The sequence below is a fragment of the Eumetopias jubatus genome, unplaced genomic scaffold (genome assembly GCF_037043125.1).
Source record: "Eumetopias jubatus isolate StellerSeaLion01/CBP00866 unplaced genomic scaffold, mEumJub1_p1.0 scaffold_3, whole genome shotgun sequence".
In the NCBI taxonomy this organism is placed as follows: Eukaryota; Metazoa; Chordata; class Mammalia; order Carnivora; family Otariidae; genus Eumetopias; species Eumetopias jubatus.
In genome coordinates, this window is record NW_028274809.1 from 47,711,161 (window position 1) to 47,767,764 (window position 56,604).

General features: G+C 36.3%; 1 protein-coding gene across 1 annotated transcript; it reads right to left on the reverse strand.

Moving 5' to 3' along the window:
- Nucleotides 1-462: 462 nt before the first annotated feature.
- Nucleotides 463-20,821, reverse strand: ZC3H15 (zinc finger CCCH-type containing 15). The gene is made up of 10 exons (XM_028125023.2): nt 20,588-20,821; nt 13,827-13,928; nt 9,053-9,164; nt 7,882-8,034; nt 7,366-7,457; nt 6,078-6,260; nt 4,581-4,727; nt 4,314-4,415; nt 3,448-3,571; nt 463-1,277 (listed from the first exon to the last, which is right to left on the reverse strand). The coding sequence occupies exons 1-10, from the start codon at nt 20,660-20,662 to the stop codon at nt 1,087-1,089; spliced, it is 1,281 nt and encodes a 426-aa protein (XP_027980824.1). The 5' UTR covers nt 20,663-20,821; the 3' UTR covers nt 463-1,086.
- Between the last annotated feature and the right edge of the window lie 35,783 nt (nt 20,822-56,604).

Genomic DNA, 56,604 nt, shown 5'->3' on the forward strand with positions numbered 1-56,604 from the left:
TTTGTCATTTATAAATTATGTCCATTTAAAATGCATCACCCTAATTTTTCGGGGAACTCAATGACAAAGACCCTCAGCTCAGTTTTCTGGTGGATTTGTTTACACTCTTTCATAGTAATCAAACTGTAGCATGTACTATTGTTAACACCATGGATCTCCACAAATGATGGTTAAGTAGTATTTAGTTCTGTAAGTGATTTTTAATTAGGCTGATATCTATCAATTAGGGAATTACTCTTTCCTACAGCATTATCTATAGCCTCTTTTTAAAGCCAAATTCATAGTTTACTAAATTCATAGTAGTACTGTCAGTATTCTACATAGTTCCGTAACCAGTTAAGAGAATCCTTTAAATGTCTGTGCCTTCTGTGGTAACTATAAGAGATAACATTTAGTTAAAATGCTCAAACTATAAATTCTAAGAAAATATTCATATAAAACCTTAAAGAAAAAAGGACCATATTTGGATTTTAATGTATGATGGTCTTTATTTACAACTTTATTGGCAAAAAAGAAGAGGGAAACATTTAAAACAGTTTAACACAGGGCATTGCAGCTGATTCTGTCAGGTTAAAGAAGATTCCTTTTAAATGTCCATCTAATTGTCCAAAGATATACAATACTGAATCTGCATACGCAGTTTCCTTTATGAAATACAGTGCTCATATTTTAGGCAGTCTTTGAAAAATATAAATACAAAGGAAATGAAATCACTCATTAAAACTGCATTAAATGAAGGGTATTTTAAATTTAAATTTATGTTGTTCTTATAATACATGCCCAATGAAAATCAAAAGCTGGAAAAGCAGTTACACTTCCTACTTGAATGGACAGTTACAACAATCATTTTCTGCAATGACCATTATATTTTCAATTTATCATGAACTACTCTGAACTTACTATGAGATGTAGCCAAAGTCAGAAGACAAGACGTAGGGAGAATATTCCTTTTTTGGAGGAGAGGAAGCCCTCCAGAATCAGCATGGGAAATAAACATCCTGTTGAAGAATTCTAGGTGGAAAAAAATTACTGTAGTCAATTTCAACTCATGCTGAGCTGGCTTAATTTTTTCAGACTTGTTTGGTGTCATTCTTCTAAATCAAGTGTGTTTAATTCTTCTTCTAGTTCATCCAAATCTTCCCCAGTAAAAAGATTTTCATCAACAGGAACAGCATCGATGGCTCCATTTTCCTGTCCCTCCCCTTCGTTGTCCTCTTCCAAATCACTTCTTTCACCATTTTCAGCCCTACCTCCAGAAGCTTCACTTAATTTGTTTTCTAAAAATAAACATTGAAATCAGTAAGGCCGAGAAACAGAAAACACTATTCCATTAGCAACTAACAGTCACAGATACTACATTCTTCCTTTTTCCATGAAAGCCTTCCTTCCCTAAGGTTACTCCAACAAGAATTGATCTTTTTCAAGCTTAAGAAAGTTTAAGCTCTACCTATACCTAGGTGCAAGTATGTCTACATGTAGTGCAAGTATGCACTACAGATCTGACTGCTTAACGGTTTATACATTTGAAAGTAAGATTTATCTTATACAATTCTGTGTTTCCTACATGACCTAGCAATTAGGTTTTTAAGCAGTCAGCTTCCACATAGTATTTTGAATAAATGATTATGGAATCAAAAAGTGTTTATCAGCAGCTACTTAGCTTTTGATTTGGGGAACAGTAGTTAAATCACACTAGTAATGCTGCAAATAGGTATGAATTCAAAAACATTTCATTTTTATCATCAAATTGTGAAAAAAGAACCTAGGGCTATGCAGCTACTTTTCTTTACAAGCTAGAAAAGATTGTGAAAACAAAAACAGTCTTTTCATGTTCAAAGACACTAATATTTACACAAAGACAATTTTTAATAGCCTAATTTAGATTTTAGCTATTTTAAATACCTTTGATGACAAAACTCTTGGGGGATTATAGACTCTGAAGTACTTGCAATTTTGCCTACTGTCACCAAATTCCTACTTCTAAAAGGAGCAAATCCAGTCTTCAGATTGGCATTAAGACAATGGTCTGACAGTACTCAGATCTCAAGAGGGCAAGCCAGTTTTTCGTGTTATAACTTGCATTCCTTTATTGTAAAAATAAGATTAGTTTTTGCTCTCTCAAACTTTGCCTTGATTAGTATTCTACCTTTTTCTCTCATACTAACCAGGCCAAACGTTCACTTCTCTTTAAACTCTTCAGTCAAGGCACCATTAGACATAAATTTTATCAACAAGCCTTACTACCCAGGCTTTCCCCCATTCTCACTCTTAATTAAACTCATTATTTGTATTTCCAGATCTTGTTTCCTTTTTTTTTTAAAGATTTTATTTATTTGAGAGAGAGAGAGAGAATGAGAGACAGAGAGCATGAGAGGGAGGAGGGTCTGAGGGAGAAGCAGACTCCCTACCGAGCAGGAAGCCCGATGCGATGCGGGACTCGAGGATCAGGACCAAGCCCAAGGCAGCTGCCCAACCGAGCCACCCAGGCACCCCCAGATCTTGTTTCTATAACTAATATCCTTTAATCTTCCATTTTTCTTCTTCTCCCAGATCTTTTTCCCCTGGCGTACAAGCCCTTCCCATGGCCATGTCTCCCCCTCAAAGTTTGTAAGAGTGACTTATTTTTCTCCTCATTCTTTTTTTTTTTTTTAAAGATTTTATTTATTTTTTTGAGAGAGAGAGAATGAGAGATAGAGAGCATGAGAGGGAAGAGGGTCAGAGGGAGAAGCAGACTCCCTGCTCAGCAGGGAGCCCGATGCGGGACTCGATCCTGGGACTCCAGGATCATGACCTGAGCCGAAGGCAGTCGCTTAACCAACTGAGTCACCCAGGCGCCTCTCCTCATTCTTCTTATCATTGCAGTCCTGATGAAAACTGGTACCCTAATTCCTACAACTCCTTTCTTATTGCAACTAAAGAATTATTTGCAGCTCTCATCCTACTTAATTTTTCTGAAACTCTTCTGTTTGTCCCTCTCAGTGTCTTCCCCAAACTTTCTCTTTTGACTACCCTAACTGATGTTTTGCAGTGTATTCTACAATGTTCTCGTGGTAAGTATTGTGCCTGGGTGAGTTCATTCACTCTGAGCTACCAATGAAAATGACTTTCAAAAGTTTTCCTCCTGTGAATGTCTACACAGTATCCTAGACAATGCCACTTTTGATAATTAAAATATCTCAAAATCATGAGGTTCCAAACTGATTAAGTACATCTCCAAATTCATTTTTGTCCCCTTCCACTTTCAGTTAATGGCTTCCATATCCACCTAGCCACCCATTCTACAGCTTCCACGACTCACTACTTCTATATACAGCCAAGCCACACATATTTATGTTACCGATCTGGTACCTGCAGACATCAAAGTTTGCCAGTCTGGTCTAACTGTCCCCCCTCCCTCTTTAGACAGCTTTCTAGTTCTTAGAATCACACAAAAGTTAGCATACTTACCATCCTTTTCTGAAGTATATGTGCTGAATCTTTCAAGACTGGCTACAGTAATACCTGTCTCATCTACATCTCTTGGGATATACAGGCTTAAATCTATGTCATTTACACTCACTGAATCATCAACCTTTAAAAATATAGAAAAGAAAGTTGTTACCTGTGAGAACAGTTTTCCTAACTTACCTTTACCTCTGACATTTATCTTAGTGAAACAAAATTATTACTAATGCCAAGTGAAAAGAGTAACTGACAACTGCCAAAATTCACTCCTTTTCCTAAACTTCTTGGGGGGCGGGAGAAGCAATGCCGTATTTCAAGTTTCTTCCTCTGACATAAAGAATATGACATTTTTATTTTCAAGTCAAAGACAGAGGCTGGAATTTTATACTATAGAAAAAATGAATAATCAGCTATGTTTGCCTGTAACTAAGTGATTCTGCTGTTGTCTCCTGCTCCCTACTCTGTACTTTTTTCCCCTACTCTGTACTTTTTTAGTCTCTATCCCATTTTTTCAGTATAAAATATTTTAAAAAATCATTTTCCTTTTAGAGGGAGAATAAAACACATACTTTTTAGCTAATACATATCAGCATATAACTCTACCCCAATCACTGTTCTATTTTCTTTATAAAAAACTATAATTTTATTAACTCACTTAATTCTCATAAGTAGCCTGCATGTAGGGATTATCATTATATCTTTATTACAAATGAGGGTAGAGACCTACAGTGTAGGTGATTTCCCAGGTTATAGTCAGGATTTGAACCAAGGCCCCAGAGTTGGTACCCTTAATCATGCTACTCTATTGTTATTCTCTATCGTTTCTCTCCATCAATGTGAGGGAATGAGGTGCCAAAGCTTCTTCTTACCTCATCACCACCTGTTCCCTGGGTGTAACGGGTATCATCTGCTTCCTCATCATCATCATCAACCAGTTCAGGACGAAATTCAAACACCTCACGACCACTAATCTATTCAGATACACAAATATATCAACTCAGGGTAAAATTAAAACATTTCTTGGTCACTGATTTCAGACATAAACATGATTAAATTACAATAAATTCTTGCAGGACACAGAAATTATAAAATGAAAGAAAGAATAAAGAATCTCTTCAGGTGAGTTTGGGACGTACCACTAATGCTTTCCCTGCCTTGAAGTCTGCTTTCCTTCTTTCCATATCTTGCTCAAGTTTATCAATCTTTTCTTGTCTTTTTCTTTTCTTCCATGCAAGAAAAGATTCTAGAGTGATTTTGGTAACATTTGGACCTAGGGCAGAACGCTGCAAAGACAAAAGAGTTGTTTTTTTCCCCAAAATCACCTATAACAACATTTAATAGTCTTCTCTTAATGCAATTAAGTCCTTGCCTATAACTGTTAAAACATCAAACTTCGAATAAACAGATTTATTTTCATTTTATATAGCAATGAGCAAAATGAGTGTTCAGAGATACAAACATTTCTAAACACAGTAAAATATATTATTCTGAGCTGGATTTCTTTTCAAAACTGAAGGTGACTAAAACCTGTCATAAAGAAAAATAGTTTTAACAGAAGTCAATTGCTGAAAACAAAAAATACAAAAAGCACGATGACAATATCCAAGTTTCATTTGTGTTCCTCAGGAAATGAGGAAAAAAACTAGGCAAAAACACCATCTGCTCCTCAGAGCCTATAATCAAGTAATAAATGTATGGAGAAATAATACTTGCTGAACATCTGCCAGGTATTCAGTATTAAATGCTGTCTACACATATGCTGACACACTGATCTCCACAAATAAGCAAACAGAAAGAGATGGGAAATTTATCAAGGTTAACAGCTAATATGTGGTAGAAGCAGGATACAAACAATCCCAAATATACCTGACTCCAAAGTCTCTATTTTCTATTACAGCATAGTGCCTCCTATGAGACACTAAACAATACAGCCATTTAAAAGTGAACAAATGTATATAATCCCAACCTCAGACATTTACACAACATACTTAGACAATCCAAAGAAGGCAAAATGGATGTAATTTGAAATATACAACCCTAAACCTAGTATTTCCAATAATTTCAACATTTTCTTGTCACTCCCCGGAGCCCCATCTACTATCTCATGGAGTAAACGTCTTTTGTGCTGAACCAGAAATGAGGAGCAGAAGATTCTCTTCAATGAGACATATTCCCCTCTATCAACAGAGTGAGGGTTTTGAGCCCTGGGATGATGATAAAACATACAAATGGAAAACTGTAGGAGTTATCTCCTTCAATACATATTACTGATTAGTAAAATGGCTGAAAAATAAGACATCAGAAAAAACACCTAAACTTCAAGTTCAATCAATCTGCCAATATGATTTTAATGAATATATTAGTATATCAATCTTATGGAAATAATTTGATAAACCAGTGGCATAAAAAATTGTTTCATAATCCTAAAATTACTGTCATGATGGGCTAGTGATTATGGTTAGGTTTACACTCTAGACGTACAAGAATAACTAAAGAAAAAGTAAGGCAACTTTGGGAACAGGTCACATTTTTTCCCCCTTTCATAATAACATGCTATTGCCCCCAAGTGGTAAATATTATAATTTCACAATAAATACTGCTTTAGTTTTATAGTAGGAAAAAATTCTAGTTACCTCTCTTTCAATTAGATCTTCTAATGAAATTTCATCTTCTTTCTCTTCTTTTTTTTTATCTTTTTTCAATACAAATCCAGGAGGAAGTGCATGACGATACATGCAAATATCACCACCTCCAGGGCATACCCAAAACCAGCCGTATTTGTTGTTTTCAATAGCTTCAAGGAAATGCTTGCACACCTGTATAGAGACAATATTATTCACAAGTAGTGGCTCAGTGTAGTCCATTTTCAAGGTAAATGCTTAAGTGTATGGAACAAGTACATTCTTATTCACATCCTTAGGCTATTCACTTTTCAGAGCACCCTTTGTGCAGAAATGTACATATAAATTAATCTTAAAATACATGAAGATCTATATAAAATTTCTATTTTCAACATTGTTCCAAATTCTGAATTACACAAAAGGACATGCCTTAGTTTTAGCTTTTCAGCCTTTGTAAATGCAATCCAACCTTGATTTTTAAATAAGTAAAAAAATATGAATATGGTTATAAAAAAACTAAAACCAATGATTTTGTTTTGATCTTTCCTTAAAAACTCATCACATTCAATAATAATACAAATACAATTTGAATTACCTGAAATTATAGGCAATTTCTCACATCTAAGAAGGGAGAAAGAAAGCAAGGTACAAAAGGAACACAAAGGATAGTGACTTGGTGCAAAATAAAATTGTATTGAAGCCTCAGGTAATAAACTTTAAAAATAAGAAGTACAAATTAATAAACAGTATTCTTTTCCTGAAAAAAATACAACAGATATAAGTAAAACTAGTGTTTAAAAATTTTCTAGCACACCAAGGTTTTTCACTCTAACTGCACTACAGGTAAATATGTGGACATGAATGCTGGGTCTGAGAAATAAGGTACAAATTTTAAAAGTACATTTCCTGGAATACTGGAGCCACTGCCTATCCAAAACTCATTTTGCAATTCATAATGTGACAATATTTTCACCTTCTTGATTTAAAATCTCCCTATCATTAAAACAGAGTAGGTGTTTATCAATTCTCCCTCCATTCACTTTGCACAAAAAAAATAAAGAATTCTTGTCTGAATATGTGATTGTGTTCATCCATATTTAAGAGAAAGTAAAATCAAAGGCTTGAATAGGAATCTAATTTTGTATAACTTATACTTGCAAATTCCAAAACAAAGCTTGATGCACTTTATGAAAAGCTCCAATAATTTAATAATCCAGTAAAAAATAGCAGCAAATACCTTGCCACATAATTCTCCCTAATGATAAATATCACAGCAACTCAATTCAAGAAAAGGACATACTATTTGAGTTTTTGGTTTTTTCTTTTCCGCCTCACCGTGCTTCTTGTTCACTACTTCTTCCAGTTTTTTCTCATCCCAATTATCCATAGTATCTAAAAAAAAAAGAGATACAAAAACTAAATACTGTAATTTTATCTACTGTTCCCAAAACATATTGCGTATTTCCTTAGATAGGAAAGCTGTATCATAAGACTTATGACCTAACACATTTTCTTTAAATGACACCAAAGACAGGAATAAATAGTGTTAGGAAATTATTCACCAAAATCCCATGCAATTTAGGCAAATGAGAAGTTAGTACTGGAAGAAAGGGTGAGACAAATCCAAAATAAGTTAACTGGCTTTTATATATCATTTACTTAATCAAAGGACATAATGGTGTCAATTCAGATTTTATGAAAAAGAATTTTTTTTTTAACAAACACAGCCTTCTTCCTAAACCAAAATATTCTTCAAGTATTAAATACCTTAGTAACAACCAAAAGATATTTTTAAGAAAATGTCTTAAAAAAATACCTTTTTCAAGTTCTTCATCTCTTGCATCAATGTAAACACTTCGCTTTTCACACTTTCTCTCCAGAGTCAAGTCATGAGAGAACTTACACTTATCTCCTTTGGTACACTGTCCTTGCTTGAAGAATGCACACACCACGGATTTGGGATCTGCACCTATGTCAAATGGCACATGGTATTTGTATTACAATCTGCCAGATCACAAAGTATAGCTTCTATCTGAGATATAATTACCACTTGTGAACTTATTTTCCATTCACCGATGTGAGAGGAAAATACCACTTACAGGTGATTAAGACATTTCTTTAAAGTTCCTTCTACAGCATTTTATATCTACTTTTATTTCTTTTATTCTTACCATTATTCCTTCTATTCTTACTCTTATTTCCAGGGACAAACTCATAGGTTATTCCATAGTAACTTGTCTAGTTTGAGTCAATGAGGTAGAGGCAAAAGAGAAATATAAATATACTTGGAGATATACTGCCAAGAGTTTGGAACTTATAATTTATAGAATCATAGGTTTGTCTTGGCCAAACCAAAGAAGAGATATTATAAACCAACTAGTAGACTGTTTAAATCCTTAATTTCTACTTAAGCGGGGGGCTAGTGGCTGGAGTTATAGTTGTACAATCACATAGCTGAGCACATACACAGAGGAACCATAAGAAAGTCATTGATATAGTTTAATTTTGAGAAAGGGATTATCATTTCCATAGCAGACACATTGGCTTATAATATGAAGAAAATATACATCAAAACAAATTGAGCATTTTTTAAATTGAAGTGTAGTTGACACACGTTACATTAGTTTCAGGTGTACAACATAGTGATTCTACATGTCTATGTGTTATTCTGTGCTCACCGCAAGTGTAGCTGCCGTCTGTCACCATGCATTGCTATTACAATACCGTTGACTATTTTCCCTATGCTGTACCTTTTATCCTCACGACTTATTCGTTCCGTAACTGGAAGCCTGTATCTCCCACTCCCTTTCATCCATTTGCCCATCCCAGGCCCCCAGCCCCCTCCCCTCTGGCAAACCATCAGTTTATTCTCTGTATTTATGGGTTTGTTTGTGCTTTTTTGTGTGTGTATTCATAAAACAAATTAAGAGGTTTTTAAACATGAATTACATTTGATAAAAATAATACTTCTGACATTTAAAGTTTACCTTTACTTATTTTTTGAGCAGCAACTACAGGTTTGAACAGCTCATTTAGTTCTTGCAATTCTTTCTTCTTATCATCTTTCTTCAATTTCTTTTCAGCTTCACTTTGTGCTACCTATAATATTCCCAGGTATAATATGTAAATTTGGTTTCATATAATAACATTGTTCTCATTATACAATAGTACATATAACATCACTAACATAACAAAAACGTTTGCACATTTATGTGTATATAGTCCATATCTCTTAGTATCAGTGTTACAATGGCCTTTCAATATATATTAAATGGTGTGGTTAAACTATTAAATGAAACTGCGAAATCTTATTATCAGCTGACTTAAAAAAATTCATAAATGGTACCATGCCAAGTAAAAAGCATATTCAAAAGCTTATAGCAATAAGCATTTATTAAGCATTTGCTACATGCCCAGCACTTTTAGTAAATGGTTCTCACCTGGGATTTTCTTCTTATGACAACCACCCACTCCCCAGAAACATGAGGGTGCCTTTTGAAGATCAGAAATGCAAACATCCGGAAATGCGCAGTCCCACACAATAAAGAACTGTACCACCCAAAATACCTATTACCCTTGTGGAAAAACACTGAGCTAGGTCAATGTGGGCGATTAAACAAAACAAATATGACATATGACATAGTTCCAGGCACACGATTTACATACCTAATATGATTAGAGGATTCATCCAAACATTTTATATGTCAGGTCCTACGTTAGATGACAGGGAATACAAAGATGAAAAGATAAAGATGCTTATTTAAAGAAGCTCAGAATCTAGTGGGAAGACAGACATGTCAACAACTATAATATAATACATGGTTCTCTGGAAACAAGGAATGCCTATGAAAATTAGACTGAGCTAATACTTTACGGATGAATTTTTCTGATGGGTAAGAAAAAGAGCCAGCCAATGCAAAGATACAGGTACCAGAAGGAACAAGGTATGAAAAACATCAATGAAAAGTTTGGACTGTATCAGTAGGTGACAGGTAAAACTCCATGGCTTAAAGTATGTCAATGACACAATCAGATTGTATTTTATAAAGATCACAATGGCAACTATGTGAAAAGTGGACTAGAAGGAGCCCAAGAACAGCAAGGAAAATTAAGAGGCTAATGCAATTGCTGTAGGCAAGAAAACACAAGAGCTTAAAATAGACATTAGTAGCAAGGATGAAGAAAAGGGGTGAGAAACAGCTCTTAAGGAGGTAGAACTGATAGTACTAAGTGAATGACTAGACGTAGAGTATAAAAGAGAGGGTGGGGTCCAGCATTATACCATGTATGGTTAGTGCTGTTAAATAAGACAGGGTATACAAGAGTAACAGGTTTCAGGGTAGAAGGTGGAGATGAGCTCAGTTTTAGACATACTGAGTACGAGATGCTTACAGAGCATCAGAATAGAGCTATTTAGAAGGCAAGTGGACAGGGATCTTGATACGTGGAGAGACAGTCTGCTTTAAAATAAAGATTTTAAAAATAGCTTACAGATAATAATTAAAACTTTGAGTGTGTATGAGATTACTCAAGCACAGCATAAAGAAATGATAAAAAAAAAGTGAAAGAACAGAAGACAGTTCCTTGAAGAATACCAATATTAAATGAGCCAACACAACCTTAAAAAGCCCATAAAAGGGTCCAAGAAACATCAAAGATACAGGTAGAAATCCAGCACAAAAAAAGTACTTAAGGAAGGGGAAATTTTAGGAAGGGAATGGCCAAATGCTATAAGGTTAAAGACATCCCAAATCCTGACTTTCATCATATGGTAGATGTGTTTAAATGGAAAAATGTGAAAACATTTTTTAAAAAGAAAAATTTAAGTCATTTTATCTATAATAAAAATATCCTTGGGGCACCTGGGTGGCTCAGATGGTTGAGTGTCTGCCTTCGGCTCAGGTCATGATCCCAGGGTCCCGGGATCGAGCCCCACATCGGGCTCCTGCTTCTCCCTCTGCCTCTCTCCCTGCTCATGCTCTATCTCTGTGTCTCAAATGAATAAATAAAATCGTTAAAAACAAAAAAATATCCTTTGCTCATTAGGCTAATCTCAAACATTTATGGGCCCAGAGCAAGGATACAATGGAAGCCCATAAACCATTTTTGTAAATACTTGTGAGAAATCAAACTAATGCTAACTAAGTAAAATATGGTTCGTACCCCTACTTGACAAATATACCTTGTAACCTGGAAGGACGGGTTCAAATTTAAAATGCTCAGGATCCATGGAGTTCCACACTGGAGCACAGCAGTAAAACAAGAGTCAACTCCTGGCTCCTCTTCCCACCCTGAGTTTCATCCCACCATGTGTGTGCATGAAGGGGGAAGGTGTGGGGAAGGATATGGTATAGATTCAGATCTGTCCATACTCTTAGCACACACCCTTCTTTTTTGTATATATGCTGCTGAAGTGAACACACAACCTTCCTTTGACTACTTCAGGCATATTGACAGTACAGTATACCCTAAGATAAATATAGGTAACATGACCTTTGCAGGCCCTGAAGTATTATGGAGAGGGATGGTATAAATTCCCTTAACCTCACTGACTCCTTGCCTCTGGGAGAGCGATGTCTGGAGGAGACATAGAGTACGGTCATCCTCTACAACACAGGGCCTAGAGTGGGGTACCTATTGCCTGGCTCTAACAGCAGGACTGCTGCTCATTTTGCAGATAAAAGCCCAAGTACCCAAGAAATTATCAAAAATTCTAATACTGAATGTACCATCAATCCTAACCACCACCACCACCACCACCACCACCAATTTTATGGCTTTCTTGGGTCTATGAAATATAAAATTACCAGTCAATATACTTCCCACTAGAAGAAAAAATAGGGAGATGAGAACAGAATTGAAAAAAAGGAGTAAGGGAAGAAAAGTAAATTCTTTTCACACACCTATATTCACAAGAAGATTCACATTATCTTCTCATCTAACCACCACAGGTGCCTTACAAGGGTAACTGCCCTTCCACTGTATAGATAAGCATCACTAAATAATTTAAGTTCATGTAACAAATAAGATGACTCCAAGATCTGAGCATATATTTTTATTAAACCAGACTACTAAATTAGCAGCATGGAAGATCAATAGGTTTTGGCTCCAGAATCAAGCTGGGTGTAAGGAAAGAAAAATGTTGGAGGCAGTAATCTGTAGACAGTATGTGTGAGAGAAGTTTCAGATTGGGGTCACAAATATATATTCTGATATTCTCAGATGAAAAAAATATTTCCAAAAGATAAGGAAAAGGACAGAGTGGCAAAAAAAGTACTTTTTAAAATAAAGATGCATGTATGTAAAATCTTAAGAAAGTGAAAGATCTAAAGAACATGAAGAAAAGGAGCTAACTTTTTTGAACGCATTGCCGATGGGTAAAATAATTTCAAAATTCATATGGAAGGATAAATACCTAAGAAGAGCCAAGAAAAATATAAAAGAAGTAACATTTGAGGGAAAGGACTTCCCTTAATAGCTAACAGAATATGTTACTAGGCCACTATGGTCAAAATCAATGGGATACTGGTTTAGGGACAGACAATAAATAGAACAGAAAAGAGAATCCAGGAGTAGATCCTACCATATTTGAGACTACTATATGTCAACAGTGGTATTTCAATTCGATGGGATAAATGATGCTGGTATAAGTGGCTATTCATGTGAAAGAAAATTAACTTAGTGACATATAAATTTATGACAAATTATAGACTGTAAAAAAATAGAAATCTAGGAAAAACACACATAATCTAGTGGTGGTGCAGACTTTTTAACTATATTTTTAAAAAGCTAGACAAATATGACAAGAAATAAAAATTGTACAGCAAATAAAACAGAAACATCACAAATTATCTGTAATGCAAAGGTGTCTCTCATAAACTGACAAGAAAAAGACAACCAGAAAAGCAAAGGATGTGAATACACAAGTCAGAGAAGTATAAACCCAGACAGCCCACAACCATATGAAAAGATACTCAAAACAAAACTAAACAACAACAACAACAAAAAAAAACAAAAGATATTCAAACTCACTAGTAGTGAGGGAAACAAAGTAAAAAATGAGATCTCAATTTATACTTACCAGATTGGAAAACATTAAAAAAAACTTTAGTACCTATAACTCATGCACTGCAAATGAAAATGTGAAGGATTACAATCTCTACAGAAACTAATCTAATTTATTACAATTAGAAATCTGGGGCACCTGGGTGGATCAGTTGGTTAAGCATCAGACTCTTGATTTCCACTTAGGTAATGATCTCAGAGTCAGGAAATCGAGCCCTGGTTAGCTCCGAGCTAATTGGGATTCTTCCCTCCCCACCCAACTGGCGCTCTCACACACTCTCTCTATAAAAAACAAATAAAAAAGAAATCCATTTCCCTTGATCTAGAAATGTGTCACAACTTATGCCACAGAGATAAAAGCAAAAATGCCTGTTAAGAACCCATGTACAAGGACATTCTTGTAATATTGTTCTAATGTCAGAAAGCTAGAAACAAAGTGATCACTTATACTGAAATGGATGGATATACTACATCCACATTGTAGATAGTATGAAGCCATTAGAATAAACTAGAGCTATATCAAAATGGCTTGGAGGAATATCTAAGACATACTGCTGAATAACAAAGGCAAGATGCAGGAAAGTTTTAGAGCAGGATTCCATTTTGAAATACAATTACCATACCAAATACTTCTATCTGTAACAGATGCCTTATTACAACCATATGAAGAAAATGCAGAAATTTTAAGTTATTTACCTGACGTGGATTTTGTTGACCAAACTTAACCTGATGAGTGACAGCCTTAATAAACTTCTGTTGCTTTGCTCCTTTCTTATTCTTTAGGCCAAAAGTTTTGTCCTGAATGAAAAAGAGTATAGAAATATCTTAGCAATTTATATTAATTTCTTATCTATTTTTTTCAGTCATATCTAAAAATCACTCTTTCATTTACTTGCTGGTAAGAAAACTATTCTTTCTTATGCTATATAAACATGCAAATACTAAAACATCAAGTCAAGCAACAAATGACCCAGCATCCTTTACAATTCAATACATACTTACAACGATTGTTATTAAACCTGTTACTCTATGATGCTTTTTCCAAAGTGTGTTTCAGAATATAAATTCTACAGGATGTGCAAAGTTGTAATACAGGACAAGATGACCTACAGTCAAGGAAGTTTAGGTAAATGCTTGGCTAACATTGTTTTTAATTCTTAAGTATAAGATATCTCAGAGCCTTTACTAGAAGGGATGCAGTATTGTAGCAATTCTAAATCTTTTTTTACTTCAGAATGCATTCTTCTTAGAGTACCCTAAGGGATTATGTACTATAGAACACATTTTAGGGAATACTGCATAGGATACAATACTGCACTGTTGTCGTTTTTTAACTGTATTTATTTTTTATGATTTATTTATTTGCACTGTTTTTTTTTAAGAATTATCTTCTCAAAACAAAAAAATTTTTAACAATTTATTTAAGGGTGCCTGGGTGGCTCAGTCAGTTGGGCTCTGTTGTTCTACTGAGCCAGTTACCAACCTATCCATACACTATCAATCTTTGTAGATTGAGGTTCAAATAAATGTTTAATTTTATCCTTTTTAAAATTTTATTTTTTTTAGTAAGCTCCATGCCCAATATGGGGATTGAACTCATGACCTCGTGATCAAGAGTTGCATGCTTAGGGCACCTGGGTGGCTCAGCTGGTTAAGCACCTGCCTTCGGCTCAGGTCATGATACCAGGGCACTGGGATCAAGTCCCACATCAGGCCTTGCTCAGTGGGGAGCCTGCTTCTCCCTCTGCCTGCTGTTCCCCCTGCTTGTGCGCTCGCTCTCCCTCTCTCTGACAAAAAAAAAAAAGAAAAAAAGTTGCATGCTCTACCAACTGAGCCAACTAGCTGCCCCCTAGATGTTTAATTTTAAAATGGGAGTTTGCATCTTTCTCACTCTTGTTTATGGGTGGATCTGAGAAAGGAAAAAGAGGCAAAAAGGTCTATACTTTTGAAAGGAACCTGAGACCTCTGAAAAGAATTTAGTCTGAAATAAATTGACTATTTTAAAGCTTAATTTTGGTATTATTTCTGAGGGAAAGGGACAAGGTAATAGGAAGAAAGTTTTGTAACTACAGAATACCCATTGGAAATGAAAAACAGTATTGATATTAGTATTTGAAAACATCCAACATGACATAACTTTATAGAATCTCAAAATCAATAAAATGGATCTTTCAATTTTCTTAACACTTGCAAAGTTGAAGAGTTTTAGTTCTAGAAGGTTCTCACTGGGAAGTATCTTTTTATTCATTAATCACATCTATGTCCATTCATATACCAAAATTTCACTTTCTCCTACTTAAATTTCTATCCTCATGTTTTAATATCCCATCATATTTTAAAATTCTACATGAATTTTCTATAACCTACACATGTAAAAAATGTAGGATGTATATACATGTTGAACTTGAGTTTTTTATGGCTGGTGTCCCTCGTTTTTATAGGTAAGAGTTTAACATTCAATTCAGTAAGAATAAAGGATGGTCAAGTATAATGTGATATATGAAGAGAAATGAGCCCATGCAGCAACTGGGTGTGAAATGCCACTTTCCTTTTACAAAACGTGCATTCTCATGGGAGGCGGGGGAGATGAAAAATCCTAGATAAAAATATCAAGATCAAAGTGCAACAGCATCTACATAAGCCTTGCCAGAGAAGAGCATAACTAGGGTTCAAACCATGCCCCATAGGTTAACCACAGAGAATAAACAAATATGAATAAACAAGGCCAAATAGCAAGGTAGATACTGACATGAAGATTTAGGAAAGAAAAAAGTGCTCTAAGGGGACTTGGCTAGCTAGAAAAAAAGTACTCATGACAACAGCTTCTGATAGAGGTATATAAACTCCAGATCCCAGAATAAAAACAGTTTTTCAGGTTTAATTACACTGCTTTAGCACATAATTAACCAGCCTAAAAGAGATAATGAATGAGTTGTGTTTTTAAAGTCTCTAATTAGGTTAGAGCTCAGAAATTATTATTTTTTCCACAGAGACAGGGGACACATCTATTCAGCATTCGTGAAACCTAAACTCAACATATATTTTATTGAATCCCCTTAACAATCTTATGATACATTATCTCACTCTCTAAATGTTACATTGAAGCTGAGAACTGTTCAACAATTTTTCTGAAGTCAGACTGTATAGTGTAATGATTTAAGAATATAAGCTCTGGAGTCAGACCACCAAAGTTTTAAGCTCAAACAAAACTGAGCAAATTACCTTCTTTGCCACAGTTTTCTTATTTGTAAAGTGGGTCTCACTCTAACCTTTCAGGATCGTTGTGAAAATTAAGAGAGTTACTACAAAGATGTAGCGGAGCACGCTGGTTAACAATAAGGGGTCTGCAGCAACATTTCCTGGGTTTGAATCGTGGTTCTGCCAATGGCCAGTTTAGTAACCTTGGGCAAGTTATTTAACCTCTGTGCCTGTTTCCTCAATTATAAAAAGGGTGATGATACTTATCTCAGTGAGAGAATTAAAGAAGCTGCATAAATTTATCACTTGTACATGGCTTGTCTTCTCTCCTTTCTCCAACACACTGATAATTATGTCTGGCTCACTAAGTGTTAACTATTAAGTGACACAGATGATATTTGAACCAAGGGATGTTTGACTCCAAGCAAAGTCTTTGTTCTTTCCACCATGAAAAACTATTTTCCAGAGAAACCGAGTTAGGTTACTGTGCAGGTTGGTACACAAAAAGCTTTCTGAATACCACACTGTTGATCTGGGATACCAACACCACCTGTTGAAAACAGGATGGTTTATAATCTGGAATACTTCAAAAGGGCTTTCTCCCTTTTTCTTGAATTTAGGACAAACACTTACGTGAAGATTAACCTGGATTTGGGGGTGGGGAGTATGAGACGGGAAGACTGGAGGTTACAATCAAACCCAAATCGTGCTTAAAATAAAACTGGGAAATAGTAGTCCTCATTGGATCAATAAGGTCCCAAAGGTTAGGTTATAAGGAAGGAACAGTGTGTGTGTGTGTGTGTTTCAGATTTGGGAAACTGAATACAAAGAAGTTTAGAAAACACGTATTTTTTTTTTTAAAGGATGGCTCCCTGAAGCTCCAAGAGCCTTAACATTCAGTGAACTCCATCCTTCACTTAAAACTGACCCCTTCTTTCCCTTCCCATCCCATTAAGTAATCATGCTTCTTTTTACAGCCAGCCTCCACTCCTTAAATAAGATGTCTGAGGAAAAAAGGGGAGGGGGGACTGGGAGAGCAGGTTAATACCGAATAGCACTCCAGGACAATCAGAGACTACCTTTTGGGAAACTAGGGTAAGCAGAATCTAGCACTGTTTTATTTCGTTAGTCATGTCTGCCTTCCCCGTCTGCCACATGCACTATCTAATGTATTTTTGTTCTCCACTCATGCAATGGATGTTCTACAGCTGGTTAATCTAACTTCAAGTAATCAACAATTGACCCTAAAGTTTTTCATTGGCAACCTATCGTCTCTCTTTTTCCATCCTTTACACATCTGGATTCCATCTCTATAGGTGTCTTATTACCATTTCCTTGCTGCTACAAGTCCTTAGCTGGACATCCTTTATTTGCACGCCCTACAACCCAAGGATTGTTTCTCTTTCCACAATCAAATCTCTTTCTCAAAGTTGACTTCAGTTTATTAAATGTTAGCTATAAGAAAGCAAATGGTATATGCCATTTGGGACAATTGCATGAATGTCTAACAGAACCATAACATCTTTTGATACACTCATTTCAGAAAGAAAATACCTATTAATCCAAACCAATTAATAAATTTTGGAAGGTTTAAAGAGGGAAAGAAAAAATGTAGGCATCAGAAGGAAATTATTTCAAGTGACAGAAAGTAAACCCTATACAGACAGCACAGATCAGTCTGGTTATTTCCACTAACTAGTTCTTTTTTTTTTATAATAAATAATAGCAGCTGCCATTTATTAACTATATATATGTCAAGTATTTTACGTATATCGTCTCATTTAACCCACAGCTCTGTAACATAGGAATTAGCTCCATTTTGCTGATAAGAAGTACATCAGTCTTTGCTCCCAGCTTCTCAATTTTCATCTTAATCCCATGCACTAGCCATCAAGATATGCTAGGGTTTTGGGGAAGTAAAAAAAAAAAAAAAGCCGCCTACAATATTTAACAAAGAGGTTTCCTAACCAGGCTGAGAAACAGAATTTTCTCTATATATCTCATTTCACAACAAATGATAAAACTTAACATTAAATTCATAGTATTGCTGTACCTCTGTGAGCAAATATCCATGCAAGACACTTGAGTCTACAAATCCTTACTACCATAAAAAAAAAAAAGATGCCCATCATATATGATAAATGGGAGGGGCGGGCAGGCTAATATCACCACTCTAAGGTATTTTTAGTCAGTTAAAGAATGCAGCTGTCTTATTTTGCATTTTTCTTAGGCTAAGTCTTCATTAATGAATCTAAGATTGCTTTCTCTTTACCTTAAGAATAACTGTGTACAAGATGAATGAAACCATTATATACCTATACTTTTAGTTGATAAACACTATCAATGACTTTCATGTACAATTCCTTAAAACAAAAGTCATACTCCTACCAATTAAAAATAAAATAACTGCATACAGTTAAAGTTCAATAATACAGGAGGTATATTTTGTCAGATAACATTTAATTTCATGACTATAAGAAAATTTCACTTTGTATCATGTTAATTCAATCTTAGTAAAGGAAAATGACAAGTAAAATGTGATCCCTAAAATGTAAATCTCTGGTTTACATAGCACTGAATGCTATGAGATCACCATTCCCAGAGATCTACTTAAGTGCCAGTAGTCCAGATTGTTCAAAAAGGTGACAGTAGACACACGCGTGAGGAAGACAGTCATTTGCTTTTAAAGTTCTGGCTATGCTGCTTCATCACAGTTCTAAATACTACAAATTGGCAATAAGAATACAGGTTCTTGGGAGGGGGGACCTGACTGCCTCGGTCAGTTAAGCACAGGACTCTTGACCTCAGCTCAGGCCTTGATTTCAGGGTCATGAGGTCGAGCCTCAAGTTGGGTTCCTAGGAAGGAGGAAGGGAGGGAGAATGGAAGGAAGGAAGGAAAGAAAGAAAACAAAATTAAGAAAAGGAAAAAAAGAATACAGGTTCTGCTTCAGAGTTTGAACTTGGCAAACATTACTAGAATTCTTTATAAGTGTGTTAAACCAGCAGACTTTAAAAATTATGTAAAAATCGACAAAGACAAGTTCCGATTGGGTTTATACTATGAAGCCCTGAGGGCTTTCACTGCTGTTTTTCAAGGCTGTAAATACCAAATATTAAAAACAGTAATCATTTAGGTATGCCTGGGTGGCTCAGTCAGTTAAGCCGTCTGCCTGCGTCTCAGGTCATGATCCCAGGGTCCTGGGATTGGGCCCCTCATCTCCTTGCTCAGCGGGGAGCCTGCTTCTCCCTCTGTCTGCCACTCCCCCTGCTTGTGTCCTCGCTGACAAATAAATAAAATCTTTCAAAACAAAACCAGTAATCATTTATAAATAAACATTTCAAAACACCCAACATGCATTTTGGTCGAGCTCTAATAAAATGCGCCAATTCCACAAAGGCTGTCCATTATTCAGGTATACCAGAAGCAGGAAAACGGTCATGGCTTTTTCCAATTACCTCCAAAGAAAACGAAGAACTGTTTAAAAGTCACTGATGATGGTTCACTCTCTTAGAAAACTCACTGGTGCAGTCATTGGAAGGCTAATATAAAACATTCAAGAACGTCAACAGTGTTCCTCGGCCATAAAGAGCTATAGGCTCAATGCACTAAATGAATATATACCAAATTCGGGTACGGCACTTAACACAGCTAGTGACACTGAAACAATCTCTTTTAAAGCAGAGTCGATGTTAATTCACAATGTATATTTATCGAGAGCTACGTACAAAACGGTGAGCTGCGACCTTAAAGAAACCTCCACTCTCTATGGAACTTGTAATGGATCGAAAAGGCCACGAAGTGGTAATCTGTTGACTCGAAAGAACTCCTCCTCCTAAGTGATGGGTAAAAATGGAACACAAAGGCTCGTCACGAGCCGACCCCCCAGAAAGAGTCTGGTCTGAGCCCATTCAGCGTACTTTTTAAAAACACCAGCATAGAAACGTCTTCAATTTTAAGGACTAGCGAAGGTCAAAACCCTGAAGCGGGAAGGAGAACGGGGTGCCCTTTCGCACCTGGGTGGGTGAAGGCGGGCGTGTGGGCGGAAAAGCAAAGGCTGGGCGCGGGGGCGCCAGCAGCGTCACTATAGCGATGAGAGGCAGGGAGCGTCATCATGGGGCTGAGGAAAGGGCAGTAGGCCACAGAGACAGAGGGGGACACGTCGCCCCGGAAGACGCGAGCGGGAGCCGTGGAGCTGGGAACCAGGAGGCTGCTTCCCTGAGAGCTCGCAGCATGAGTGGGGGAGGGTGTGGGTACTCACTTCAATAATCTTCTCCTTCTTTTTCTGCTCCGCCTTTTTGCTGCCCCCGGCCTGAGCCTGTTTCTTGGGGGGCATTGCGGAGACAGGTGGCACCGGCCAGACTTAAGCGCAGCTGGACACCGTCAGGGAATCTGGCCCTGCGGCAGAAGGAAGAGGACACGGGCCTCCGTCGCCGCCGCACCGCACGGAAAACGAGGCACTCACTCGCCGCCGAAACGCGGCCTTTGCGACAGGTCGGTGCCGCAGAGCATTGTGGGTAGCGAGGAGCGGCGCCCGGAAGCGGAGCTGCGCGTGCGCTTCTGCGGCGGCCGACCAGGAGGGGGCAGGGTAGGGACGTGGGAAAATGATTTGGCATCACTTGTGATGTCGCTCACCCACCAGGTCCTTTCTAGGTTGTGTTAGGCCTCAGGATCAATGGGGCAAGTTGATTGGCGCCCGTTGCGCTTTGGATCACCCTTCACGTTCTTTTTTGCTGAGAATGGGCGATTCTTTTGTCCTGCGTGCTCGGTTAATGTTTGCCCTTTCCATCCCCATCCTCAATGATCAGGAGCAGCCGCCGCAACTCAGGGCTGCTTGGAGGGTCACGGTACTCCCTTACGTTCTTCTCTTGCACGGATGGAACAGGGCTGGCGAAAACAGCATGCTTTGGGTTCCTGCGAAGCTTTATTAAGACATGGAAAAAGTTTCATTTGAAGGACGCCAGGGGTGGCTGCCCAGAGAAGAGGGAATTTGAACTCTTATGATGTACAATACTTAAAGTTATTTTCAGATATGAGGAAAAGTGTCTGGATGATTCCTAAAAACCCATTTATAATGTGAAATCAACCAAACCTAGTTTGGGGGTGGAGAGTACAACTCAACAACTTTCATAAAGTTCTTGAAAGTCTGAAAACTACTTGGCACATTACACACATTTCATTTAGTTATCACAAGGACTTCGAGGTAGGAATTGTTAACTATTTGCATTTTATAGATGAAGCACAGAAAAAGAAATATGCCCAAGGTTACGTTAAAGGCTGAGCCAGGGATTTCAACTTTGGCAGTCTCATTCCTATCTACATTCCTATCACTAATATTACAAAAGTCTAAATTCCTATCACTAATATTACAATAATGGTCCTGCTTATAAAAGAATGTGAATGAATGGTTGGCACCTGTTAATATTTCTACAAACCAAAATACTATTTTTTTAAAAAAATGTAATTTTGGCTGTTATTTTTGTTCCATGATTGTTATTTAAGCTGTTTCTGCTAGGAAGTATTATAGGGCCTAGAGTTATCTTTATAGATAAAAGTTTTAAATATTTTTCACTAATTTGCATAAGGAGAGAACTAAGAGTCCCTTTAATTAGTGCAATTGATTATTTGAGTAGTAGCTTTCTATGTAAGAGATAATGCCAAGGAATCCCAAGTACGGGTGTGTGTGCTGGTGTGTATGTATTTGTATATACAGATCTTCCTGAACTTATGATAGGGTTATGTCCTGATAAGTTGAAAATATCATTAAGTCAAAATGCAATTAATATATTTAATCTACTGAACATCATAGCTTAGCCTAGCGTACCTTAAACATGCTCAGAACACTCACATTAGCTTACAGTTGGGCAAAATCATCTAATGTAAAGACTTTTATAATGAAGTATTGAATAGCTTATGCAATTTGTTGAATGTTGTACTGAGAACAAAAAGCAGAATGGCAGTATGGATAAAGAATGGTTATGGGTCTGTTGGTTGTTTACCCTCGTGATCATGTGGCTGACTAGGAGCCGTGGTTGCTGCTTCTGCCCAGCATCAGGAGAGAGTATCTTACCACATACCAATAGCCTGGGAAAAAATTTGAAGTATGGTTTCTACCGAATGCATATTACCTTTGTATCATTGGAAAGTCAAAAAATTATAAGTCAAACCTTCATAAGTCAAGGACTGTCTGTATACACACTCATGAAACTTACTTTGTCTGGACTCCTGTCCCAGGTTGATGGACTACCCTGTCTTTTACTTACTTATTTACTTCCTTGTTAATCTTTTTGTTATTTTTGTAGTTGTTCTTGTTAGAGCACAGAGGGACCCAGCCTGCTTCCCCCTTTACTCAGTTTTATAATCAATTAGATTCTTTGGGGATCCTCTCCTTTAAGAGGGATGGAATGTAGTTGCCTTAATTGTTTCTTTTTAGTGCTTTCAAAAATACACTTTAGGTCCTTTGTTTTTTGAAGAATTTTACTGGCAATCATTCTTATGAATCTGATGAATAATAAGTAACAAATACGGGGAAAATACACAGAATCTAGAATTTCATAAATTATAATCGTATCGCCAGGTTCATAATTTTTAACTACCTTCTGCCTTTCACATTTGCTTTGTTTCTGCCCTGAAGTTGTGATTTATGTAGTGGAAGAAAATTCTCCCTGGCCTCAGGTGAAAAATAACATTTCTAAACATGGTGTCTTCTCTGCTAGCTCTCTCCCTCTCATAGTCATTTCTTCATCGATTAGAAATCTGACTCACTGAATTTACTGTTTTCTGAAATAAGGTAATTGCTAGTTTGCAATCTCTGATAGAAAATGGCAACAGGAGGAGGAATTATATACCTTCTGCTCTACTTCTTCATAACTCAAACTAAACTCCCACAAAACAAAGTTTAAAGTTGTAGTCCAGGGGTTACCAATTCAAATACCCAGAAGGCAGGGATATAAATTTGGGTGTCAAGATGAGTGAAATGCATTAGGGAATAGTGGGACCAGGGCCAAGCCTGAAGTAAATGCCCACCATTAAAGAGCTAAAAAAAAAAAAAAAAAAAAAAGAAGTCAAACCCGCCTGGCTGATTTGATGCACAGGCTGTGAATTTACTGCCTTGGATACCATTCCCAAAACTTTACATCTTTAGAAGACATCGGAATATGTTTTTCGAACCTGAGTCACTAGGATGTAGGAGATTTGGTATGGAAGTAGTTGTTGTTGTGGTTGTTGTTGTTACCCAACTTCCAAAGGTTCTTCCTGACCATAGTTAATAATACTGTATTATATACTTGAAAATTGCTAAGAGAATGGATCTAAAAAGTTCTTTCACACATAGAAAAGAAACTATGTGACATGATGGTTGTGTTAACTAACTTTATCATAGTAATCATTTTGCAATATATACATATATCAAATCATGTTGTATACCTTAAACTTACAGTGTTATATGTTACTTAAGTATCAATAAAAATGGGGGGAAGAAAGAGAAAGCGGTAGAGATCCAAGATCCAAGGGGCAGAGATCCGAGACCCAAAACAAAGCAAACTAAGGTCCTCCCTGTGTGTGTGTGTGTGTGTGTGTGTGTGTGTGTGTTTGTGTGTGAAAGAGAAATTACCCATTATGTTAAAATTCCCACTTTACAAGCTAAATGAGGGCAGGTTTCTCCTTTTCCCTTATCCCACACAATCAGATCCTGGATACATAATTTGGGGCAAGGGAGGCAGATTCCTCTGTTCTGTACCCACCTACACCTAAAGCTTTTGTTCTCAAAGGAATGAGACAAGACTCAGGAAGAACTCTGGGGTTCTTAAGGGCATTACAGGGATTACAAGTCCGGTGGTGGTAGGCCAGTGGCAGCATCTGCTGTAGACTTTAATTACGTTCTTTGCTATTATCTCTTGCTGCTTTTGTTTTCCTAGCCTGATTTTCTAGGCTCCCCAAGATTCTGATTTACTAAGATTTCCAGGGTTCCTTAAATTCTGTGAGCAATATTTCCAATAAATTCACTTTTTACTTAAGTTAGGCTTGATTTTAGTGGTTTACAATGAAGGACTCGTCATGGGATGAAATGTGCCCCCCCCCTTTATTCATATATTAAAGCACTAATCTCAGTACCTCCAAATGTGAGAATGTGACTGTATTTGGAGATAGGGCTTTTCAGGAGCTGATTAAGTTAAAATGAGGTGATTAGGGTTGGCTCTAAACAAATCTAACTGGTATTCTTATAATATGATGAAATTTGGACACACACAGAGACATTAGAAATGCCTGCACTCAAAGGAAATATCAAATGAGGACAGAGCAGGAAAGCAGCCTTCTGTAAGCCAAGGAGAGAGGCCCTAGAAGAAACTAACACCTTGATCTTGGATTGCTAGCCTCCAGAATCATACGAATATAAATTTCTGTTGATTAAGCCACCCATCTGTGATATTTTGTTATGGCAGCTCTAGCAAACTACTACAGCCCTGACTGATAAAGGACAAATCTCTGCTGTGGATGTTGCTATTACGGTGAGCAGAGGCAAGACTGCTAACTTATCTAAATAAATTCTTGTCATAAAGACAAAACCAATCTGGTCATATAAGTCACTGATTCATTTTATGAGTTGAGGCAGTACATATTAGAAAGTATTTTGATTTAAATATAAATTTTGGATTCTTCAAAATGCTTCTAACATGTAGGCAGTCTCCTTTAAGACATTTTTTTCTCTCCAAAATAATAAACTATTACAGAAGATTTGCCAGTGTTTCAATAGAACATGTAAAATCTCTTTTAACTTGTCAGTTGGAGTTTCAATTCCATAAACCTTCACTGCAACCTACACTGACATAAAATTTTCTTTAAATGGGTGACTTACGTGGGTGACTTATCTGTTGCTATTTGAAATATTTCTTGGTGCCATTCTGATAATAGTTGTTATGGCATTTGTCAAGATATCAAGATGTACAATTTCCAAATATTTTTTGCTTCATTGAAGTTAAAACCATTTCCCATCAATCATGTCATTTCTCTAATAATAGTTTTCTGATGGTTTCCCATGCCCCTTTGAATTCAATACTAAGGATTCTATACTTTCCTCAGCCCAATAATGTCTACATTTTATCCAGTTATTTCAGTTTATACTCTCCATTTTAGGCCAACTTTTCCTGTCCCCTCTGTATCCCACATACTAGACTCCACACTCTTTGAGTTTTTCATAAATAGCCTCATGTAAATAACGGAAACTGTCTACCTTTCATCTAGGTACCATAAATAGAAACTCTGATGAGTCATCTTCGATTCCTCCTTCAGCTTCCAAATCCAGTCAAGTCCTAATTACTCCACCTCTTTCTTTTTTTTTTTTAAAGAGATTTATTTATTTTAGAGAAAGAGAGCTAGAGAGAGTGAGCAGGAAGGGGAGCAGGACGGGCAGAGGAAGAGGGAGAGAAAGCCTCAAGCAGACTCCACACTGAGCAGAGGAGCCTGATGCGGGGCTTGATCCCATGACCCTGAGATCACGACCTGAGCCAAAACTGAGAGCGGGCTGCTCAACGGACTGTGCCACCCAGGTGCCCCCTAATTACTCTACCTTTTAAGTATTTTTCAAATTATGCCCTTCCTAACTCACTACTTTATTTCCAGGTCGTATCTCTTGCTTGAGCTATTGCAAAAAACTCATATTCTCAATTTCAATCTTTTTCCTTACGTGTTCTTTAAAAGTTAGTGTATTGGGGTGCCTGGGTGACTCAGTCGTTAAGCGTCTGCCTTCAGCTCAGGTCATGATCCCAGGGTCCTGGGATTGAGCCCCGCATAGGGGGTCCCTGCTCTACGGGAAGCCTGCTTCTCCCTCTCCCACTCCCCCGTTTGTGTTCCCTCTCTCACTGTGTCTCTCTCTGTCAAATAAATAAATAAAATCTTTAAAAAAGTATATTGCTAACATTTTTAGTTTGCAGATCATCAAACAAATGAACAAAGAGGAAATAAGCAGCAATGGATAAAATACTTCATGTGACTTCATGTTTTATATACATTTCAAATAATCTGAGGATATTTATAAAATGTAGTCTTATTTTCTGCTTGAAACATATCTAGGTTTTTGTGAAATTAAATGTATATATATTTTTGTTATTGCCCAAATAACACCACAACTTCCAGATGTTTGCTACCTGAGCACATTTTAGAATAACTGATTTAATTAATCGAACACCATGACACCATGTATCTGGATTTAGTGCCAGTTATCCCAGAATGCTAAAATCTTTGAAGTGGTTTTTAAGTCTGTTCCTGGAAGGAACTATCAAGTTAAATGCTTGATTTTTCTGTTAAGATAGCTAACTTCTACTTCTTTCCTATGATACAGTTTTAAGAAAATCAAATTTTAGAGTCAGAAACATGTGGGTTAAATCTCATCCCTTCCACTTCTGCAAGTGATTTTAGGCAAATTCCTCAGCATCTCTAAGCTTCAGTTTCCTTATATGTAAAAGAGAAATAATTATACTGTTCATAGATTATGAAGCAATTGGAAGGATGAAATGACATAATGCATCGGAGTGCATGACATATGGTAAGCACAAAATTAGTTTATATTACTATATAATCCAGGTCCTAGTATAAAGAAGTAAATAATTTAGTATTGACTCATTAATTTCTAGAGGAACTTACTCCAAGAAATATTAGGAATGTAGAAGTGGGAGATTGGGTGACTAGGTGCGGAAGCTGAGGGAGAACAAGTCAGAAAATAAGGAGAGGATTTCCATGTGTCAAGCATGGCCAAATGATCAGTGATGATGTTAGGTGGGTTACATCGGTAATGTACGGAGTGTGTGAGCAGGGCAGGGGTAATGTATACAGTTTTGGCTCTGTTGAATTTAGGGTGCTAGCAGGACGTTCATGTGGAGAAATTCAATGACATATGAATATTTGACATATGGCATATTGGAAACTCAGGAGAGACTTTGGAACATATGGGTCTCAATGGGAATGGACAACTTTGAGGGGTATTATACAGAGCAAAAACAATAGGAACATAGGGAACAACATTTAAAAGGCAAATACAGGAAAAGCAGCTCAGGGAGGAAAGTGAGAAGAGGCAACTGTGACAGGGATGTTTAGTGAGAAGAACCTTTCAGGTAAGAGGTTGTCAACAGGGTAATGTTGACCAAATGTGGCTACTCATTTAGAATTAGGATGAATTGTACTGGGCATCCAATGTAAGACATAAAGATTTGATGCTTGTAGATATTTCAAACTGTGTTAGCCTGTATTTCTTTCCTTGTATATATGGATACTGCCATCTGCTGGTAACCTGCATTTTGTGATTAGGGTCCTGTATTTAGGGTATGGTTGCCCCTGTTCCCTCTTTGGGGTATATTCTTCTGCCAGATCTCCACAAGACTGGCCCGTTTTCATCTCAGAGGTCTCAGCTCAAATGCCAATTCTTCCAAATACCTACCTGTGACCATTATAGCTAAAGGGCTTCCATCCCCCCACTCCCAGTTAATCTCCATCTAATCACTCATCATTTCTTTAATAGCATTTACCACAATCTGTAATTACTTTGTGCTTTTGTTTCTTTATTTCTTTTTTTTTATTAAAAATTTTGTTTATTTATTTGACAAAGAGAGAGAGAGAGACAGCGAGAGAGGGAACACAAGCAGGGGGAGCGGGAGAGGGAGAAGCAGGCTTCCTGCCGAGCAGGGAGCCCGATGCGGGGCTCGATCCCAGGACCCAGGGACCATGACCTGAGTTGAAGGCAGACGCTTAACGACTGAGCCACCCAGGTGCCCCTGTTTCTTTATTTCTTAATTGGGTGTCTCTTGCTGCAGAATGTAGACTTCATGGGAGTAGGGATCCTAAGTCTCTTGTTTACCACTGCATTAATAGCACCTAACACAACCTGTGTCTTAGAAGTAACTCAATGAATGTTTTTTTCTTTTTAAAGTAAATGATGGCTAAGAACTAAGGTGAGAGCTAAGAGTTCCTTCCCATTTGCTCTGCAAAAGTTATATTTAGTTTTTGTATTTATCTTATCTATGGAAAATGAATTTAATAAAAACCTCTGGGCCAAGATGTTTTGAGCATCCACTTCCATCTGGGGAATTTTCCAGTAATTATGGGGATGTAGTGTATGTCACTAAATGCCAAGATTCCACAAGAAAAGGACAAAATTAATAGGTGAGATTTCTGAGAATAAACATCTTTAATTAGGTGTAGAGACACATTTGTAGGCTTCCTTTCTTCCAGTTCTCCTGATGAAACAGCTGCTTATTATGAAATGTGGATTTGTAATGGTGTGTTGAGGGTGGTGGGGGATGGGGAATGGGCAATGTGGAGAAGGGTGTAAACGTTACTAAAATATTTACTTGTGCTCTGGTCTTGAAATGATTCTTTGTCTTCTCTAATGATGAGCGTTAACAACATAAAATTTAACTATGTTCCAAAAATTCTGCAAGAGAAAGTGTCTTCCTGAAATAGGTTACTTTGGAATTCCTGGAGGGGACAAGTAGTGTCACTAGCAATCACATTTTCTGAATTAAAAATTGGGAAACATAGTCTGACAAACTTATTCATGTTCTTAGGAGGAAATAAAGACAGAACATCTGAAATAGAAGCAGTCCTAAAAACATCCATGACATATGGGTGACAAAGATATGTCAACAGTATATGCAAGATGTGATGGTGTGATAAAAATGACTTCTCACTTAGGGAAGTCAGAGAGAGGAGCTTAAAGGAGGTGCTGTTTGAACTCCGAATATAGGAGTTTACAAGCAGAGTGGAGAGTAGTGGGTATTTCAGACTGAAGAGAGCATGTGCAAACATATGACTGTGTGAAAGTACATGGCATTTTTAGGGAATGCCAGTGATTTGACGAAGATGTGTCAGGACAGTGACAAGAGATGAAGTTAAAAACATTTTAGGATCAGATTTTAAAGGGCCTTAGATATCATTTTAAAGGACTTTGACTTTAAACTGAAGTTATTAGTGAGCCGTTCAAGGTTTTTATAAAGATATATGATCTCAGATATATATTTTAGCCAAGATAAATCTGACAAAAGATAAATTAGCAGAGAGACTAGACACAGAGATCAATTATTAGGCTGCTGTAGTAGTCTTAGAGAGAAATGGGAGCAAAGAGAGAGCAAAACAATTTGGTTTTGGTTAAGCTGGGCTTTCTGGTGACATATGAGGGGCAGTTGACAATACAAATATGAGTTTTGGAAGAGACGTCAGAACTAGAATAGAGAATCTCAAACAATGATTTGAGATTCAATATAGAAGAATATATCCAACAATAGCGATGGCATTTGGAACCATGGGAGTAGTTGAGATCCCTGAGGAAGAGTGAATAAAGTGAGAAGGTAAGAGGCCTGAGAAAGACCTCTCAGGACCAGTAACATTCAAGGAATGCAGTGTAGAAGTCTGTGGTAGGATAAAAATATGTCCACAAATGAACTGATACTTTTCAAAAGGTAGAGTCTAATTCCTCTCTTCTTGAGTGTTGGGTTGAGCTTAGTGGCTTACTTCCAACAAATAGAATTAAAGTACAAGTGGCAGTGTACAACTTTAAATACTAGGGTATAAAAGGTATTGCAGCTTTTCTGTCTGTCTGTCTGTCTATCTCTTTGCTTGATCTGGGGGAAGTCATCTGCCACGTCATGAAGACACTCAGGCAGTCTACAGAAAGACCCATGTAGTGAGGAACTGAGGCTTCTAGCAAACAGCCAGTGAGGAACTGAGACATCTATAAAAAGCTGGAGAGGAACTGAGGACTTCTGCCAACAGCCACATGGATGAAGCATCAAGAAAGAGGATCCTCCAGCCCCATTCAAGACTTTAGATGACTATAGCTCCAGTCAATGTCTTAACTGCACCTCCTCAGAGACCCTGAGCCAGAATGCCCCTGTCCCCCAACCCCATATTGCTCCTGAATTCCTGACCAACAGAGTTGGTTGAGTTCATTAATATCTGTTGTTTTGAACCTCTATGTTTTAGGGTAATTTGTTACACAGGAATAGATAGTTATCTATACAAAGACATTAAAGAAAAAAAAGACAAGGAGTGTCAGAGAGGTAGGAGGAAAACAAGGAAAGAAAGTGTTGAAAAAACCAAGACAGGAGAGTTTTTTGGAGGAGGAGTTGTGTCAAATGCAATAGGTGAAGTACTACACTTGGAAAAAACCTTTGGTTCTGGTTAGGAGGGCATTGGTGATCTAAATGAGAGTCATTTTGTTAGAGTTTATGGTAATGAAAGCCACAGAGAAAAATCTATTAGAAAATGGGAATAATGAATATAAATGAAATCTTAAGGATACTGGAAATAAAAGGGAAAAACGTTGATTGAGGGAATGACAAAAATAAGGAAAGATCTGTCCAAGGTAGTGGGGAAGCTCGAATGTGTTTATAGATTGAGAGATCGAAGACAGCCTAGATGTAGCAATTATTTTAGTTGATTTTTTAAAGACTTTATTTAAGAGAGAGAGAGAGAGCACAAGCACAGGGAAAGACTGAAGGAGAGGGACTAGCAGACTCTCAACTGAGAAGGGAGCCTGACGTGGGGCTTGATCCTATGGCCCTGAACCCATGACCCGAGATGAAGTGAGATGCTTAACCCACTGAGCCACCCAGGCGCCACTAGATCTAGCAATTATGAGTGAATTAGTCAAAATCAAGGAGGCTGAATAAGAATGCATGGAAAACATAGGAAGAAATGCTTTCTTTGGAAAAGGTTGGGAGAATACCAGTCTCTATGAAATAAGAGGAAAAGGAGTATGAGTGGGTATAAATAAAGGTATTTGGAGGTAAAAGTAAAAACAAGTGAGGTTTTTTTTCCAGTAGTCCACTTAAAAGAAAAACCATTGACTAAAAGTAAGGAGAGCAGGGTGGATAGGCAGGTAACTTATGACCTCACTGGGAAGCATTCTTCACCCATTCCAGATCAGTCTCTCCTTCTTTGATCTGTCTCTTTCCACAATGGACCTTTTCCCTCCAGCACATCTACTACTGAATACTGCTGGAGAAAATCATGCAAATTGGTATTTTTAATGTGTTTAAAATATACTCTTTCCTGTATGTTCTTGTGAGGTAAGGATTTTTCTTTAAATGGAGTGTGTTATGTAACTTCCATTAGAAGAATGAAATATCAAGGGCAACTGGGTGGCTCAGTCGTTAAGCGTCTGCCTTCAGCTCAGGTCATGATCCTGGGGTCCTGGAATCGAGCCCCACCTCGGGCTCCCTGCTCGGCAGGAGGCCTCCTTCTCCCTCTCCCACTCCCCGTGCTTGTGTTCCCTCTCTCGCTGTGTCTCTCTCTGTCAAATGAATAAAATATTTAAAAAGAAGAAGAAGAAGAAGAAAATACCAGCTACTTCATTGTGGCCTGCAGAGTAGGATATAGGCAGTGACATGCTGATTCACTATCAGTTGTCTTATTGAAGGCTAGAGCCCAGTTGTCTGTGAAACTTTCTGACTCCTACTTGTTACTAAGGATTAATGGCTTAGTAGATCACAGTTTATTGTCTGACTTAACTGCGGTTTTTTTTTTTTTAACCAACTACAATAAGCTCTCAAGTAAATTGGAGGGAGAATTGGGACATATTAATTCAAATGTCAAGTGCAAACAAAACTCAAAGATATACAGAGCAAACAGTCTCCTTCAGTAAATGGTCTTTTGTATTGTGAGGCAAAGGTAGGTAGCACACACAGATCTGAAAAAGCCATTATGTGAAAGGAGGCACAATAAATGCAGCAAACTTTATTTCATGGCTTTGATCAAGTTGTTAATTTCCTATGAAAATGCAACAGATCCTCCAAATGGAAAAACTTTCATATAAAAAAAATACAGAAATTTTCTGACATTTACATGTGAATCCAATGTGTAATTCATGTTTCATTGCCATATGTCAAGGCTAAAAATCAAAATGCACTTTTTTGTCAGTTAAATAGAAAATAGGTTTTTAAGTTGCTGTAATCTGAAAATTAGTCAGTGCTTGTGGTCTGATAGCTTTGCTTGAATAGGCATAAGAATTGTGTAGTGGCTTAACCATTTGCAGAATGCTTTCACTTATGTTACCTAATATGAGCTAATAAAAAATCTGTTTTTAAAGATAGAGTTATAATAACCTCCAGTTTTCAAGAAAATTTAGGCTTATATAAAACACATTAGTTGTCTAGAGTCACTTATTTAAGTCAAAGAGCCAGGAACCTTCTTCTTCAAAGTCTAGGCTTTTAAGTAATTAGGCAGCATGGATTTTTACTGGTGTTCAGTTTTCAGTTCAGCCAGTATTTATTGAGAACCACTGTGCTTTATTTATCTTGGTGAAATTGATTTTTAAAAATGATTAAGTTATAAGTCAAATTTTCATTTTGTGGTTTTACATGAACTTAGAAAATTACATATCTCTGTTCATAAATTTTAGGTTTTTTTTTTTTTTTACAAAATACTTGTTTTGTGTACTGCATTAGCTTGATAGTCAATTTTTCTGATTTCAGATAGTAAATCCCTTAATATTGAAGGAGATATTCAACAAGAAAATACACAAATACACAACCTAACCTTCCACCTAAAGGAGCTAGTAAGCGAGCAACAAATGAAACCTAAAGCCAGCAGAAGAAGGGAAAAAATAAAAATTAGAGCAGAAGTAGGTGATATGGAAACACACACACAAACAAAAACAGATCAATGAAACCAGGAGCTGGTTCTTTGAAAAAATTAAAAAATTTATAAACCCTTAGCCAGACTCATTAAAAAAAAAAAGAGAATGAACCCAAATAAATAAAATCATGAATGAGAGAGGAGAGATCACAAACAACATCACAGAAATACAAACAATTATAAGAGAATATTATGAAAAATTATATGCCCACAAATTGGGCAATCTGGAAGAAATAGATAAATTTCTAGAAACATAAATTACCAAAACTGAAATAGAAAGAAATAGAAAACTTGAACAGACCCATAATCAGCAAAGAGAATCACTAATCAAAAATCTCCCAACAAACAGATGTCCAGGGCTAGATGGCTTCACAGGAGAATTCTACCAAACTTTTAAGGAGGGTTTGTACCTATTCTTCTCAAACTGCTCCGAAAAATGGGAAAGGAAGGAAAACTTCCAAAGTCATTCTATAAGGCCAACATTTCCTTGATTCCAACACTGGACAAGGCCCCACTAAAAAGGAGAACTACAGGCCAAGATCCCTGATGAACATGGATGCAAAAATTCTCAACAAAATACCAGCAAATCAAATCCAACAGTACATTAAAAGAATCATTCACCACAATCACATGGAATTTATTCCTGGGTTGCAAGGGTGGTTCAATATTTGCAAATCAATCAACATGGTACACCGCATCAGTAAAAGAAAGGATAAGAACCATATAACCCTCTCAAAAGATGCAGAAAGAGCGTTTGACAAAATACAGTATACATTCTTGATAAAAACCCTCAGCAAAGTAGGGTTAGAAGGAATATACCTCAACTTCATAAAGGCCATATAGAAAAGACCCACAGCTAATACCATCCTCAGTGGGGAAAACCTGAGAGTTTTTCTTCGAAGGTCATGAACAAGACAGGGATGTCCTTTCTCACCATTGTTATTTAACGTAGTCCTCAAAGTCCTAGCCTCAGCAATCAGACAACAAAAAGATATAAAATATATCCAAATCAGCAAGGAAGAAGTCAAACTTTCACTATTTGCAGAAGACATGATAGTCCATGTAGAAAACCTGGAAGACTCCACCAAAAAAATTGTTAGAACTGATACACGAATTTAGTAAAGTCAGAGGATATAAAATCAATGTACAGAAATATGTTAGATTTCTATACACCAATAATGAAACAGCAGAAAGAGAAATCAAGAAATGGATCCCATTTACAATTGCACTAAAACCCACAAGATACCCAGGAATAAACCTAACAAAGAAGTAAAAGATTTGTACTCTGAAAACTATAAAACACTGATGAAAAAAAACTGAAGATGACATGAAGAATTGGAAAAACATACCATGCTCTTGGATTGAAAGAACAAATATTGTTAAAATGTCTATACTACCTAAAACAATCTACACATTTAATACAATCCCTATCAAAATACCACCAGCATGTTTCACAGAGCTAGAACAAGCAATCCTAAATTTGTATGGAACAACACAAGACCCAGCAGAGCCAAAACAATCTTGAAAAAGGGAAGCAAAGCTGAAGTGATTACAATTCCAGACATCAAGTTATATTACAAAGGTGTCATCATCGAGACAGTATGGCACTGGCATAAAAAGAGACACATAGTTCAATAGAACAGAATAGAAAACCCAGAAATGATCCACAACTATATGGTCAACTTATCTTTGACAAAACAGGAAAGAATATCCAATGGAAAAAAGACAGTCTCTTCAATAAATGGTAGTGGGAAAACCAGACAACAAAATGCAAAAGAATGAAATTGGACCCTTTCTTACATCATACACAAAAATAATTTCAAAATGGGTGAAAAACCTGACTGTGAGATAGGAAACCATCAAAACCCTAGAGGAGAACATAGGCATTAACCTCCTTGTCATGGGCTGTAGCAACTTCTTTCTAGATATGTCTCCTGAGGCAAGGGAAACAAAAAGCAAAAATAAATTATTAGGACTTCACCAAGATAGAAAGCATGGTGAAAGAAACAATCAACAAAACTAAAAGGCAACCTTTGGAATGGGAGAAGATATTTGCAAATGATGTACTTTATAAAGGGTCAGTATCCAAAATCTATAAAGAACTTGTCAAACTCAACACCCAAAACCCAAATAACCCAGTTAAAAAATGGGCAGAAGACATGAATAGCCATTTTTCCAAAGACATTGAGATGGCTAACAGACACATGAAAAGATGCTCAGCATCACTCATCATCAGGGAAATACAAATCAAAACTACAGCGAGATAGCACCTCACACTTGTCAGAATGACTAAAATGAACAACACAGGAAACAACAGATGTTGGTGAGGATGCAGAGAAAGGGGAACCCTCTTACATTATTGGTGGGAATGCAAACTGGTACAGCCACTCTGGAAAACAGTGTGGAGGTTCCTCAAAAAGTTAAAAACAGAACTACCCTCTGACCTAGGAATTGCACTACTAGGTATTCATCCAAAGGATACAAAAATACTAATTTGATGTTTATTGCAGCATTATCAATAGCCAAATTATGGAAAAAGCCCAAATGTCCATCAACTGATGAATGGATAAAGAAGAGGTGGTATATATATATATATATGTATACACACACACACACACACACACACACACACAATGGAATATTACTCAGCCATAAAAAGAATGAATATTCCATTGTATATATATATATATACGTTGTGTGTGTGACAATGGAATATTACTCAGCCATGAAAAGAATGATGTCTTGCCATGTGCACAATGTGGATGGATCTAGAACGTATTATGCTAAGCAAAATAAGTCAGTCAGAGAAAGACAAATATCATGATTCCACTCCTATGCTGAATTTAAGAAACAAAACAGATGAACATAGAGAAAGGGAAGGTAAAATAATATAAGATAAAAACAGGGGAGCAAATCATAAGAAACTCTTACTATAGGGAACAAATGGAGGGTTGCTATAGGGGAGGTGAGTGGGGGGATGGGCTAAATATGTGATGGGCATTAAAGAGGGCACTTGTGATAAACATTGGGTGTTGTGTGTAGTGATGAATCACTAAATTCTACACCTGAAACTAATACTACACTGTATATTAACTAACTGGAGTTTAAATACAAACTTGAAAAAAAATAAAGATCTGGAAAATCTACATAACTAATTAAACTGATATATTTCAAAAGACCCGTGCATGAATTAACAAATTACATGTGGGTAAAATACCCATTAAAAGTGCAAGATGTGTCATTTTAATGTAACAAAGTAGGAAAATTGACATAGTTTTAGATTCCACATTGCAACTAACCTTTTTTAAAAAACTACCATTTGTTGTAGTGTGTATCACCCAGCCACCCCATCCCTCCCACCCCGCACCACTCCAGCAACCCTGTTTGTTTCCTGAGATTAAGAATTCCTCATATCAGTGAGATCAGCATTAGGGAATATAGCCTGTAACATTGTAATAACTTTGTATAATGACAGGATGGTAACTAGACTTACTGTGGGTATCATTTTGTAATGTACAAAAATACCAAATTGCTATGATGAACATCTGAAACTAATAGGGTATTGTATGTCAATTCTATTTCACTGAAGATCTTTTTATTTAAAATAACAAAACAAAACAAACAAAAACTACCATTTGTTGAGTCATGGTATATTATCAAATAATGTTTTTCACAATGATTTTAAAAAATATTGAAGTTTCTTCACTTTTCTAACAGCATATCTGTGTGAGACTAGATTTTCGTCATACATTTTAATCAAGAAGCAAGTATGAATATCCAAGCATCTTCTATTAATAGATATTAAAGGAATTTGCAAAAACAGTACTCTTTCCATTAAGTTTTTTGTTCTGGAAAATATTGTTATTTTTCACAAAAATGTTATTTATGTTAACATGTAAGAGGTTTATTGTTACCTTATTTTATTTATTTAAAAAGATTTATTTATTTGAGAAGAGAGAGAGAGCAAGCATGGGGGTGGAGGGGCAGAGGAAGAGGAAGAGAGAGAATACACAAGCAGATTACCTGCTGAGTGTGGTGCTCGACGGGGGCCATCATTAGTTTTTGACATAGTGTTCCATGATTCAGTAATTTTTAAGAGCACAAAGTGGTCATGAGACCAAAAAATTTGAAAATTGCTGTTGTACGTGGTAAGTAATAAGATAGATGATAGAAAACTTGGAGTCCTAAGTTGAACAGATAAGGTTTCTCTCTATCCTGAAGAGAGAAAAGGAACTTTGGGTCTGTTGCCCTTGTTTGTAGAGGCTGAGTCAATTTTCATTACATAGAGTTCCCATCAATGTCAGGCTTGGGGTTTTTACTGTGCAGTAGGATCAGTGGTGAGCTACAACCAGCTCTTTCACCTTTGCCATTTTTTACAGCTATTATTAATTCATAAAAGTAAATTGGTAAATTTTTAAGAATTATGCATGACAGTTGTTCAACACAGCAATTTTTAAGAAATTAAATTATACAAGCTTATAAGTAAATCAATTGTATTACAAATGAATAATAAATATTTTTAGAGCAATAAATAAGTAATAAATATTCAGCATTCACCACACTCTTGAGATGATGTCTATTATATCTGTATGGGGGCAACACTACATGATTGTGTGCTAGTGTGCATCTCTTTCTCACTGTATTCAGTCATGTCACATGATTAGCTTGAAATCAACCACAATGGGAATATTTACAATGTGGAAATAGGCAATTCCTACAAATCAGGGTTTTTTTCCCCCCTTTTCCCCCATTTCACCTCCCCCCCACCCAGAGAACTGACTGGTAAGTATTTACCAACATATCAGTGAATATGATGATTTTTCATTACATTAATTTGAGTTTTCTCCTCCTATATTTGTATCTTCCCTCCATTAGGAACAGATAGTTTGGCCTTTGTTCTTCTTCATCTTTTTTTTTTAAGATTTTATTTATTTATTCATGAGAGACAGAGAGAGAGAGAGAGAAGCAGAGGGAGAAGCAGGCTCCCAAGGAGCAGGGAGCCCGACGCGGGACTCGATTCCAGGACCTTGGGATCGTGACCTGAGCCGAAGGCAGACGCCCAACCATCTGAGCCACTCAGGCGCCCTGTTCTTCTTCATCTTGAGAAGAATTTGTATTACTTAATAGAAAGCAGATATTACTTGCAAAAAGCTTGTTTTCTTTGTTTTATGGAGAGAGCTGAGCTTCCGAAGAACAGCACAGAGAAGAAAGTTGAATCTCTTTGAGGGAAGTGAATAAAGGAAGAGAAATTCCCCAACACTAGGAATGGAGGTTCATGAACCTCAAGAATAGTGATGATCCACAGTCTAGTACCTGACAGTACCCTCAGGAACTTGCAATACATCTGAATAGATTCACTGTGTGGTGCTCCTAGAGAGACCTGGTCCACAGCAATGGGACTCCCAGCTTTGACAAAGATTCTAGGGCTCAGGTTTGACATGGAATGAGCAGAATTGTCTGCCTTCAGGAACAGGTGGCCTTGGAAGACATCACGGGGGAACACACCAAAGAAAGATCAGAGTATGCTTGTGAACTCTTAAGGACCTACAAAGAATTTCCTGCTGATCCATGGGATGAGAAGTTGGAGATGAAATTAATTTGATTTATAAGAATTAATGGAATTTGACGTTTCTTGCAAATGTGTTTACAGTTGGAAATACAGTGTATACCTATTATATCAGTGAGTGTTCTCCAAAGAATGTGTGTGTGTGTGTGTGTGTGTGTGTGTGTGTGTGTGTGTATTTATTTATTACAAGGAATTGGCTCATGTGAGTTTGGGAGCTAGCATGCCTGAAATTTGTAGGGCAGGTGGGCAGGCCATAAACTCAAGCAATAGTTGCAATCTTATCACCATCTTGAGCCAAAATTCCTTCTCCTCTGGGACACTTTAGTTTTGCTCCATAAATCTTTTATCCTTAAAATTACCTGTATATTTGCTTTTGTCATCATAGACAAAATAAAAAGGTTATTGAAATGTCCTTAAAGAAAAAACAGAGAAAATAAAAACATCAAGTACTTTTCTAGAGCCAATTACAAGTCTAGTGTAAATTAGAAGTCCTTAAAAACAGATTAGTTCTTAGAAACAAGAACCAACAAACACACTTTTTTCTTCTCCAATTTTAAAGAGAACTCTGTGACTGTTTCATGTGTGATAAATCTGCTTTAGTCCCATTCTTCTCATTCCCACAATATTTTTAGAAAATACCAATAGCAGTTGGGGTTTGAAAAGCCTTTCATCAATCAGGAAAAATAATTCTTAATATATAAGAAGATACCTTAGTATATTAGAATGAAGATGGAAGTAAAAATTATATGGATTAACTGGTATTTCGAAGGGTCATAAATAGATTGTTTATGGTGCCTTTCTTCCTACAGTCCTCCCAAGGTCCTTTTGTTTTTTATAATAAGGCAAAAAAAGTTTAATCAATAGGAATGAGCTTGGCTCCAAGATAAGAGTTAACCTTGGATTTGAATGATTCTATTGATTCGGCTTTATGAACCATGAGGCAGGATTGCATCTAAGGATTGGGGTGTACTTATTTTAAAATGATGCTCCTTAAGTTGTTGGCAAATAGACTTCAATTGCCAATAAACTTGACTGAGACAGGCTCAAACAATAGCTAAGCTCATACAGAGATAATAACTCAGATAAATACAGGAGTCGAAAAGTGTCCGCTTTTAAAAACCTTTCTACACTATAATTATCAAAGTAAATATCGCCAATAATGAGAAGTGAAGTTAACCAAAACACCTCAAGGGTACTCATGACCTTCAGTATGGAAAGGAGCGTATTTTTTAGTCTTTTTTTTCCCCTCATGAACTATATTCTTTTTACCTCCTCTCACTTTCTTCTTTATCTACAAATCTACATCAGCTTCACCTAAAGGAAAGTCATATTTTTTTTTGAATACTCATTCAATTTTTTGAATACTCATTGAAGAAGTTCTGGCTCTGAAATCTTAGCTAATGACAATGGTTAATTCACTATGGGTGCTGGAGGGGCAGTAGACACAAACTGTTGTAACCTCCTCATGCCCAGTCCTCTCCCTCCCCCGTCCCCACTGGGTCAGCCATCTAAAACATCAGCTTCTTGCAGAGGGATAAGAAGTTTACTATTAGTGATATTTGTCTTAAATGCTTTAATTAAGCTAAGTTACATAGTGTATTTTATTTTGTTTTGTTGCTTTATAGAGATTAAGGCTGTTGAAGGGGAGATAAAGAGTTTTTCCTGAATATGCTGGGTTGTGATTGTTTTTTAAATCAAAATAGTCTTTGTGCCAAAGTGGCACAACCCGGGGCAGCCTGCCATTGGCCCCTACAATATAGACCTGAGGTAGTTACTATACCATATGGTAATTCTGTAACAGAAGTCTACAAAGTATTCTGAAACTATAGTGCCAAGAACGATTAACTCTATCTTAGAGTGACAAGAAATGTAATATGATATAAAAGTAGGTGTTACTGTATTTGGAAATATTGACATAGCAAAAAGTAATTTAAGAAAGAAAATCTCTTATAAAAATCAGAAGCCAAAATACAAGGATAGTGAGAAAACAGACCCATTGGCCTGATACCAGCAGACATGAGGGAGATATAACAAGAAAGGGACAGATAACTCCCTGTATTTTAATAACATGCAAATGGCAGAAACCAAGGAGTGGGTCCAATGCAATCTCAGGGGAAGTGGTAAAGGAAGGAAACAAAGAGAGGAGTTTTTATTTTTTGTATAAGTACATGTATCTAAACCTATGTACTCTAGAAATTTTTTGCAAACTTGTATCTTCACTCACTGACTCTGATGAATCAGTGTAGCTAATAAATCACAAAATTGCCACCCAATGTTGCCATACTTGTTCTGCTAGTTGGCCTCCAGGAATAAAGCAAACCAACTGGAAAAAAAACAGAAGCTATTCAGGAAGTCAACTCCAGGAGATGGGAAAGGTTCTTAGGAGAGCTGACCTTTTCCAGTCATGGAAGCAATGGTAAATTCATTCCAGGAAAAGCAAAATGTGTGCGCAAAGGCTTGAGAACATAGAAAACTTACGGTGAGTTTGATGAATAGTAAGCTGATTGGAGAAGCTGGAGTGACAGAATCATTTGCAGGGCTACAGGGCAGAGGTCTTTGTGCGCCGCTATTCTTTGAGCTAATCTGCAGCTTGAGGAAATGTGGGTCAAGATGATGCTATAAATTTGAGGAATTCAAAGCAGCAGCGTGAAAGTTCTCTGATACTAGATGAACTTCCAAATCATTAAAACCTCTGTTTAGAGGTCCCAACTTAGGTATGAGCTCCCTAGGATTGGTTTTACCTCTACACATACCCTGGATTTCTCTTTACCAGCACACATTTGTCTCTTTAACATTAGAAGTCGAGTGACCTTGGGGCGCCTGGGTGGCTCAGTTGTTAAGCGTCTGCCTTTGGCTCAGGTCATGATCTCAGGGTCCTGGGATCGAGCCCCGCATCAGGCTCCTTGCTTAGTGGGAAGCCTGCTTCTCCCTCTCCCACTCCCCCTGCTTGTGTTCCCTCTCTCACTGTGTCTCTCTCTGTCAAATAAATAAAATCTTAAAAAAAAAAAAAGAAGTCTAGTGACCTTAAGTGCCAAAATAGCACTAAATGATGAAGAAAAAAGAATGTGTCCCTGCTTTAAATTTAAAACAGCTCTGTGTTGGGGCTACTATAATTTACGCAGCACAGCTCTGTTGAGAGGTTTATATTAGACTTTATATAATTTTCTTGTATTTATTTCTATTTCCACTTATATGCTATGATAAAATGCATGCGACAATAAAGTTACAGTTTAGTGTGTGCTATAGTGAAGTTATGGTTTTTCTTGCGGGTTTTGACTTCTTATGATGAATATGTCTTTGGTGAAAAAAGAAAAAAGCTATTATTACTGATATTACTGTTATCCATATGATCATAACACAAAAGTAAAGTAAAAAGTGGCTCGAGGTATAGTATATTAGTTTTCTAATGTTGCATAATAAATTATCACAAACTTTGTAGTTAAAACAATATTTATGATCTTGCAGTTTCTGTGGGTCAGGAGTCCAGGAACAGCTTAGCTGGGGTTCTCTGACTTAGAGTCTCAGAAGGCTGCAAGGAAGCTGTCAGATGGAGCTTCAACTCATCTGAGGTTTGGGTCCTCTTCCAGGCTCACTGGTTGTTGGCAGAACTCTTTCTTATAGCTGAAGATCTGAGTCCCCCCCCCCACGCCCCTAGAGACTCCCGCCATCCCCTGCCACGTGGCTCTCTCCACAACATGCCAGTTTGCTTCTAGGCCAATAGGATAGTGTCTACTGCTACTTTGAATCTCTTTTAAGGGTTCTTCTGATTAGGGCACACCCACCCAGAATAATAGCCCTTTTGAGTAACTCAAGGTCAACTAATTAAGGACCTTTTTTTTTTTTAATATTTTATTTATTTATTTAAGAGAGAGAATGAGAGAGAGAGAGAGCACATGAGAGGGGGAAGGTCAGAGGGAGAAGAAGACTCCCCGCCAAGCAGGGAGCCCGATGTGGGACTCGATTCCGGGACTCCAGGATCATGACCTGAGCCGAAGGCAGTCGCTTAACCAACTGAGCCACCCAGGCGCCCAAGGACCTTAATCACATCTGCAAACTCCCTTCATTTTTGCCATATACTGTGCCTTAATCAAAAGAATGCTATCTCATCATTTTTGCAGGCCCTACACTCAAGGGGGAGGGGATTATACAAGGATGTGGATCATTGGTGGTCATCTTAAAATTCTGGTGTGATGAGCAATGGGTGTTATAAGCAACTAATGAATCATTGAACATTATATCAAAAACTAATGATGTACTATATGTTGACTAATTGAATTTAAATAAAAAAATAATAAAAATAAAAATAAAAATTCTGCCTACCACACCTATCAATCTTAAATTACAAATCTTTTTCTATTTTCACAAATGAGCTAAGAAATTTTGTAATACCCTTATAGTAATATCTAAGGCTTAGATGCTATCATAGTACTAACAATTATAATCCAAGCCATAAATGTGAACCACATATGTAACTTTAAAACTTTTAATAGCCACATAAGGAAAAAGTAAATAGAAACAAGAGAAATTAATTTGATAATAATATTATTTAACCAATATATCCAGAATATCATCAACATGTAATCAACTTAGAACATTATTAGTGAGATATTATATATTTTTTTCATATTAAGTCTTTGAACATCACATCTCAATTCGGGCTAGCCACATTTCAAGTGCTTAACAGCCACAGGTGACTGACTAGTGGTTGCTCTCTTGGAAGCATTAGGCTATTACTTGCCTTTTCAACAATATCCACCAGGTGTCATAAGGAGTTTACAACTCTAAGCCAGAGGTACCAACAAATTTCTTCTCTTTTGGTGACAATTGTTGGAATTCTATTTATAACTATCTTCCTTTATATTTGTAATTCACTTGAGGTTTTTGCCTAGATAATTAAGAAATCAAGCAATATGGATTTTACTACTTGAGCAATTAGTCCAAATTCAAATTATTTGTACATCAGACCCACCATTCCTTACTTTTTCTATAATCTCATCCTGGATGAGCTGACCGGTGAAAGAGTTAATAATTATGAATTACATGCACATGTAATCCTTAACAAGATGATAACAATTACTTTAAAGTTACATCATTTCAAATGCCCTAGCAATTTTCACAACCTCAGAAGCAATTAAATGGTGTTCTTTTTACTTTCTCAAGTTCTTTAATTGAACGCATTAAAAATAGAAAACCAAGGTTTTAAGGAGTCACAAAATGCTCCTTTATTTTCATACCATTACTGCATTTTACTAATTGCCAACAAAGATTTCTACTTTTCACACACATAGTGAGCCCAAAAGGATTATGATGTTTGAGTTTATTAACACTTATTACTTCGAAAAGCAGAATCACTTAAAAATTTTAATTTAGTTATTTGTAGGTTGTCATAAGATTCCTTTTTAAATGAGAGATAAATGGCTTTGTTTTTATATTCTGTTGTTTTAATTTTTCGAGTCTTGTTCTTTCAACATTTTCTAAGTAAAACTATATATTTAGAGAATGAGGCATCACAAATGCTTTTTCTTTAACTTTTAGAAAATCATAATTAATATTAATGTTATTAATATTAAAAAATTAAAAAATATAATTGGTGTAATCATGAATGCACAATCATGAAGATGATAAGCAATCATGAGTGTTAAGATTAAACTGTGAGTTTTTATCATTAACTTCTATAAAATGAATTTATTTACCTGTACTGTAGTTTTATACTAATAATTAAGCTTTCTCTTTGTCCTATTAGTCTTAGCTGCACAATGTCCATAAAATAAAAAAAAACTGATTCTAATTATACATATGTCGAGAGAAGCAATAATTATTCATCTCTTGAGTCACATTATCAACTAGCTTCAAAAGAATTGAATCAGTCTTGGCATCTTACTAACCAACGTATTCAGGATAAAAGTGACCAGTGTTGTAGCCATGACTATATGACAAGATAGAAGAGTCACTAAGTGGAGTTGTTCAAGTAATATTTGTATTAATTAATTAATTAATTTATTTATTTTTAAAACATTTATTTATTTATTTTAGAGAGAGAGAGAGAGCATGAGTGGGAGGGGCAGGGGGAGAAAGAGAGAGAATCTCAAGCCGACTCCACACTGAGCACAGAGCCTGCTGCAAGGCTTGATCGCACCACACTGAGATCAGGACCTCAGCCGAAACCAAGAATCTGACACTTAATCCACTGCCCCCCGCCCCCGCTCAGGTGCCCCTCAAGTAATATTTTAAATAAAAACATAAAGTTTAAGGTAAGGATAATGTATACTTTTTTTCCCTTCTGTTTGGATAAGCCTCTTTGAACACATCCAGGAAAATTTAACCACATACATAAATGTTTTATAAGTCAGCTTTTTAGTAAAATAATCAAGTATATAAAAATAATATTATAACGTGTCTGATTTCTTTCTTGAAGAAATTTTAGCAATGTGAAGGCTGAAGGCCTAATTTGTTTGTTGTTTTTGAAAGCACAATGCTCAGATAGTCCAAGAGATGGCAGCCAACTTCTTTTAGGAAATAAATTATGTTGCTACTTTGTCATGGTAATTTTAATGTTTTTTTCTTTATTTTAATAACATCAACACTGAAGCAATCATTAAAAGAATAAAAACTGCTGAAATTCTAAATGTGGATATCTCATTGTTTAAGTGGGCTTTATTTAAAGAGATTCCTCAGAATATTTAAAAAGGCAAACTGAATAGATTTCTCTTTCCTTTTTTTAACTCCTGACTGCAGAGCAGTGGTTTCTGTCAGAATATTAACCTAAAATTACCTATAGAGAAGTAGGATTAAAGAATAAATTGTAGGGACGGAACTCAGTCGGTTAGGCGTCTGCCTTTGGCTCAGGTCATGATCCCGGAGTCCCGGGATCAAGCCTCGCATCGGGTTCCCTGCACAGCACGGAGTCTGCTTCTCCCTCCGACCCTCCCCCCTCTCATGCGCTCTCGCTCTCAAATAAATAAATAAATAAAATATTAAAAAAAGAATAAATTATAATATTAATGATTATTTCAGCAGTATTAAAAACTAAGCACATGAAATACTAATATGTTATTTAGAAAGTATGTCAGAACCGATAGTTGAGGTTCTTTTGAATAACATATACCATTTTTGTTAAATTCATAGTTAAAATTAACCCATTTTTATGGCAGGTAAGAAATATTCTTTATAAAGCAAGAAAAGGATCAATACAGTGAAGATTTTGTTTATGTGTTTAAGAGGTTATTTTAACTATAAATATATTATTTTGACCAATATGAAGTTGTTTTGTTATGGGATTTTACAGAGTAAAGAAAGGCATTGTCTTGTTTGAGGTCGTTAATCAATTACAACTATGGACCTAGGAAACTTTGCTTCTCTGAATTCCAAAATTCAAATAAGGAAGTCTTTACATCATGTATTAGTTTTTTAATGCTGAGCAACAAATTCCCATAAACTAAATAGCTTACAAAACACCCATTTAGGGCGCCTGGGTGGCTCAGTTGGTTAAGCGACTGCCTTCGGCTCAGGTCATGATCCTGGAGTCCTGGGATCGAGTCCCACATCGGGCTCCCTGCTCGGCAGGGAGTCTGCTTCTCTCTCTGACCCTCGTCCCTCTCATGCTCTCTGTCCCTCATTCTCTCTCTCTCGAATAAATAAATAAAATCTTTAAAAAAAACCACCCATTTATTAGCTCACAGTTCTATAGGTCAGAAGGCTGGACATAACTTAACTCAGTTTTCAGTTCAAGGTGTTGGCTCAGCTGTATTCTCATCTGGAGCTCACGTGGGTGTGGCAAGATTCAGATCTTATTTTATAAGAAATAAGGAGGTATTGTAGAATTTTAAGTAGAGGAAAAACATCTTTTGATTTCTTTTATAGAAGCATCACTCTGACAGCAGAAAAGAGGTTGGATTTGAGGAGGCCAGGATGGGAGGTATGAAGGCTATTAAACTTTTTGTAAGAGATGAATTAATTAAAGCAGTGGAAGGTGAAAGAAAAGGGAGGGATAAATTAAGTTTGGAAAACCCACCAGTTTGATTAACTAATTGGAAATGATATATGATGGAAAGGAAGGAATCTAAGATAACTACTTGGTTCCTGGCTCAAGTAACTACTTAACCAGGTCAGGTATATAGAGAATGTAATTAGTATTTTTTTTTTTTTTTAAGTAAGCTCTACACATGATGTGGGGCTCAAATTCATGGCTCCAAGATCAAGAGTGCCATGCTCCACCAACTAAGCCAGCCAGGCACCCTGAAGAGAATCTTATTTTTGAAATAAAAAATTTATTTTGATAATGTTGAATTTGAGGTATTTGTGGGAATTCAGAAGGAGATGCTCAATACTGGAAGATACAGGTCTGGAAACGTTACTGTGTAAGTGTTTATTGAAACCTGGTGATTTTAAATATGTATGTTGCATTCTTGATCTGTGCTTCTTTTTCTTTAATATAAAGCTAAAAATCAATTTGAAATGTATCCAAATGTGAATAACAACATATTTATTTTAATACATATTTTATAACTTCAAAGGTAAACTCCAAAAATTTGTGGATAAAAGTTATATAACTTTTTTTCTTAATTCCATTAAAATATATGTTATTGTAGCTTGTGAGGTCTTAATACCTAAGCAGTATTGTACAGCATTTTATAAGCCATAACAATATTTCTAAGAGTAGTACTTCAAATTATTTTTATGTGACGCATTTCAAACTTTAACAAATAACCTTATGTTGCTGAATAGTATAATTGGTAGACACTTGCATTTATTTTCTTCTTAAAAAGATCTGTTACCTTAGAGGCTGGGTTAAATAAATGCCTTTTCTCCAATTTCCATACAATCCTGAATATCATTTTACTGTAGCACTTATATTATTACATTGAAATGCTCTCTTTACATGTTTATCATCAAACAGCCCCCCTTCCCTCAGCCATCACCCTGGATTATGAAATAGTCTATAACAATAGCTTTCAAATCTTTTTGCTTTCAACTGTGGTAAGAAATACCTTTTATGTGAGTTACTGATAATGCTGAAATTAAATTTCATGAAACAATATTTATATTTGCTAAGGGAAATGTACTCTGATATTTTCCATTCCATTCCATTTCTTTAGAAACATTGGTGCAATCCAATGTATTGATTTAATGAAATTCTAATTGATCTCAAGCTGTGATTTGAAAAAACTTAATCCAAGACATGTCTTCTTGATGCTCATATCTCTAATGGTTAGCATAGGCTAAACTATTGGTTGCACTGTTGGTTGAATACAGACCTATGGAATTATTTTGATAGTACCGCAGATGTAAATTCTAATATAGGAAAAAAGAAGCTGCTTCCATTACGCTTAGAATAGGATTTTCTAAATTCACATTTTAAGAGGTAGGGTATGCTATGAAGCCATGAATTGTGTTAAAAAATAAAAGACTGTAAAGCCTTATTGCGTTGCATTTTTGTGTTTCTCCTAATACCAGTGTGACTTACCCACATGCATCCAAGGGTAACATACTGACAAATTCTCAATTAGTACAAGCATTTCTGAGCTTTTTGTAGGCAACTCTAAAGTATTAAAAGCTTTGTCACTTTCAGCATGGAAAAAACATAGAAACCAAATGATTGGAGTATATAAAGGAGCTCAATTTTTTATTTAATGTTATTAAATATGAGGAAAAGTTGTTCATTTAAAATGACTACTCAGATAAACTAATAAATCAAGAGAAAATTATCCCATTTCACTATGAATAACAAAGTCCTAAAAACCTATATGAAATGTTGAATATAAAAATCTTAATAAGTATTTGTATTTATATTTATAGTATTTTTGTGATCTTGAGTATACATAGATAAATGAATAATATAAGAATCTATTATAGAATTCATAATACAGACATTTACATTTATATATTTTTTTCTAGCAGCCTCCCTTACTCTCTGCTCACTTTCACAGCTGAATTTCTAAATTTCAAGCTGCTTCAGTCAAGCTTTGTCCCAGTCATATCACTGAAAATGCCTTTGCTTCAATTATCAATGACCCCAACAATGCCCATTTCAAAGACACTTTAGGAACTTATCTTTCTTGCCAAATCTGCTCGATTTGATCCTGTAGTCAGTTTTGAAATTGTTTTCTTCCTTGGCTTCTTTGACACCATTCTTTTCCAGTTTTTTTCTACTTTTTATTGGTTGCTCCTTAATTTTCTCCCTGAAATCTGTTCTACGTAGTCTCTCAGAGAGTCTCCAGCAGGACTGAGCCCTAGTTGACTATGGTGTAATCCACATGTCAGTGTCCTTTTATTCGCTTTTTCCCTTCCCTGTTTGATTTTCCCACTCCTGCTTCTGGATCAACTCCAGCACAAGCTATTTGCACTCATGGTCTGAGAAACACATGTTGTACGCATTGCTTCTGGAGGAGAACAATGCTTTTCTTTCTCTTCAATCTTCCACATTCTGAGTGCCTCTCTGATAGAATTTAAAACAGAAAATTGCTTGCCAAGGTGTCTGGGAAATATAGTTTTTAGGTTTTTACTCCTTGTGGTACTATGATTTTTAATTTGCTGCTATTCTCAATTTTAGGTTAAAAAAAAACCCACTATTTTTGATGTCTTTTTATCAATGATTTATCAACTTTGAGCTGCTCATATAATCCAAGAGTATGCAGCACAGATAGATTCTAATTTAAAATAATTCATTTATAGCTCTCTTACTAAAGAAAGTTAATACATAATACAAATTTGTTTATAAATCAAGAGTCAGGAAGATTGGCTGTGGGTCATGTCTCAGTAGAATTGGCTTCATTCAGAATATTTGAGAGCTATTTCAATAGCTTAAGCTATTTGAGGTCTCAAGTTGTGTCTCATTCATCTTTGTATTCCTAAAACCCTAGCACAAGTCTGGGCATTTACTATGTCAGATTTCAAAGGTTGGTCCAAGTTCATCTATTGGTATGCATGATGAATCTACTTTGGCTTACCCTTTGATTTTCTGCTGAATCAGCAATCAAGAATACAAGGGTTGTATATCACCAGGTGGATATATATGAATTGATATTGTTTCTTCAAATTTCCAGTTCTTCATGGAGATATGCCCTTAGTTTAATGATCAATGTAATACCTAAAGTGTAAGAATGTAGATAAGAAACTGTGAGGGAGGGGAAGTGGCCAGGCCAGCACTGTGTTCTACCTATTGCTTTGTAAGGCAATATCTTTTTTTTTTTAAAGATTTTATTTATTTGACAGAGAGAGAGAGACAGCGAGAGGGAACACAAGCAGGGAGAGTGGGAGAGGGAGAAGCAGGCCTCCCGCGGAGCAGGGAGCCAGATGCGGGGCTCGATCCCAGGACCCTAGGATTATGACCTGAGCCGAAGGCAGATGCTTAACCGTCTGAGCCACCCAGGCGCCCCTGTAAGGCAATATCTTGCTGCATACTCAAGTTCTGTGTCTTCTTGTGTTAGTCCCACCTACAGCATATCATACTTCCCTTGAAATTCATACAAGGTTTCGTTTGTGTAACTGAATAGATTTGGGCATTTTTGTGTGTGTGTAATTTCAGTAGTTAGATAAAGGGCACTTCAGAAACAGATGACATGGATCTATCATAATTCCAGCATGGTGCTGCATTGAAAATACCATATGTATTGGTAGAAAAGTTCTATTGAGCCTTAACACAAGGTGGGGCAGTTCTACTGAGCCTTGACACAAATTTTCTTTGCCAAGAGTGTCATGTGGGACAAAAATATATATATATTTTTAATTTTTTAGTTTTTTAAAAAAATTTTTAAGCAACTTCTCCACCCAGCATGGGGCTTGAACTCATGAACCCAAAATCAAGAGTCACATGCTCTACCAACTGAACCAGTTTAGTTTTTTTTAATGCTCTATAATGTTTGTTGTTATGATATACAAGAAAATTGAGCAAGATACCATGTAGTTTACTTTTCTTTCAGGATCAAATTTTAAGACATCATATTTAAAATCTTTTTTAAAAAAATTGATTAACTTTATTTTTCAGAGACAGAGAGCGAGTAGGTGGGGAGGGGCAGAGAAGGAGGGAGAGAGAAAATCCTAAGCAGGCTCCATGCTGAGCATGCCGGGCTTGATCTCATGATCTTGAGATCATGAACAGAACTGAAATCAAGTCGTGCACTTAACCCACTGAGCCATCTGGGTGCCCCTAAGACATCATATTTAAAGTAAGAGAAGGTGGCTCAGTCAGTTAAGTGTCCAACTTGATTTCAGCTCAGGTCATGACCTCAGGGTCTTGGGATTGAGCCCTGTGTAGGGTTCTGCTCTCAGCACTGAGTCTGCTTGGGATTCACTCCCTCTCCCTTTGCCTCTTTCTCCCCTCCAAAGAAATAAATAAATAAATAAATTTTAAAAATAAAGAGAAAATTGACATTTGTAACTATCCCTTGTGCACCTCCAACAATGATCTGGTCTAGAAGTGCGAGTTAATGTTTTCAGGAACTTGTGGGCTAAATCCTTTATTTTTTAAAAAATACCCATTGAGGAAGACACCTGAGTAGTCATTACACACAACTTTTGTATTTGAACCTCTGCATAGTAAAGAAAACGTCGAGAATATATTTGCAAGCTTGGAGTCAAATATTTCTTAGATAAAACACGGAAAGCACAAATCATAAAAAGATAAGATAATAAATTAGACTTCATAAAAATTGAAAACTTCTGCTTATCAAAGATACCATTAAGAAAGTGATGTAAGGGACTCCTGGGTGGCTCAGTCAGTTAAGCGTCTGCCTTCAACTCAGGTCATGATCCCAGGGTCCTGGGACCGAGTCCCGCATTGGGCTCCCTGATCGGTAGGGAGCTTGCTTCTCTGTCTGCCTGCTGCTCCCCCTGCTTGTGTGCTCTCTCTCTGACAAATAAATAAATAAAGTCTTAAAAAAAAAAGAAAAAGAAAGTGATGTAAAAGTGAAGTGACTAGGCATTCATAGATTTGAGAAAATATTTGCATTACTTATATTTAAAAAATGGATTTTTATTAGAATATATGAAGAATTCCTAAGATCCTATAATAGCTTTTGTGTTTAGATCTATCATCCTTCTTGAAATACTTTTTGAGAACTGTGAGAGTTTGAAGTTAGGTTGTTTTCCGTATGAATATCCAATTGTTCCAATACCTTCTGTTGAAAGAACTTCTCTTTCTCCATTGAACTACTTTGATGTGTGTAAAAATCAATTAACCATATAACTGATGTCTATTTCTGGACTCTATTCTATTCCATTGGTCTATTTGTCTACCCTTGAGCCAACACCACAGTGCCTTGATTACTGTAAATTTTGAAACCAGATAATGTGAATCTTCCAACTTTGTTCTTATTTTTCAAGACCATTTTGGCTATTGTGCATCCTTTTCACTTTCATACAATTTTTATAGTTTTGTTAATTTCTACAAAAAAGGAGACTGCTGTGCTATGCCTGGGCTCCATGTCTTTGTGCAGTGGTTTGGAAAGTGCCTCCAGACCAAAGTCTGGGGAATTGAAGTACTTATCACAGTGGGTTCCTTTTGTCTCATAGATTACTGTTCTTTGCTACCTGTCACCGAAAATGTATCATCTGATGCTTCATCTATTTTATTCAACTTTATAGTTGTTTAAACCAAGATAGTTAATCTAGTACTGGTAACTCAGTCATGGTTGGAAACAGAAATCTTAGATAGAATTTTAACCTAGAATTCCCCACAAAAATAGGAGTATATTATATGGGAAATGTGACCATTCTCACTTTCTAATTACTACAGTGCAGAACTGTAGATTAGAATGTACAATATAATACTATATAAACAGATAAATACTATATACATAGAAGTTTAAAAAATCAAATGAACCTTTTGGTTGAACAAACTGATATGGTTCTGGGTGATTAATATTTTATTTTTTGTTTGCTGACCATTTGAATAAGTTAAATAATTTCTCTTTAATTTGGTAATTAATGAAAGTAAACAATTTTCTCCTTTCCAAAACTTTGGAAACAAGTGCGGGTATTTTGGCTAAAAGTCTCTTTCGAGTTTGCTTTACATAATTGCTGTTTTTTTTTTTTCTTGTGTTGTGTTTAATACCAATGACAGCAGGCACTTATTTAATGAATCCACTAATTTGAGTTGTAGCAGATGGACCAGCTGGATTATAGTTTGCACTTGTGTAAACATGGCGGAAAGTCTCCTACTTGGGACAGAAATTTAATTCCATCATTTGAAGCCATGAAATCAGATGCTTCCTATACATCATTTAAAATTCTGTAATTTTGGGATGTCTGGGAGGCTCAGTTGGTTAAGCGTCTGCTTTCAGATCAGGTCATGATCCCAGGGTTCTGGGATCAAGATCCACATTGGGCTCCTTGCCCAGCAGGCAGTCTGCTTCTCCCTCTCCCTCTACCTGCCACTCCCCCTACTTGTACTCTCTCTCTGTGTATCAAATAAAATCTTAAAAAATAAAATAAAATAAAATTCTATAATTTCCAAAATAAGTGGGTAGAGTTCTCTGAGATTTGCCCCTAGTTAAGTTTTTATGGTATTATTTTTATTATCACAATAATGTACTTAATAGTGTTAAGCACATACAAACATTTACAAAGACACAACACAAAGAATTATGATGAGCTATCAAACATTAAGAAGTTGATTAAAGTAGCAGTGATTTGACTTGAAGTATGGTCAAAAAGATGTCATTTGATGGTTCTTGAAGAGATGGTAGTGAAGTCAACTAAGAGAAATGACAAAACTTAAATATATTAGAATAACTCAACATGAATTATAATTGCATATTCAGTAATTAGATAATCCAGAACTTTTATGGGCCAGAAAAATATTATCTTGCAACTCCAATGATCATTTTATGTTCATTTAGCTTTGACAGTCAAATATGGAATCCAATCCAAGTGTCAGTGTTAAGGCATTAACCCTTTTCTTCCCTGCCTTAACTCCCATATAGTATTACAACAATTTGGAAGCCTCTTTTTACATCATTTGATTAAACAGTTTTATGTCCCTTTGCATGTAGGTGTTCTACCAAAGCAATGAAAATGGAGGAAAGAAGGAAGAATGGGTTGAGGAGACAACTTGAAAGTAAAATAAATAGGAGCTTATGGCCAATACAATGTTGAGGGGAAAAAAATGAGAGAGAGGAAAGGTAGTACATTCAAACTTTCATTAATTTGTTAGTGAATTTATTTAGTAAATCTAGATTAAATTCCTGATTTAGCATGCTGCAGTGCTGGGGAATAAAAGATGACTAGGGCAAGACTCCTTTCCCTAGGAAGTAAAAACACACCCAGTGAATTACAACACAATGTAATACATTATATTTTAATACTCCACTACTGTATAGTTAATGTACTGAGGGAAGACAGATGAGTGAACAAGTAATTACCAGGGAAAGCATGTGTGAAGACTCCAGAAAAGAGACAATGTTTATCTTAAATATTTTTAAAAAAGTGATCTTTCCAGGGAGAGAGATGTGGCACAGAAGGTTTGGGACAGAGGAAAAAAGTAAACAAAGGTAAAAGGTGTGGAATGCAAGGTGTGTTTGGAAAAGAGGAAATAGTTTGGCATGAGTGATTTTCAGGAATGTTTTGGGGAGTGTTGGGGGATGGCTCTGAAAAGCTAAGCTGTGAGTAAGTGGCAATGAGTTTTGTAAGTGAAGATTTTTGAATTATATCTTATAGGCTTTTGACAATCATTAGAGATTTTTTTTTAAAAAGATTATTTATTTATTTATTTGAGAGAGAGAAAGAAAGCAAGGGGAGGGGCAGAGGAAGAAGGAGAGAACCTCAGGCAGACTCTCCGCTGAGCATGGAGCTTGAGGCAGGGCTGGGTCTCAAGACTCTGAGATCTTGACCTGAGCTGAAATTAAGAGTCGGATGCTTAACTGGATAAGCCACCCAGGTGCCCCAACAATTAGTAGAGATTTTTAAAAGGAGAGTAACAGGAACAATTTATATTTTTCTTAAGTAACGCTGAAAGTAGGATAGATCAGAGAAGATTTCAATAATATAGGGAAGATGGTGGGACAAGAAATGACAAGGAAATGAGGGAAGCTTAAGAGACAGTTTGAAAACAGAGTGAACTGGACCTTGAGACTAACTCTCAAGTCAGTGTGGGAGGGGAGATGACAGAATGAGACGGAATGGAGAGTGATACTACCAACTGAAGAGGACATGCAGAAGAGGAGCAGGTTGGGGGGAAAGTCGTGATCATACTGAATTAGATTTTGTTTGCAAGGCATTTGGGTGGGGATTTTAGTGGCCTAGAGGAAACAGTTCTGAGGCTTAAAAGTTTGGGCTGACGATAGAGGTTTGAAAATCGTATTGATATCGGTCTTAATCAAAATCAGGGAGAAAATCGTGTTGCCCTGGGAGAAGTTGTAATATAAAAAAGAGAAGAAAGCTGAGAATTGACATCTTAAGAAAACAGGTATTTGAGAGGTTAGCAGAAGGTGTCAGCAAAAGAGATGGAAAGTCATCCAAGAGAAGTAGTGAATAAAGACTGATGTCATGAAATTTAGTAGAGGAGCACCCAACAATATCACAACGTACTTCAGAGAGTTAAATCAAATGTTACCTGAAACTGGGTTCACCACTTGGTGGATGGCAAGCCAAAAGACATAGGCAAGCCAAAGAAGAGGAAAAGGAAAGGTTTTACCTGCAATAAGTAAAGAACACCAGGGATGTTTCCTAAAGCAGCGTCTCCCTGAACAATAAAACTGGGGAAGTTTAAAGCTAATGGTGCATGATATTCATGAAGGAGTTTGCAGAGTGGGGAATTCAGCATGGCATTGGGGCAAAAGTCATCTTTTTTTTTTTTTTTAGAAATATCATTAAATCATTTATTCAGTAACAACACTTAGCAGGTAACAGTAATAAGTGCTGTACATACTCATTTCCCATTTAGCCTGAATTAGGAGTTTAGCTACACAATGCTTTCCTAATATAAGTTTTTCCACGGCCAGGGAAAACAGCATTTTAAATGGTCCATCTTCTTAAAGTTGAAGCGACTTTCTAAACAGGTATATAGAAAGGAAGTGGGAATAATTAAGCTTGGTTACTATGAAAAAGAAAACTAACACCACAATTATAGAAGAATATTTAAATAGGAAAATTATGAAACTATATATTAAAAAAGTATACATATATACACTATATCAAAATACCGTTTCTATTTTGGGAACTAAAATTTTGAGATTAAAAACAGAGTAGTTCAAGCATTTCTAAATATAAAAATTTCAGATCTATGTTGATTAAAAACAAAATAATATCAGTTCTGTTGGAGTAACCATATATACATATATACACCAAGAAAAATACTTGCAACTCTGGAAACACAATTAATGAACAACTTCACATTTCTCAGTATTTTAATTGCTTAAATAGTCTACTTTTTTTTAAATCTTCTTTTACTAAAATAGGTGTACTTAATTTTAAACTCAAGTCAGTGTGTGTGTTTTTGTTTTTGTCTTTGGTTTTTTTTTTTTTTTTTGCTTTTTGTAAAAGACAGGATACTTATTTAAAATGGTAGGCATTAAGTTTGCACCAGTTAAAAAATAAACATTTACATTGTCTAGATGTAGCCATTTTAAAAACATACAAATTCAATATATAGTAGGAAAATATGTAAAAAGAAACCACATAAGGAATTATACCCCATTAAAAAATATAAATGCACATCGGGGTGACTGGGTGGCTCAGTCAGTTAAGCAGTCTGACTCTTGATCTCAGCTCAGGTCTTGATCTCAGGGTTGTGGGTTCAGGCCCCACATTGGGCTCCATGCTGGGCATCGATCCTACTTAAAAAAATAAAATAAAATAAAAATATACGATGCACCTTCTATTGATTTTTATAATTATTGAAAACTATTCTGATTTAAAAGTAGCTTCTATAAAATGTCAAAGTAATGTGCATTGTTTGCTTTCCTAATATAATGAATAAGTAAGTATTTCTATTGCAGTTGAATAGTACTACTAATATTTATTAGCAAAAATGTAGTATTACATATGGAAAGGTAGGCATTGCCCTGTATTCAAGTTTTTGTGTTTGATTTCCATTAAAATGTTTTCTATAACTTATAAGGACAACACACACAAAAGTAAAAAGATGAGGTAAA

Coding starts and splice junctions, on each gene's coding strand:
- ZC3H15 (XM_028125023.2), bottom strand. CDS start 20,662: ATGCCCCCCAAGAAACAGGCTCAGGCCGGGGGCAGCAAAAAGGCGGAG. Junction 6,261..7,365: donor AAAAACCAAAAACTCAAATA/GTATGTCCTTTT, acceptor GTCTCTATACAG/GTGTGCAAGCATTTCCTTGA. Junction 4,728..6,077: donor AAGATCTAATTGAAAGAGAG/GTAACTAGAATT, acceptor TTGTCTTTGCAG/CGTTCTGCCCTAGGTCCAAA.